Source organism: Bidens hawaiensis, unplaced genomic scaffold (genome assembly GCF_021521415.1).
Source record: "Bidens hawaiensis isolate Kalapana, Puna unplaced genomic scaffold, B.hawaiensis_p1.1 tig00026659_1, whole genome shotgun sequence".
In the NCBI taxonomy this organism is placed as follows: domain Eukaryota; kingdom Viridiplantae; phylum Streptophyta; class Magnoliopsida; order Asterales; family Asteraceae; genus Bidens; species Bidens hawaiensis.
The window spans coordinates 217398-289486 of record NW_027494298.1 but is presented as its reverse complement, the minus strand read 5'-3'; the positions used below and the strand labels follow the sequence as shown (position 1 = coordinate 289486).

Genomic DNA, 72089 nt, shown 5'->3' with positions numbered 1-72089 from the left:
AATCTGTCCAAATCATACAAATCTTACGAAAAACCGAACTACCTTGTGTTTCTAGCTTTAGATCGCAAAGATCTTGCTTTCTAGCCTTTGCTAGCAACTAGATACAACACCAACAAGCACAAAAACACCACACCAAGCAAGTTATACCCACAATCAAGCCATTTCTTTCATGGTTTCGGTTAAGACATCAAAACAAAGATTTTAACCGTAAAAATTCGTTTTTGACTCTTTTAACTCCTTTCTTGGACCAAGATCCCTTGTATACATCACTTGATCATGCAAGAACCGGTTTCATCTCGGGTTTTCACCCATATTTCACTTGAAACCTCATTTTCTCAAGATTTTGGAATTAAAAACCATAACATTAAACCATAACAACATGTTTATACCTTGTGGATCTTCTTAAAAATCAAAGGTTTTTGGTTGAATGTGTGGAGGGTTGAGAGGATTTTGAGAATGTGGTGATAGAAAAAAGAAAATGGGAGCCAAGGGGTTCCCCCCTTGGTCCGATCGGTCCAACATATGGGGGTGGGGTGGGGCCCACTCCCTCATTCTTGGCCACAAGTTTAGATTACGCAATCTGGATAATGTTTTGGATAATCTGGTTCAGTTCGTTTTTCGGTTAAACGTGTAAGTCGGCTTAAAACGAGGCTAAAACGGTCGTTTTTCGGCTTAAGAATGAAATTTATATAAAATCGATTTAAAAACTTTAAAAACTTAAATCATGACATTTATTGACTTAACACATCATATTGTCGGTAATTGTGCATCTTTTTCGGCTTGATCGATCACCTCTTGCTTGGTTTGGTATTAAAGGTTTCGTTTAACGTACCGACGTACCATTAAATCGAAATCCTTTTCTGTGCTATAATTCACTTATCCCGAAGCTTTAATACTTTGTAAACCTTACTAAACATCATATATTTCGTCTATAATGTAATCCCCGATTCGTTCGGGTTTCAATAACCGTTCATCGGTTAATCGTAATTCCAATACGACTAGCTATACATTCAAATATAATTCGTACTGTGAATCTTATATACTCGTATAAACACATTATAATTCATATATTCGGTATTAAATAACACGTAAATAGTATATACCGGCTAGGGTATACCTGAATTTGTCGGAATCGTTACATTCTCCCCCCGTTACAAAAATTTCGTCCTCAAAATTTTACGCATCAACTACTTCCTTTTGCGGAAATAGGTGGGGGTATTTCTTCCGAAATTCGTCCTTTCGTTCCCATGTATATTCTGGGCCTCGTTGCGAGTTCCATCTAACTTTGACCAACGAGATCTTATTGTGTCTAAGTTGCTTGATTTTCCCGTCCACTATTTCTATGGGTTCCTCTACGAAATTAAGCTTATCGTTTAATTGGACACCCTCTAGTGGTAACACCGATGTCTCATCCGACAGACACCTTTTCAAGTTCGACACGTGAAACACGTTGTGAACTGCACTTAATTCATCACGCAGTTCTAATCGGTATGCTACAGGACCGATTTTTGCAGTAATGTCGAATCGTCCAATGTATCTAGGGGCTAACTTCCCCGCCTTTCCAAATCTGACTACTCCTTTCCAAGGTGATACTTTCAAATACACTTTATCACCTTTCTCAAATGATAACGGTTTTCTACGGGTATCGGCATAACTCTTCTGCCGATCCCGTGCGGCCTTCAGATTGTTCTTAATTTCAAGGATTTTGCTGGTCGTTTCCTGGACCAGATCTGATCTAATAACCTGTGTGTCGCCCACTTCAGTCCAGCAGAGTGGTGATCGGCACTTCCGTCCATACAATGCTTCATAAGGTGCTGCTTTTATACTGCTATGGTAACTGTTATTATAGGAAAATTCAACGAGCGGGAGATGTTGATCCCAATTTCCCTTAAAATCCAGTACGCATGCACGAAGCAAATCCTCCAGGGTTTGAATGGTCCTCTCAGACTGACCGTCGGTCAGAGGGTGGTAAGCTGTGCTTAGATCAATACGCGTTCCCAGCGCTTCTTGTACAGCTTGCCAAAGATTGGAGGTAAAATGGCTATCTCTATCGGAGATGATTGAGATGGGTATCCCATGACGAGACACAATTTCATTTATATAAATCTGCGCAAGTCTTTCGGTGTTATAATTATTTCTAATCGGAATAAAATGTGCCGACTTGGTTAGTCGATCCACGATTACCCAAATTGCATCGTGTCCACGGGACGTCTTAGGGAGATGTGTCACAAAATCCATCGTGATTTGCTCCCATTTCCATTCGGGAATTTCCGGTTGTTGTAACATCCCCGAGGGTTTCTGGTGCTCCGCCTTAACCCTCGCACACGTCGTACACTTGCCGACGTATGTGGCAATATCCTTTTTCATACCCGGCCACCAGTAGAACTCCTTCACATCCTTGTACATCTTATCCGATCCCGGATGTATGGAATATTTCGATTTATGTGCTTCGTCCATGATTAATTCTCGAAGGTCATGGAGGGTCGGGATCCAAATCCGATTTTTGAAATAGAGAATTTCGTCCACGCGCTGTTCAAAATTCTTCTCGTTACCGTAAAGTCCCTCTTTTTCCAATTGTTCCTCTTTCAACGCCTCGCGTTGAGCGACTCGAACCAGGTCCGAAAGGTTCGACTGGACTATCATTTCCAGTGCTCGCACTCGCAATGGCTTAACCCGATCCTTCCTACTCAAGGCATCGGCTACGACGTTTGCCTTGCCGGGGTGATAACGGATGTCACAGTCATAGTCGCTTAACAACTCGACCCATCTTCGTTGCCTCATATTCAGTTCTTTTTGATCCAATATGTGTTGCAAACTTTTATGATCGGTGAAGATGGTGCACTTTGTACCGTAGAGATAATGTCTCCAGATTTTAAGTGCGAAGATAACTGCTCCCAGTTCTAAGTCATGAGTAGTGTAATTTTTCTCGTGTATTTTTAACTGTCGAGAAGCATAGGCTATAACCTTATTATTTTGCATCAACACGCATCCTAACCCTCTCCGGGATGCGTCACAATACACGACAAAACCATCGTCTCCGTCAGGGAGACTTAAGATCGACGCTTGGCACAATCTTTGTTTTAGCGTTTGAAACGCCGTTTCCTGCTCTTCACCCCATTCATACTTTCGATCCTTTTGGGTCAGAAGGGTTAAAGGTTGGGCGATGCTGGAAAAGTTCTCTATAAATCGACGATAATATCCAGCTAAGCCTAAGAATTGGCGGATTTCCTTTGGCGATTTAGGCGCTTGCCAATTCTTAACTGCTTCAACCTTACTTGGATCAACGTGTATTCCTTGATGGTTTATAACGTGACCAAGGAATTGCACTTCTTGTAACCAGAAGTTACACTTGGAGAATTTTGCATACAACTTCTCCTGATTTAGAAGCTCTAAAATTAATCTTAAGTGTTGCTCGTGCTCTTCTTTACTCTTTGAGTATATCAAAATATCGTCAATAAACACGATGACGAATTTATCGAGGTAGGGTTTACAGACTCGATTCATGAGATCCATGAACACTGCTGGCGCATTTGTTAGCCCAAAAGGCATAACTAAGAACTCGTAATGGCCGTAGCGAGTCCGGAATGCGGTTTTTGGGATATCCTCCTCCTGAATTCTAACCTGATGGTATCCCGATCTAAGATCAATTTTTGAGAAGTAGCTCGCACCTTGCAGTTGGTCGAACAGGTCATCAATTCGGGGAAGAGGATACCTATTTTTGATAGTTAACTTGTTCAACTCCCTGTAATCAATGCACATTCTAAAGTTCCCGTCCTTCTTTTTCACGAATAGTACAGGTGCACCCCACGGGGAATAACTAGGACGTATAAATCCTTTATCCAACAATTCTTGCAACTGGTTGGATAATTCTTGCATCTCTGATGGTGCAAGTCGGTAGGGTGCCTTAGCAACATGGCCAGCTTGAGGTAATAGATCGATTCTGAATTCGACCTGTCGGGTTGGCGGTAATCCAGGAAGTTCCTCTGGGAAAACTTGTGGAAATTCGCGTACCACTGGGATATCGTCCACCTGTTTTTCCTCAGGATCCGTGGCCGTCAAGCTCGCTAGATACGCCACGCATCCCTGGCGTATATATTTTAACACCCTGAGGTGGGATATAAACGGTATCATATTGCCCGACTTCTCACCCTGCACTAATACCTCTTCGTCATCCGACACCCGGATCTTGACGATTTTCTTTTCACAGTTTATTTCTACCTTGTTACGTGCTAACCAATCCATTCCACTATCACGTCAAAACTACCCAATTCTACCGGTAACAAGTCAATCAGAAAGGATTGTTCGTTCAGAATAAAAGGGCAATTCCGAACTATCTGATTAACTATCATGGTTTTACCGTTAGCGACTTCTACGGTGTAAGGTTCTATGGTTTCACTAATTGGAAGGTTTGCAATCGATAGGAATTTAACAGAAACAAAACTTCTATCGGCGCCTGTATCAAATAATACAGAAGCGTAATGATCAGAGACGAGGAATGTACCTGTCACTACGCTGGGATCCTGGCGTGCTTCGTTCGCCCCCATCACGAATGCTCGGCCTCGCGCCGGGTTGGACGACGATGCCGGACCCGCGGTTTGCCGCCCATTTCCTCCCTGGTTCAGTTTCGGACAGTTTCTCTTGAAGTGCTCTGTGCTGCCGCATTCAAAGCAAGCACGGCTGGTGGTCATCACTTGATTTCCTTGTGGGTTTTGTTGTCAGGCTGGTTGGGTCCTAAATGGCTGCGCACGGATAGGTTGCGGTTGTCGGTTCAGGTTGTTCAGGTTTGTCCTACATCTCGGTGCGGAATGCCCTTCCCTGCCACACCGATGGCACACTACCACCCTGCACTCGCCTCCATGTTGGTAACCGCATTTCCCACACCTGGGAAACGTCCTTGTCTGCGGTTCCTGCCTTCCGCCCGAACTAGTCATGGCGTAGTTCTGGGCAGCGGGCCTAGCACGTTTACCTTGCTGCTTTTCCTGGATCCTATGGTCATGTGTACCCCGCTTTCCCCCAGCGGATTCTCCCGCCACCTTCAGTGACCCGCTCCTTACGAAATCATACGTAACGATACCAGCTTGCGTCACCGCACCCTCATACGTCTGGTGTCCCCCAGAATTGACTATACTCCTTACAACTGGAGTTAGCCCCCAAATATAACGCTCAACCCTCTTCGACTCTGGGGTGACCAACCATGGTACCAATCGCGACAACTCATTAAACCGGTTCGTATAACCCAAATGGTCTGCCCCCTGCATCTCCAGGTTCCACAATTCATTTTCTAATTTCTGCAATTCGTTTTTCGGCAGAAATGTTCCAGTACAAGAGCCTTAAGCTCTGTCCAGGTCATGCGGTTTGTCGCCGCCTGACCCCGGGTCTGCACTATCGTGTTCCACCATGTCAAGGCATGGTCCGTGAATGTGCAGGTGGCGTACTTTACAACACAGTCCTCGGGGCAGTTGCTGATGTTCACAACTGATTCTATTTTCTCGATCCACTTAACCAACCCATTTGGTCCTTCAGACTCGCTAAACTCTAGAGGTTTGCACAACATAAAGTCTTTGATCGAACATCCCCTGGATGCAGGAATCGGTTCAGTACGGTTCGTCTCTACAGTTGGTATAGGGCCATTACTGTCCGTAACGACCACCCTAGGCGATGCGTCATTACTCGGAATCGTGTTATCATTCTGTGGAGGATTAACATTTTGTTCCCCGTCATTATTGGTGGTCGTTTGATTGCTCGGAGGGGTTGGATTGGTCGAATTGTTAATACTGGCGGCGATGCGCGATACTATATCCGGTATCGCCGCCTCTAACTGTTGAGCAATCAAACGGCTCACATCTACTTCCGACATTTGAGCTGATCATTTTGGTGTCATTCTACACATCATCAAGAAAATACATATAATTAATACAAGTTCCAATCATAAAACACAACAAACATTCCATTCATTAACAAACATTAGTACATATTACATCCATGTCAGTTCACATACTTTCCTGTCATCATTACATAAGTTAAGTTTTCCTACATAGGGCCTATGTCGGCATCATCTCGACATAACCCGCAATGGGTCAGTGCTTGAATGATACCCAAAAGTATCTATAATGATATACCCCAAAAGAGACCCCCTAAGGGCCAGTGGTTGTATTATAACTACACAAGATTCACTCTATGTTAGCATCACCACTTAACTGCTTACACAGAGTATCAAAAAGCGGTCCATGACTTCTACCATCCTAACATCACTAAACACGGTGGTATACCAACCCCACCAACACAGCCACCAACACCACCATCACAGCCAGCATAACCCGGATCCGCGTCTCCATCCGGCCGATCATCCACTGGGAGTATGAGCACTCCCTCTTCAGCTGCGCAATCGCATACTGGTGGTCCAGTATGCAGTCCCCCAGATACATCCGCCTCTGCACTCCCACTGTCAAGGCGGCGGAGTGCTCATTCACCTGCTTGGTGAGCACTCGAAGCCATGCCGCCTCGTCCCTTTCCTGCCTAGGGAGACCCCACACAGGTGGAGTCACAGGCTCGGGCTGGGAGCGGGAGGACTCGCCCCTGCGGGTAGCAGGTCTGGGTGGAGGCGAGGTAGGTGGGACATGAGGGACACTGATCCGCGCCGTGAGGCGGGGTCCGAATCCGGGAGGGACAGGGATGGCCTGTGGTGCGGGCGGGGTAGGGGATCTGACAATCCTGACTGGGGAGGACTGGCCAGAGCTCCTACGACTAGCCTCGCTAGGCTCAGAGCTGGATGATACTGTTGGTACATAAATGTCAGTAGTTCATAGTCTAGCCTTTGTAATCGAGTCTGTAATGTAATTATGTTTAAGTTTATGTTTATGTATGTAAGCGAAGTTGTCAACAAGTTCGCTTAGGTGAACTTGTTGAACAAGCGAAGTTGTCGACAAGTTCGCCTAGGCGAACTTGTTCAACGAGCGAAGTTACTGACAACTTCGCCTGAGGCGAAGTTGTCGTGTATTTATATAGCCTATGGGTTTACGGTTTAGAGGTTAGAGTTTTGGTTAATCACGTGTAATTCAGTAAGTCTATAGACGAGAGAGGAGTCAGTTGTTGAGTTCAGTGAACGTGCCGAGAGTCTGTTATAGACGTGTTTCAAGTTATAATATATAACGTGTTCGTTTGTATCGCGTGTGATTGTTTTACGTATTCTATGCTCGTAACTACCTACGCAGGGATTCCGCACCTACGTAGATAGCGATATCCCGTGTAAGATCCGTCCGGGAACCTACAATTGGTATTAGAGCTTTGGCTCGATTGTGTGGTTCGGGATTTCACGCGGGTGTAGAAAACGTCTCGTTTGACCTATTCGCGGGACGCGTTTTCGTTGATATTGTGTTATAATCACCTTATACAGTCATATTCAAGCCGTCACACCGACCGGAAACTGCTAAATCGTCGAAAACATATCTGAATATTTTCAGTGTTCTTCGGGCGAAGTTGTTGTTCTTCAGGCGAAGTTGCCGACGCTGGAAGTAGGGTTTCGGCGAAGATATAAGGTTGAGCGAAGTTAACCACAACTTCGCCTACCTCATAAGTTCGCCTGAGCGAAGTTATCCTCAACTTCGCTTACCTCCTAAGTTCGCTTATCTTAAGCGAAGTTATTCTCAACTTCGCCAAGTCACGCGAATTTAAGGATTTTCCAGCGAAGTTAACACTTAAGCGAAGTTATCCTTAACTTCGCCTATAGTACTGTTTGGAAGAATTTTTGTTTTTTCGGGTTTTTCTTGTTTTCGAGAAGATGTCGCCGATTAACATCTCAGAGTTAGTCAAAATGGAAGTTGAAGCGGGGTCGGCTACTAAGGCCCCAAGGTTGATGAAAGGAACCGACTTTGTGGCGTGGAAAGATAGGTTCATTCAGTATATTAAATACCAGGATGCAAAGATGTGGGTGTGCATCCAGGATGGATATATTCCACCGACAATGGAATACGAAGGTCGGGATGTGGTAAAGAAGTACAGCAAGATGGAGGAAGAAGAGAAAAAGATGTATGAGGCCGAGAGCAAGGCCCATGCTGCAATTACTATGGCTCTTCCTCAAGAGATTCTCCATACATTCAGGAAGTACACTTCTGCACGAGAGCTTTGGGATGCTCTTGAGAATAGATTCGAAGGGAACGTGGGTATTCGTGCCTCGAAGATTAAGCTGTTAAAGACCCAGTTCTCTGTTTTCAAGTATTTGAAGAACGAATCGCTCGATGATATTATCACCCGATATTATCATCTAATGACAGAGCTGAACAACTATTCTATTGCTTACAGAGAGGAGGAAATAGTTGAGAAGCTTCTCGATGCTCTCCCACCGAAGTGGGAAATGTACACTGTTCTAATGAGGGAAGACAAAGACTTTCCTAATTATGACTTGGAGACAGCAGTAAACAAGCTCAGAACCTTTGAGCTTAATATGGTTCGTAAAGAGACACCAACAGATCAGGTTCAAGACCCTGGTATGTATGGTGCCAAAGTTAACTCAGGCTCAAGTTCGAAGTCTGAATCTGCTGCTTACTACTCCAAAGGAGAGTCAGGTTCTAACTCTTCTCATGAAGGAAATGTGTCAGTAAACATGAACGGTGATGTTTGCTTTGTTGCTGGAGGATCAAGTGATTCGAAACCTCAAGCATCCAAGAGTAGTTTCTCTCCCAGTGCTTCAAGCAATAACTACTCTAAGATGCCAATGAGTGTCAAATCTGCTGAAGAGCAGTTTGCACTCTATGCATCTTTTATTGCTTCTTACAAGAACTACATACAAGGGAAGATTGTGGACCCTGCTGCTTTGGAAGAAGACTATGACCAGATCGATCCTGATGATCTGGAGGAGATGGATCTGCAGTGGCAGATGGCGATGATAGTCAGAAGAGTGAAGCGTTTCATAAAGAAGACTGGCAGAAAGTTCGTAGGTGGAAAGCCAGGATTTGATAAGTCAAGGGTGAGGTGTTACAATTGTCAACAAAATGGACACTTTGCAAAGGAGTGCACTAATGCACGTGTAGAACGTAGTCAGGGGAGGACTACACAGCAAAGTGGAAATAACAATGGGAATAATGCCATGATGTCTGATGCTGGTGAATACAACTGGAACACGTTCTCTGGAGAACTCTTTGAGCAGGCACACATGGCGAAGGTTGCAGCTGAAGAATGTATGAAAGCTGCTGAAAATGAAAAAGCTTTCATGGCTAATGACCAGAACTCCGAGGTATGTACTAAACCTATCTGTACTAAATGTGAGAACTTGTCTGAACAGCTTGCTACAATTACTGATCAGTATGTTAAGTTGGATGCCGAATTTAAAACCTTGAAAGAAGATCATCACTTCACAAAGACAAGAGAAAATAATTATAAAATAAAAATTAAAGCTTGTGAAAAAGACGTTAAAAGTTTAAAAACAAAATTAGCTGAGAAAATTGATGTGATCGATCTAAGCTACGAGGTTTTAGAAGAGAAAACCAAGTTAATCGCTGAGAAAGAAAAACAGATTGCTGATCACCAGGTAAAAGTGGTGGAACTAAATAGGAAACTGGAGCAATTCCGGAATTCCTCTGCTATTCTTGATCACCTCGTTAGTGATCAAGGTTCCTCACCTAAGAGGGGAGGAATTGGTTACCATGAGGTTCCACCACCTTATAACCATAATTATACTTTCAATCCTAGTGTTCATGAATCTGTTAATTTTGTAGCTGATCAGACAGGTCCTGCTAAGGAAACTGGTAAAGTACCGGAAGTTAGTAAAGGCGAAACAAGTTCGCCTGTCTCAAAAGTTAAAATTTCTATTTCAAGTCCAGTCTCATCTGATTCGGATAAGTCATCCGAGTCGGGTAAGACAAAAGAGAAGGAAGTATTACCCACTAGTGGAGAAAAAGTTAAATCAACTAAAAGGAGTACTCCACTCAACCCATATGTCCCACCTTATGTGAGACGTACGGTTGGTAATACTGCCTCCACATCTAAAACATCTGCTGAAAAGAAAGCTGAACATAGGTGTTGTTTTAGATGTAATCAAACAGGGCACCTTGTTGCTGATTGCCCTCTGAAGCAGCGTTTAAGAGAGGTGAGGCCCTCGAAAACTGAGACTACAGTTTTTGGTAATCGTTTAAATGTTAAAAATGAAAACCATTCAAATTTGAGAGATAATACAGGTTTTCAAAGAAACACATCTCGTTTTTACACTACTAATAACCAAACCAAATGCTATAATTCTTTTGATTCTCTTAATGTACGTCGGTTTGGTTGGCCTCACTATCAGTCTCCAAGAAGGTATCCTGTTAGGACTTGTGGAAATTTTTCTAATGCTAACTTTGGTCAGCCAAGGTGTGTGAGTTCTGTTAAGAAGGTTAATCGACACAAGACCAAGAGGTCTTGGGTCCCCAAGTTTTAATAATCTCTTTTGTTGTGCAGGAACAGTTGAACAGGGCGTCCAATAATCTTTGGGTTGTGGACAGCGGCTGTTCCCGGCACATGACTGGTTACAAGGATTTGTTACAAGATTTAAAACCTGTTCATGGAGCAAGAGTCAGTTTTGCCGGTGAGAGTGGAGGCAAAATAATAGGAAAGGGTACGGTAACTAACGGGAAGATGACGTTAGAAAATGTGAACTTTGTTGAAGAACTGAAGCACAATCTGCTGAGTGTGTCGCAGATTTGTGATAAGGAGTATACTGTTCACTTCACGAAGAATGAGGCGAATCATCATAAACCTTATTGAACTGAATGGGATGATCAATCCCGAGTAACCATGTTTTTCTTGTTTATTTATTTAAAAAAAAACGTCACTAATCGCTTAAAATTATGTCGGTTACATTAGTTTGAAGGACTTGTCTTCGGATATGTTTTGGTCCTCATTTTCTACTTGTAGATTTTGAGGATAGCCATTAACCAGATTACTGATAGTGACCGGGGCGGTTTATGATGAGTTTTTCTTTCTTTCGCTTAAAATTAGTCGATCATACTTAGTTAGAAGGACACATACTGGTATGTGGTCGGTCCAGCTGATCCATTGGATCTTCGGGATAGCCGTTTACCTGAAGACTTTGTTTTGGTCGGGGCGATTTTTGTTTAAAATTTTGAAAAAGAATAGGGAAATGAAATTACTTTTCAAGTCTACTACTTCGTATGAAGTACCTTTGCCATGTTCACAGAAAATTGATCCAACCTTGGAAAATGATATATATATACTGATTGTGTGTGCTTAACTAGTGAAGTTATTAGGCTTAAAAGGCCTTAGAACAGTCATTGTATGTCATGGTAACTTTTTATGGTGCGTAAAAGTAGATGTGATACTAACCTAATCTACTCAATTTTACGTGGAAACTCCTTAAGAGTTTTGTATGTCTTCATACATATCTTTCCGAATGATAGGCAGAAAAGCGTTTACCCAGTCATACACGAGCCCGTAAGTGTTCTGATTCCCGTGAAGAAAGCGTTTCAAGACACTGCAGTGATCCAGATTCGGGACTTGCAGTTGTTTATTACTCCGAAGTCTATAAGTATGTTTGTTTGAAAAAAAAATTATTACTTATGAGTTATTGTAACCTTCGAGAGTTCAAGATATCGAGACTTCTCAATCATGGAGTAAGAATGAGTACGGGAAGCAGACAAAGAATACTTACAAGTTAATCAGACACTATGGGTCGAAGTCAATTCGGGGTGACTTGGGGAAAGCCAAATACGCTTTGAGGATAGATAGGAGGCATCAATATTTCTGAGTTGTTGCCCACTTAAATTTTGAGGCTTAATCGAACCTAACTCGTATCACAGAAACGATGAAAACCACTTTAAGTTATACCTGCTTACAACCTGTCTCTATATGTCATAATACAGCTAACCACGGATCTATGTGACAGTCACGGAGTTAGTATGATTCCTGTTAGGATCTTTTCTAAAACATGGTGGTCCCTGACTAGACTGAAATTTGATCCCTTATTCGTTAAATTTTTATAAGCTTTTCTTAGTTTTGTAGTTGTATTAATTTTTAACTGGTTACTTAGAATTGATCATGTCGTTTATTTCTTAAAGGGAAGTTTTAAAGAGCTAATTCAAATTGTTCAAAATTATAAGAAATGATCAAGACTATTCAACGCCTAGTGGAATCAAATCAACTGCAGGCATCCCTCCTGGTTGAGCACGGGAAAGTTATAGATGCCTTGAAGGTGTTCTTGGCATCTCAGGGGGAGATGAGCTGTAGAGGCGACGAGCTGATGACGAAAAGAAGAAATGATCAAGACGATGATCCCAATGCACCGGAAGGTGCAGGTGGTGAGTTGCCAAGAACTACTATAGCTCTTGGGGCTTCCACAGCTGAGGGGGAGTCTGCCGCTGGTGATGATGTGGTTACTGTTGGTGATGATGTGGATGTGGTTGAAGATGTTGAGATTGTTGATGATATGATTGATGCGCTGAAAGAGATAGACGATATGTTAGAGGATGATGAGTTGATAAATGAAGATGATGTTCTGCCAATCGATGAGATTGAAAAGATTGGTGCAGAAATTGTGGTTGAGAATGTGATAGAAGAAGGAGAGATTGTTGAAGAAAATGTAGAGCATGAGATCCCTGTGGTTGAACAGTCGACTATATGTGAAGATGCTGCGGTTGACAACACTGAGTGGGAAGATCAGCCAAACTGGAAGGAAGGCTGCGCTCAGTGGTTTGTAAAGACGAAGAAGCCAGCAGTACCGACGATGTTCAAAAAGTCGTATAATATAAAGGGATATGCAGAATCAAAGAAGGGAATCATATGCTGGTTGTACGATGAAGAGTTGAAACTATTTGTGATCAAACGTTACGACGGCATTCAGTACTTCAAGAAGATGTTAAGATCCCTGAATACCTTACCGGAGTGTGAGGTGAAAGACTTAGCAAGACTGGGGCTGATAAACAGAAGTGATGATAACATGGCGAGAGTAATTGGGAAAATTGTTTGGAAGGAGGCCATTAAAGATAAAAAGTTTGAACTTCTGAAGCCTCAGAAAGGGAAGTTAGTAGAAGACAAAGATAGAGGGATGAGGGCCGACGGCAAACCATGGATGGTTATGAAGTATAAACCAGTCCGTCATTTAAAAGAAGTGCCGATGAAGGTGATGCCCAAGAACGTCTTGAAAGACTTGAAGTGGTGGTACGTGGATTGTGAAACTGCTGAAGCGGTCATGGAGGATGAAGATGAGCAAGAGATCATGAGAGTGTATGATCCTATGCACTTAGTCAATCTGTCTCAAGCTGACTTGCAGGTACTACATGCTAAGAAGATTTTCTACATTCCTGCTTGGAAAGAGGAAGCTAAGAAGTACCAGAAGTTGGTTTCTGTATGTGTTAGACAGGGAGTGCATGCTTGAAGAGATGAAGAGAGAAGACGAGAGATTACAAGACACAAGCTTTGAAGATCAAGATATGAAGCTACTGCCAAGGGGGAGTCTGTTGGTACATAAATGTCAGTAGTTCATAGTTTAGCGTTTGTAATCGAGTCTGTAATGTAATTATGTTTAAGTTTATGTTTATGTATGTAAGCGAAGTTGTCAACAAGTTCGCTTAGGCGAACTTGTTGAACAAGCGAAGTTGTCGACAAGTTCGCCTAGGCGAACTTGTTCAACGAGCGAAGTTACTGACAACTTCGCCTGAGGCGAAGTTGTCGTGTATTTATATAGCCTACGGGTTTACGGTTTAGAGGTTAGAGTTTTGGTTAATCACGTGTAATTCAGTAAGTCTATCGCGTGTGATTGTTTTAAGTATTCTACGCTCGTAACTACCTACGCAGGGATTCCGCACCTACGTAGATAGCGATATCCCGTGTAAGATCCGTCCGGGAACCTACAGATACGCGTAGGTTCCCAGAGTTCCCGGAGCTGACTTCCTCCGGGTCCTCCTCCACCGACAAACTAGGAGTTCTCGACATTCTTACCTGCACACAAGTTAACAAACATATAGTTCTTTCTATAGTGTAAATCATAATCAAATTAATATGCACTTACTTATACAACTTGACCACATAACAATATTATCATATATTTGCACATATGTTGCCAATTTTACCTATTAAAGTCCCCCGTGACTTCCCCTGAATTCCCTCGTGCGGACAAGTCTGTTATTATGTTCCGGACCATAATAACTCACTTGTCCATCCAAGTTCATCCAGACCTTGTCACAATAAATTATTAGTTGATATTCAGATCCTATAACACTTGAGCTACTGGTTATATTTTAGGTATCTTTTAAAGACATCCTAATTCTTTATAACCAATGGCTCTGATACCAAGTTCTGTAACACCCCGTAACTGCAGCGGAAACGTAAACGGGATGCAACAGACACATCTGATATCAACAGCATTGCTTATAAAGAAGAATACCACTACATTAATTTAAACGTATTACATTATTCCGAGTTTCGTTACCGTCTAGGCGTTATCACATAAGTTTTACCGATAGTACGTTAACATGTTTAATACAAAATATAGACCCTTAAGCTTCCACAAAATAGCAGACATCATCAAGCACGTATCACTCATTCCAATTTGGGTGTACCTAGAAAGCATGTAAAGAAAACGGGTCAACTACGAATAGTTGGTGAGTTTCACTAATTTAAATAAACCATGACAAATCATTATAATAATCATAAATTAGCGATGTAATTATGCTGAGCCTACAAGTGAAACCTCTGTTAACCCAGAAACACATCTAATAACCTCTGGGGACACTATTAACCCAGAAACACATCTAATAACCTCTGGGGACAGTGTTAACCCAGAAACACATTTAATAACCTCTGGGGACACTGTTAACCCAGAAACACATTTAATAACCTCTGGGGACACTGTTAACCCAGAAACACATTTAATAACCTCTGGAGACACTGTTAACCCAGAAACACATTTAATAACCTCTGGGGACACTGTTAACCCAGAAACACATTTAATAACCTCTGGGGACACTGTTAACCCAGAACACTGTTTCGGGCCTTACAATATTAGCAACTCATATAATTACCATCTTAATACATTACCGTACGATTCCCGTACAATAAACATTATATAAATACACTCATTTCCATGCGATCGGCATGTACTTAAAAACACTTTGATAAAAAACATGCTTTCCGCCCCGGGAAAATATTTAAAACAGTTCAGTAAAAAAGGGCTCGTGAAACTCACCTTTTCGTGAGTAAAGATGTAATACTGTGCGCGGCTACCGGTCCGGATCTGTAATACGATCCCTAAGTCGTTACTACACAATTTCTATTAATATAACTTAAATTCGTGTAAACCGGTACGTCTGGGGACACTGTTAACCCAGTACCGTACACGATCCGGGGACAATGTTAACCCCGAAACACTTCTCATGACTTAGATTGTGATATCACTTAGAGTTCTTTAGTCAAAACTACCATTAGTTTGTTTTCTCGTTTTACGTGCCTAGCACGGTTATCCGTCTTTATGTTTTCAAAAATGAGTTTCGTCACATACGACCCGAAAATAGTTGTTACTGATATTTTAATTAAAGTGGTGAAATTAGAGCTCGGTTTAGACACCCCGTTTGGCCGCGGGGCCCGTTTCCGTCTTTAATATACCGGAAATTACTAAATCGGGTAAAATTACCCAAATCATCCGAATTACTTTCGGATGATTTATTTTTAGTTGATTAACTTAGTTTCATGAAAATAGTCCATTTTTAGGGTTTTATACACCAGTCAGCTCGCTTAGGCGAACTTTGCCGGTTTACGCGTTTTAAGCTTTAAAAGTTTGTTTTTATGTTCTGTTTAGCACAAATAATTATCCGTTTAGTCTCGGATCTTGAAATTTTGCACAAATCAGTTTTTGACAGTAAGGAATTTTATAAAAATATTTCCAGAATTAATTTTTATATTTAACATTTATTTATCTATTTTTAAACGTCATTTAAACATCAAATATGTCGAAAATACCAAACGACCTTAGAAAAATCCCGAATTTTTCTGGGATAACCCCTGCCATCCACATAGTTCCCAGTAATTTTTCCAGAACCAAAAACTCATTTTTCATGCCATTTTCACCAAAACCGAGCTAGAAAACCCTAGAACTCGTTTTACCGAAAAGCCTACTTAGACTTCTCCAATTGACCTGAAATTTTGTGTGTGACTTTTATATGTTATAAAAAGCTTATATGAATTTTTCCAGAATTGTTTATGATGTTTAGCTATTTTTCACCATTTTTAGCCAAAACCGAGCATTAAATTCACCAAATATTCATCCTTTATCCAGAAATTACCAAATTTTCACAGATCTCATATTTTCATATGTAGATCATCTCTGTGAAATTTCATGACCCAACTCTAAGTCTACCACAATCTGTCCAAATCATACAAATCTTACGAAAAACCGAACTACCTTGTGTTTCTAGCTTTAGATCGCAAAGATCTTGCTTTCTAGCCTTTGCTAGCAACTAGATACAACACCTACAAGCACAACAACACCACACCAAGCAAGTTATACCCACAATCAAGCCATTTCTTTCATGGTTTCGGTTAAGACATTAAAACAAAGATTTTAACCGTAAAAATTCCTTTTTGACTCTTTTAACTCCTTTCTTGGACCAAGATCCCTTGTATACATCACTTGATCATGCAAGAACCGGTTTCATCTCGGGTTTTCACCCATTTTTCACTTGAAACCTCATTTTCTCAAGATTTTGGAATTAAAAACCAAGATTAAACCATAACAACATGTTTATACCTTGTGGATCTTCTTAAAAATCAAAGGTTTTTGGTTGAATGTGTGGAGGGTTGAGAGGATTTTGAGAATGTGGTGATAGAAAAAAGAAAATGGGAGCCAAGGGGTTCCCCCCTTGGTCCGATCGGTCCAACATATGGGGGTGGGGTGGGGCCCACTCCCTCATTCTTGGCCACAAGTTTAGATTACGCAATCTGGATAATGTTTTGGATAATCTGGTTCAGTTCGTTTTTCGGTTAAACGTGTAAGTCGGCTTAAAACGAGGCTAAAACGGTCGTTTTTCGGCTTAAGAATGAAATTTATATAAAACCGATTTAAAAACTTAAACCATGACATTTATTGACTTAACACATCATATTGTCGGTAATTGTGCATCTTTTTCGGCTTGATCGATCACCTCTTGCTTGGTTTGGTATTAAAGGTTTCGTTTAACGTACCGACGTACCATTAAATCGAAATCCTTTTTCTGTGCTATAATTCACTTATCCCGAAGCTTTAATACTTCGTAAACCTTACTAAACATCATATATTTCGTCTATAATGTAATCCCCGATTCGTTCGGGTTTCAATAACCGTTCATCGGTTAATCGTAATTCCAATACGACTAGCTATACATTCAAGTATAATTCGTACTGTGAATCTTATATACTCGTATAAACACATTATAATTCATATATTCGGTATTAAATAACACGTAAATAGTATATACCGGCTAGGGTATACCTGAATTTGCCGGAATCGTTACATCGGGTCACCATGTTCGATATTAAAGACTAACTCTAAATTTGGTGAGAAAGCTGACGAAGGTATCTTAGTTGGCTATGTTGTTGGGACACCCAACAGAAGAGTCTTCAATCTATCAAACAGCAAGGTTGAGGTGGTCTGTAACACGGACATTACTAGTTACAAATCACCAAGGCCTAGCATGGGACCAATAGAGGCTTTCGACTATGATAAGTTATTTAAATCTTTTAGTGTACCTTACTTGGATTTTGCAGAAATTGATGAGAAAATGGCCTCACAGATGTTGTATGACGAAGAGGAGGACATTTTGCAAAGGCCGAAATACAGTGAAAATCAACCGAGCTCGTCTAGTGCGGTTGAAACTCCAGCTGACTCGAATGAAGATGAATTCTACAATCCATTTCACACTCAGCCTCATCCTAATGAACTCTCCCCAAATCTTGAGAATGATCTAGAAGTCGATCCGGTACAGACCACCAAAATTCACAAGAACCATCCTTTGGAAAATGTGATCGGTAATCCTTCTGATGGTGTACGTACTAGAAGATGTTTGGATGAACACACATGTGTGTATGCAAGCATCAAAGACACGGGTATTATAAACGAGTGCTTGTACACCTGCTTCATCAGCCATATTGAACCAAAGAATTATCAAATGGCACTGAAGGATAGCTCGTGGGTTGAGGCCATGTAGGAAGAACTGGCCCAGTTTGAGAAGATGGAAGTATGGCAGTTAGTTGAAAAACCGCAAGAAGTGAACGCTATCGGTACAAAGTGGGTTTTCAAATGTAAGAGAGATGAGAAGTGGATAATCATTCGCAACAATACAAGATTGGTAGTTAAAGGGTTTAATCAACAGGAAGGAATTGATTACAACGAAGTGTTTGCTCCTGTGGCAAGACCGCAATTCGACTGTTTCTGGCATTTTCCGCACACAAAGAGATGAAAGTGTTCCAGTTGGATGTGAAGAGTGTGTTTCTTAACGGAAAAGTCGATGAAGTGATATACGTAGAACAACCTCCTGGTTTTCCTGACCCAGATTTTCCGGATCATGTGTATAAACTGAGCAAAGCATTATATGGGCTACATCAGGCTCCTTGTGCCTGGTACGCAACTTTGTCAGATTACTTGTTAGAGAATGGGTTTGAGAGAGGGAAGATCGACAGTACCTTGTTTGTCAAACGGAAAGGGGGTGATTTTCTACTCGTTCAAGTTTATGTGGACGATATCATCTTTACTGCCTCAAGAGTTACAATGTGTCAGGATTTTGAAGCAGTCATGAAGAAAAGGTTTGAGATGAGCACCATGGGCGAATTAACTTTTTTTTGGGATTGCAGGTAGATCATAAGAAAGACGGCATGTTTATTCATCAAACGAAGTATGTCCATGATGTGCTTAAACGCTTCAAGATGGATGATAGTACCCCATTTGACACTCCAATATGCGTCAACCACAAACTGGGTGCTGATTTCGACAGTGATGAAGATGTGGATCCCACTCAATATCGAGCAATCATAGGTTCTTTAATGTATCTAACTGCATCTAGACCTGACATTATGTTTGCAGTTTGTCTTTGTGCTCGTTTTCAGGCAAACCCAAAGGAATCACACATGAAGGGAGTGAAAAGAATCTTGCAGTATCTTAAAGGAAAGCTTAAGTTGGGACTATGGTACTCGAAAGGGGAGAACTGGATTTGGTAGCTTACACCGATTCTGACTGTGGAGGTTGCAATCAGAACAGGAAGTCAACAACCGGTGGATGTCAGTTTCTCGGAGGAAGATTGGTGTCGTGGCAGTGCAAGAAGCAGACCTCTATAGCCATTTCCACCTGTGAAGCAGAATACATGGCAGCATCGAACTGCTGCTCCCAGGTTTTATGGATACAACAACAAATGCGCGATTATGTTCTGAATTTCACTCAAACTCCTATTTGCATTGATAACACTGCTGCTATCTCAGTAACTAACAATCCCGTTAAACATAGTAAAACTAAACATATTGACATTCGTCATCATTTTATACGGGATTGTGCTGAGAAGAAATTAATTGTGCTTGAAAAGGTTGATTCACTGGATAATTTTGCCGATCTTTTTACTAAAGCATTTGACCGATCCCGTTTTCAAAATCTTGTTGAGCTTAATGGGATGAAAAATCCCGAGTAACCATGTTTTATCTTAAAAAAAAATTCACTATCGCTTAAAACTATGTTGGTTGCTCAAGTCTGAATGACACATTCCATGAATATGTTTGGTCCTTGCATCTACTTGTAGATTGTAAGGATAGCCATTAGCCAGATGACTGAAAGCGACTGGGGCGGTTTAGGATGGGTTTTATTCTTTCGCTGAAAATTAGTCGTTCATACTTAGTCAGAAGGACACATACTTGTATGTGGTCGGTCCGGCTGATTCACTGGATCTTCAGGATAGCCGTTTACCTAAAGACTTTGACTTGATCGGGGCGTTTGAATTTAAATTTTTTTTTAAGGGAGATGATATAACTTTTCCAGTCTTTAACTTCGCAAGAAGTTTCTTTAATGGTGTTAAATGAAAATTGATCCAACCTTGGAAAATGATAGATAAACTGATTTTGTGTGCTTAACTGGTGAAGTAATTAGGCCTAAAAGACTCCAGAACAGTCATTGTATGATATGGTAGCTTTCTATGGTGCGTAAAAGTAGAAGTGATACAAACTAAATCTTCTCGATTTAATGTGGAGAATCATTCTGAGTTGTGCATGTCTCCATATACATCTTTCCGAATGATAGGCAGAAAAGTGATTACCCAGTCATACACGAGCCCGTGAGTGTTCTGATTCCCGCGAAGATAGCGATATATGTTCTCTGCAGTGATCCAGATTCGGGACTTGCAGTTGTATTAGACTTGAAGTTATATTATTATCAAAAAAAAATCTATAGTTATTAAAGTTGAGCCTTTGGAGCTAGTCTCGTTACAAATATCAAGAAAAAGGCAAGAAAGAATATTTTCTAAGTATAAGAAAGATCGGGAAGACGACTCAGAAGTTCGACGTGTGCTCATTGATTAACCAGTCACTACGGGTCGAAGTCAACTCGGGCTGACTTGGGGAAAGCCAAATACGCTTTGAGAATAGATAGGAGACATCACAATCTCTCATGTGATGTCCATCTAAATTTTGAGCTTAATTGAACCTAATCCATATCACAGAAGCGATGAAAACCATACTAAGTTTTATACCTGCCTACCAGTTTCTCTATGTCATAATACCGCTGAACATGGATCTGTGGGACAGCCACTTAATTAGTATGATTCCTGTTCGGATCTTTTCTAAAACATGCAGGTTCTCGTCAAGACTGAAATTTGATCCCGTTTATTCTTGTATTAAAATTTTCGTTATGTATTTCGTTTTGGCTTAAGTTGTTAAACTTTGGGTTACTTGGTTCTTTGATCGTTACCTTTAATCTTTTTGGGTGTTGTTTAAGGCGAACTTAACAAAACCGGCGAAGTTGTTTTTGGGCGAAGTTAAAACTAACTTCGCCTCTGGTTTTCTTTTTCTCAAATAATATATAAAGTGAATGGGTGGTCAAACTTAGTCAAAACATTGTTCATACCCTTTTCTTTTAACCCTCGGCGAACTTATCCACTTGAATCAAACTTCATTATAATCTGCTTTCGTCTTGGTTAACAGGTTCGCAATATCATAGTGTCTCGTAATTCTTAATTTTTGTATGGCAAACTGATCCACAATGATCAGTTTTGAACTTGTTTTGTATCAAACCCTCTTGTCACTATTTCGGTTCGATTTAAAGGCAATTTATCGTTATAATAAGTGATTCGGCACTCTAATCGCATTCCTCTTCTCTTATTGATACTATCTGATCGGCCACCCTTTGTCATTACTGGATTAACTTAAAGCGTCGTTTATAGGGCGAAGTTAGGGTTTGGGGCGAAGTTAGCCTAACTTCGCCCGCGCATTAACATCCCTGACGCCATAACTTCGCCTGTGTCACGTTTTGTTTTATCCTCAAGCGAAGTTGGACTACATGCGAACTTCATACTCAGTTACAACATAACTTTGCTCCTGGTAAACGGCGAAGTTATGACCTGTTGATGCGAAAATCTGACTTGACTCGTTTGTTTTGCAGATATGGCTGTTGTGGCAGGTGCTGGTGGCGATGAAGGTGGAGATAATAACAGACAGTTCTTTCCGGGTCACAACATGTACATCACTTTGGATCCGGATGCTCTTGGACTTGAGGATTTTCGTGTGATAATCTCGTTTCACATACGCTCACGTATCTATCATGCCATTACTACTACTCTTCTGATTTCACGACCAAATATCGAAGACTTTTGGATAACTGTTGAATACGACTGTAGGGTTGAGCCCCCAGTTATGCGTGCCACTGTCAATAACCAAGTGGTCTAGTTCTCGGCTAATCAAATCAGAGCAACATTACAGTTTGGGAATGAGACAACTGATGATCGTACTGAGTTTCCGGCTACGTTCAGAGATGGTACGTTTCTGCGTATGGGGTATTCAGGGCCGTTGGGTGACTCTCAGAGGCGAAAGGGGTTTTTGTTAGACCAGTGGAGATTCCTTATGCACGTGATGATAGTGTGCATGTCTGGTCGTAAGGCTGGTACTGATGGTATGGGTGCATCAATGCAATCGGCGATGACCGCTTTGACTTACAACAAGCCCTTCAGCTTTAGTCAGATGATTTTCTATGAGATTGATCGACAGAAACGTGCAGTGGCTCGGGAAAGATTTTTGATGTACCCGAGATTCTTACAGATGATCCTCAATCATGTAGCTCCAAATTTTCCACAACGACGTCCGATTTCTTATGTAGAAAGTGTGACTAAGAGAATTTTTGCACAATGTCGTTCTTCGAGTGCACGTAGCAAGGAGGAGTTACGTCCTAGTCACAGAGCATTATTTGGGTACTTAGTGAATCCAGCATATGTTGCTCCTCCAGGTGATGAATTTCTTGATCCGGCACCGCAACAGGCCGATGTCCCTCAACCACCTCCTGCGGTTCAACCACCACCTCCTGTCGGTCAACCACCGGTGGTGCAGCAAGCACCGCCTGTTGATCCTGTTGTCGCTCCAGAAGAACAGGTAGATCTTGAGGTTGCTTTTGGTGGGGATGACTTCTTTGATATGGGCATGGTAGATCCTATTGAACTTCCTGCCTCAACAACAGTGGGTTCCGGTATGAATGTGGGTCAGTCGGTTGCTTGGAGGATTCTGAGGAGACTGAATCAGATTCCTCTACTGATGATATTTCTGAAGCACAACGGGTTCTTGCAAGACAAGAAAAACTCCATGGCAAATAGAAGAAGGACTCAGATGATAGTGAGTTGGACTTTGAGGATGAATTGTATAAAGTGGTACGTCGATCTAAGAAAACAAAGGTTGGTGAAAGTTCTAAAGTTGGTGAAAGTTTGAGGGTTGTTCATTTTACTCCATCTTCCTAATCGGGTATGACAATGATTCCTGCTTCTTCAACTGTTACACTGCCAATAACCTCAAGTGTTCCTTTGCTGACCACGTCATCATCATTTGGTACCCCTCCGACCTCGTTTCAGTTTACGACCCCAGAGATTGTCTCTCTACCACCACCTACCATTACTCTATCAGAGGTGGTGGCTATGTTTGCTGAGTCCACACTGGTGGCGACTGCTGGTTTGTCTGTATCGATGCCATCCCAAATTACCTCTCAGCCCACACCTGTTATTCCTGCAAGCTTGGAGATCCCACTACGGGTTGCTCAGGCTACCTCTTCCTTGAATGTTGATTTTGATTCAAATTTGTTTGATTCGGAGAGGATTGCAGCTCTTGAGAGGGTGGTCACTGAACTGTCATGGGTAAATATAATTCAGCCTGAGACTATTAATTGTTTGGTGGGACAAAATCAAGTTCAGACTGCACTGCTTATTGAGCACGGTAAGATGTTTGATCAGCTTAAAGAGTTCTTAGCATCTCAGGGGGACTCGAGTTGCAAGGGTGATGAATTGAGAACAAAGAAGAGGCAAGACAGAGACGATGAACCCAATGCATCGAAAGGTGCAGGTGGTGAGTTGACAAGAACTGAACAAACTCTTGGGACTTCCACATCTCAGGGAGATTCTGCGAGTCCGTCAAGCAGTACAGGTGGTGATACAGTGGTGGTTGTAGATGATGAAGGGGTTTTGGGAAACGATGATGAGGAGTTAGTCGATGATGTGTTAACAATTGATGACATTGAAAAGATTGGGAAAGAGACAGAGATTGATAGTGAACTGGAAGATGGGGAGATTGTTGATGATGGTGTAGAGCATGATATTCCAAGTGCCGATGAGGTGAAGCTGAGTTTAGATGAAAATGTGTCGGATGAGTCTGAATGGGAAGAACAGCCAAGATGGAAAGAAGGCTGTGCTCAGTGGTTCTTCATGACAAAGAAGCCTGCGGTTCCAACAATGTTTAAGAAGAGCTACAATATCAAGGGCTACACTGAGTCAAAGAAAGGTATTATCTGTTGGTTGTATGATGAACAGCTGAAATTGTTTGTGATTAAGCGTTATGATGGGGTTTAGTACTTTAAGAAGGCTTTGAGATCGCTCAACACCTTGCCTGCGTGTGAGGTGAAAGATTTGGCTCAGTTAAGATTGATAAATAGAAGTGGTGATAACTTTGCGGATTGGGTTGGAAAGATCGTTTGGAAGGAAAGTGTGAAAGAAAAATAGTTTGAATTGTTAAAGCCACGGAAAGGGAAGTTAGTCGAAGACAAGGAAAGAGGCATGAGGACTGATGGTAAAACCTTGGATGGTGATGAAGTATAAGCCGATTCGTTGTTTGAAAGAGGTGCCGAAGAAGATGATGCCCAAGGATGTGCTGAAGGATCTTAAGTGGTGGTATGTTGACTGCAAGACTGCTGAAGCTGTTATGGAAGATGAGGACGAACAGGAGATTATGAGAGTGTATGATCCTATGCACTTGGTTAATTTGTCTCAAGCTGATTTGCAGGTACTCAATGATAAGAAGATTTTCTACATTCCTGCGTGGAAAGATGAAGCTAAGAAGTACCAGAGGGTGGTCTCTGTCTGTGTAAGACAGGGCGTTCATGCTTGAAGACGGGTGGTACGAGATTTTTGGATTACCAGACACGAGAAAGAAGATAATGATATGAAGCTACTGCCAAGGGGGAGTCTGTTGGTGCATGATGTCAGTAGTTAAGTATATTGTGTTTGTTTTTTGTCTGTAATCGTTTAGATTATTTGTTTTGTGTTGAATATTGTTTGTTATTTGTTCGCCATGTGTTGGGCGAACTTGAAGGACAACGAAGTTATGACAACTTCGCCTAGTGTGTTAGGCGAAGTTGTCTAGTATTATAAACTCATAACTTCGGTTGAGTTGGTTAAGTTTTTTGTTTTGAACGATTGGTTTATTTGTGATTCTCTGAATCACGTGTTAGCAATATATCAAGTATTACCTTATGTTCTTGTGTGTTTGCTTATATTCAACGTATTAATCATCTCGACACTTAGTCAAGTCTGTAGCCCACCTGCAGGCCATTGTTCAGGTCGAACGAGCTAACAGGTCCATAAAAGATGGGATCAAAGCACGGTTAGGAACTAAACGAACCAGATGGGTGGACGAATTTCCCCATGTACTTTGGGCTTTTTGCACCCAAAAGAAGTCAAGTTATTCCGAGACGCCGTTTAGTCTGACTTATGGTACCGAAGCCATGATCCTAGCTGATATTTGAGTTCCATCCGCACGAATGTTGACAAACAATGATAATGAAATAGATCTGCGGATGAACTTAGATCTCCTTGAAGTAAGGATAGAACTGGCCTTGATTCGCGAGCATAATTATAAACTTTAGTTACAAAAATATTATGACTCAATGGTTAAAAAATGCAACTTCGATGCTGGAGACTTTGTCTTCCGCAACAATGAAGCATCAGGCCAACAACCTCCGGGTAAATTGGCCCCAACTTGGGAAGGCCCTTAAAAAGTAAAAGAAGTAATATCAAATGGCGCTTAAAAGTTGGAGAAATTAGACAGGACAGAAATTCCTAGAACTTTGAACATTGCACAACTGAAAAAATGTTACATATGAACAAGACTTTTATTTACTTACTTTTCTGTTTGGTCTGCGTGCCTTGATAGTTAGTAAAAGCAATGTTTTATGTCATTACTTGTATTATAAATCGGCATGTGTGCCTTTCTTATTAAAGTACCCGATTAAACCTATATGAAAGTCTTGTGTAACAAAGTTCCTAGCATGCGTGCCAGAAGGGACCCACGTGTCCTTAAAGAAAATTTCCTGGCCTGCGTGCCGGAAGGGACCCGTATGTCCATAAAAGAAAATTCTTTGTCATGTGCCAGAAGGGACTTGCGTGTCCTTAAAGAAAATTTCCTGGCCTGCGTGCCAGAAAGGACCCGTGTGTCCTTAAAGACAATTTCCTAGCCTGCGTGCCGGAAGGGACCCACGTGTCCTTAAAAGAAAATTTATTCGCCTGCGTGCCAGAAGGGGCCAGCATGCCCTTAAAATAAAATTTTAGATAATCCGTTATTGACGACTAAGAAGATCCTACATTCTAACACTTATATTATACGCATAAGACAAAGTGTGAAGGATAAAAACTTCTTATATTGATATCAAAAGAGGATTATAAATACTACATCTACTACGTTACAAAAATATATGTCAACTATTCTATGGTGCTTGACTCGATGTGGTTTCCGGGCCTTGGGTCTTTGAAGATGGGGTGTCTGGCTTCGGAGATGATGGTGGAGTGGATGGCGTGTCCTCTGAGGACTCTTGCAGATATTCTTTTAAGCGATGAGTGCCATCCCCCGTCGCAGCAAATTCAGGGAGCATCGCTTGGATAGGAAACGTCGGTTCGTCAAATTCCTTCATGCGATGGTTGTACTCCCTCGCAACATTCAGACCGTGCAGCGGGTGCTCTTCCACTAACCGACCGCCTTCGCAAATGAAAGACCTTCCTCGAAGCCAACCCAACGGCTAACTTGCGAGAAGGTGTTGAGCAGCACGACGAGACTTTCGGTCAACCCCAGCCCCTCCTTAATATGCTTGATAACCTATCAATAAAAAACAAGTATATATCATCAATATGGCCAAAGTAAAAGGAAAGAGATTAATAGAGGGACAAAGAAACTTACCAGACCAAGACCCTCATCAAGCAGCCATTGACGCTCCTCCTCCGACTGCCTTGCCTTCTCTTAAAGCTCGCGGTACCCGTCGGCAAACTTCAAGGATTCCTCATGAAGTTTGGCCACATGAGCTTATATTCCTCATGAACATAATTATCGATGTCCTCGCATGGAAATCATGAAGCATAAAGTTGTGCGTCATAATATAGATTGAAAGTAGTTGGGATAACAGAATAAATGTAGAAATGATAAGGACATGGTGGATACGCCGCTGGTACATCCTATATATAAGTGCCCTTATCGGATTTGCATTTGGAGCGTTACGTCAACTATCTAAAGTTCTGTATAATGACTTTAATTTTAAATCTTATGTATTTTAGTCAATGTTGTTATGGTATTCCCTAATTTCGGGACGAAATTCGCTAAAGTAGGGGAGACTGTAACAACTCGGGTTTTCAAATTTACATAAATACCCAACTCGTTCAATGTTCGGGTTATTTTTAAATATAATTGGCGTTTACCGAGCGAAATTAATTATTTTACTAATATATAATTATTTATAATTAAATCTTTAAAGTTTGTACACTTTTAGCCCAAAATATATATTCTTACCTCAATTACATCCAACCTCAAACTCCAAGGATCAAATTGTAATTTTATGATATAACCCATTTCGTTATCTGGATATCCATACCCAGACCCGTATCCATTTCAGTTTTCTTGTACCCGAATTCAGATCTTGCTAACTTGGACCACAATACTTGTTTAAATGTTGCAATTGATCCTGTGTATCTTGTAAATATGTTAATTTCGGCCTAACCGACATCTCAATTGTATCATATAGATCAACTTTGATTCGTATTGCCTTATTCTTTGACCGACATCACCTCGTTAATCAATATACATGTAAACAAACGTGATAATTCAATTAAACGCACATATTGTTCCCTTATACCATCGCTAACAATAACCTTATACATAATTATTCTAGTTTTGCCATTTACCTGTCCGTTCATCGATCCTCGTCGCCGGCTCTGTTCTGTCTAATTAACCCACATCTGATCCTTGTTTGAGGTAATTAATTACACTATCTTGATCGCGATTAGCTGTTCTTCGTTAACCCTATGGTCAAATAGATCCAGTATAACGAATTGGATCGATTTGATTTTTAGGGTTTATAGGCAAATCTGATAAGAACAGCTGTTGTATATTTATTTTTAAAACTGTTTTTAAACACTTGTATCTTGTATCTCAGTTGGTAATGTGCATTCTTTATAGGGGCAGGATGTCGCAGGTTCGACCCCCCTGCACCCTGGGTTTTTGGTTAATTTTTGATTTAATGCTTTTTAAACCAATTATTAATTATATTAATAATACTAATAACAAATTCAGATTATTTTAGTAAAAATCAACTTTGTAATACTCGTTTAAGTCTCGTTTTCGTTCGCATATATATATATAAGGTATATATATACATATGTATAAAGGATATTATAACTTAAAAACATATGTTTTATTAAATATATAAATCAAATAAACTAATTTCATAAAACTACAAATAATATTTATTAAGTTATGTTTTTATTAAAATAATTGTTTTATATAATAAATCCGGATTCATAATATTAAATTACTATAATATTGTTTAGCTAGTGTTCATAATAAATTTGTCACTTAGCGTATTCGTTTGCTCTCGTTTCTCTTTAGGCTTAACGTCCGCGTGTGACTTTTCTTGTCTTCTCATTATCTTAATCATCTTTTGTTCGTCTATCAAGGTGAGTACCACATTCCCCTATTTTACCGCTTTCAATGTTTTGGGGACATATGCGTAAATATACTTTCTCATATATACTTATACTCAAAACTGCAAATTTGTCTTATGTGTTAACAACTTATACCTTACTTGTTTATATGCTTATTTGCTTTGTATGCTTTTGCATTCGGAGATGTCCAACATAATCTCAGTCTAGTATGATCATACGCCAGTCTTTATAGCCTTTGTGATTCTCGACATCTCAGTTATACTTGCTCATTTGGTTAATTTGTTATTCTCATATGACTTGTTGCAGCTACGTATTTTTGTTATATATACTATATGTACAACTAAACTGGTGTGTTGCTCACTCAACATGTGTTGTTGACAAAACTTTATTTAATACGCATATGCAGGTTGGTGAAGACTTAGTGAAGAATTTAGCTAGAAGAATATTTTAATCAAGAAATATAAAATTTGTATTGTTGTATGAATTATGTACTTGTTTGTATTTGATTTATTTGATAATTGAATTCACCTAATAGATATTGCCATTTAAATATTGTGCATGATAGTAACCTTGAGAGCTGTGACAATCAGCTCACGCCCCGGCATTTCCTCCATAGGTTGGGGTGTGACATGAGGAGGGCATCATACGCGGCCGTCATATCCAACGCCCTTTTGTCCATCACCTCCACCTGCTCCTTCCTTAGCTTGGTTTCCTCCTCGAAAGCTTGGATTATGTTACCTTGGTTGGTAACTTGAGATTCCAAGGCAGCATTAGCTTCGAGTGCCTTAGTTAGGTCCACCTGCTTCTTCTGGCGATTCGTCCTGGTCAGATTTGAGGAGGGCATTATGCCTTTTGCACGCCTCCTCCCATTGGCGGGCGGCAGCAGCCTGCCTATCCTTCTCTGCTTGGAGGGCGATTCCAGCATCTTTCAGCTTCCAATCGGCAGTGTTAGCCCTTAGACGCTGGTCCTCAGCGGCCTTTTTTGCCTCTTCAATGGCCCGGGACATCTCTCCCCATTTACTGCCACTCCCGCAGGATTTCTTGTCTGCTGGCAACAGTTTTAGCCAGGCCAGAGTTAAAGTCTTGATTGAGATCATGGCGGGGGCTTTCGCGCTGAAAAGCGCGCTCAGAAGGCGTCACCGTGCGACTGATAAACTCAGCACATACGTCCGGGTCCACAAAGCGGAATCCCTGTGCGATTGTCCAGTGCGGGATGTACAAGTGATCATCCTCCCCCGGGTTCCTCATTCCATAAAAGTCAGAAGCATATTGTTGGGAGTGAGAAACTGTTCCTCCACCCGCTTGGAGTGGCGGTGAAGAAAGTGAAGTCTGGGGAGGTGACTGCGGCGGCGACGGTGGAGACTGATGTGGCGTATCTTGTGTCACCGGATGCTCGGCTTCTTTAACCGGCTCTTTCCCCTTGGAGCCAGACGCGTCATCAGATATGACGATGGTGGGCGGTGGAGATGGCGGTTTTTCCGTCTATAGACCTTGTTGGGGTGCATCAACAGTTTCTGCAAAAAGACAAAGTAAAAGCAAGTTAGTAAAGGCTTGATACAACAAAAGTAAAAATTGGTTTACAAATTGAAGGACTTACATGCGGAAGGCACCATTAGCCCCCTCAACCGGTCCACCAGACGGACCCTCTTCTTCTTCGAGCCTTGCGCCCGATGCTTCTTCTTGGCCGGTTCGTCCTTGGCATCCACGTGGCTGGAGCACGCGTCACTTGCCTTTGAGGACCTTTGCTTCCTCTTTCGTTCTAGTTCTGCCAAGGCATGCGTAACAAAGGAAGTTTCAGACGCATCATCAAAATCAGACTTCTCTCAAGATGATGATTCGTCACTCGAGGATAGGAGGTTAATGCATTTAGAGGGCGAGGGTTCAAGATGTACGCACCTATGTGGAAGATAGCCTCTGAAACCACCGGCTCAGGACGCACCGCGGAAGGGAAGAAGAAGTGATCTCTAGTCTTGTCTAGAATCGGCAAGGCAGCCGCATCACGAATCCGCTTCTGCAGACAACCAGCGTCATCTATCAGGGCGTCAATCATTGACCCCTCACCTAATAATGAACAGGAGAATCGCAAGTAACAATATAAAATAAAAGCAAAATGATGAAGAAAAGGGTAAAAAACTTACTCTCGTCCACGTTCTGAAAGAACGGCTCCAAGTTAGGATATGGCCACAGACGGCTCATACCCACCAACACCAGGGCTTCCTCAGGAATGGCACGCATAGGCGTAGGCTTCTACATCAACGCGCGGTACCATTCCTAACCTTCGAAGGAAGCAACCGACATATCCGGAAGCTTTTCGTTGTGTGGACGACGGACCATGGTGATGGGGATAACATTCTCCCGCAACCAAAAGAATTTGGTCCTCCACTCATACGCATTGCGGGGTGACTCGGTGCCAGTGACCCTCTTGGCCACTGAGGCGCAGTTATACCACCCGCCGCGTCCGTGAATTTTGTAAAACACGGAGAATTTGTCAACCTTGGGCACAATATTGTTTGCCCGACATACGAATTCGAAGTGACGAATTCGCGTGAGGCCAAATGGGTGCACTTGTGATAGGTGTATCCCGTGGCCAGTCAAGATGTTCCCCAGGAACTTGGTTATCGGAAACCGAATATTCCTGTGGGAGAAGAAATCGGCGTACACCGCCATCTTTCCAGCCTGAGGCTTGTCGGCAGTAGATCCGGCGGCTGGGAACTCCGGTTCCCATTCCGGTGGAATCCCGTACGCCGTAATAAGTTTCTCGTACTCCGGACGCTTCCAACTTATTGCAATGTTCTCCACGATTGGAGAAGACGATTTCTTTTCCCCGGCCATTATTGGTAAAGGAAACACCAAGCAATTTTGGAAAATATTTAATGTTCAATCGAAAATCAGAGAAAAAACGGATAAGGAAACAAGAAATCAAAGGCAATAAAAGTTTCGAAATAGAGATAACTGCCTTATTTATACCCATCGCAATTAATGCGATGGGAGTGTCGCCAGCAGAGAGAGAAAGAGTTGGTCCATTCAGATAATGCCACGTCACGAGGGAAAACCGAAAAAACAAAAAGGGTGAACAGTCGGGTACAATGACAGTCGTCATTAACGTCACATCAACTGTTCGAACCCCGCAGAGCGTCCTTTCGTACTCTTTCATCGTTATCCACACCAACATAAAATATCTCCATTCCAATTTGAAATTCGAAAATCCCAGAAAAAAACTCTAAGTCCAAAAATTTCACCCGCACAAAAAATTCACGCGGAAGAAACAATGGATTTGGGGACTTATAGAGGTAGGGTACCAAAAACACCCAAATATCCCTAAATACCATCCGCGGGTAAGAGGGGACACCCTCATATGTCACCCGCGAGACATATAAATCACCCGCACAACTCAAAGACAAAGGAAGGACAATAATACATTCTAGAGACTATGTGCGGGAGGATCTAGACGCCCTCAGAAGTCATCCGCAGGGTACTGTTTTCACCCGCAAGGATGGCCAGAAGGCAACGTCGTAGGACAGCTGTAATTAACTAATTCCCTTATAGAAGATTTACCAAGATCCTTTCTTGGAAAGAACGTGATCCTTCAGCCAATAGAAGAAGGACAGCTGGCCAGGTTGTTATAACCATACACATGGCCAAGGTTAGCTCGTCCTATCACGTATGGACACGTGTCCAGGTTGTTACAACCATGCACATGAGCCGTATAGCTCACCCTATCATATGAGGACATGTGTCTAGGCGGTTATGAGAGCATCTACTGGAAGGGGACAACTGGGCCCATCATATTCTCACATCATTCGGCTATAAATACTTCACAATCTCCATGAGGTATACACATTCACTCCCAACTATCTACTATAGATACTTAAGTACTTTATCTTCGTCGGAACTGTACTTATTATCACGTCGGGGGGTGGTTACGGGAAGACCCCCCCCCCCCTCTTGTAATTCCCGTAAGTTAACGAGCTCACGGTGGTTGTTTTGCAGGTTTTTACATTGGACTTTGGAAGATCGGACTCGTATCGTTCGTTGGATTGTAATTGACCCATAGCCCGTGGACTCATTGGATCTAAGCCCTTAACAGATTAGGTCCGTGTTTCTTCATGTCCACAATACTAGATTAAAGAAAGCTAATTATCACTGAATAGATAACACCATAGGTGGTGCCGTGGTGGGTAGGGCAGCAGTGACCAACTACAGTACGATGAAAAGGAAGAGGGATTATTATATGCAAAATTTAATATAACCATACAAAATTATTCACCTAATAGATTCTAAGTGATATACAACAATTAAGTAACATATATAAAGAAAAAGAAAGACTTTTAATAGCTTTTGACGAAAAGAATAAAAAAGAAAGGTGTTGGACTGTTGGGGGTTGCTATCACGGAGATGCAAACATAACTGTGTTCACATGCTTATGTTTTTAGTTAGCGACAATTGCGGTTCCCCACACATGTGCTACAACATAAGTTAAATGACCATATTTTTCAATTAACTTTAATTTATAAGAAAAATGTAAAGTTGGGTATGGGATATATATTATATCATAAAGATTTAATATAATATGTATTTCTGAAAATAATATAAACCACTTTAAGAAAATAAATGATTCGAGTTATTTATAGAGTACTTGAAAACTTTGTGTAGAGACGAGTTTAAGCTGGCTTGAATTGAGTCAAGCTGAGCTTAAAGGGGACGAGGTGGTCCGTTATAGGCTACCCATCACGAGTGATGGGCTTTGGAACACCGCCGCCACCCTTTTCATCACGAGTGATGGGCTTTGGAACACCGCCGCCACCCTTTTCATCACGAGTGATGGGGGGTTTGAAGTGATGGCCATCACGCGTTGAATTCTCACAAAACCCAACACATACACAAAAAAATACCTATATGTGTGTGTGTGTGTGTGTGTATGTATATCAAAACTCATCACACTACCACCACCACCACTAAATTCCATCACTAGTGATGGAATGTGACAGGGTGACGTGGCACACCACCATTGAGTGTGGTGAGTGATAGAAATTGGACCACCCCTCCCCCCCCCCTAAGTTATCTTAGACAATCACAACTACACAAGCCTATATTTGAGTTAACTTAGCAAGCGTTAGGGTTGTCACTTTTACCCGAAACCTGAACTCAACCCGAAAAAACCCGTACCAGAAAAACCCGAATCCGAAAAAAGACTAATCCGAACCGAAGTAATTCGGGTTGGTTTTCGGGTTTGATTTATAAGTTTCGGGTCAACCCGAATACACTTTTAGTTTTGAAATTAAATATATTTTTAGGTATAACAGGTTTAGTCTTAGCCACTAAAGTTATCAGGTTCCCGACCCAATCATTTGTTGCCATTCCAACTATTACGAATCGATTGTTTATTGTCAATTTTTGTTTTTCGTTTATTACTAATAGCAACCGAAATCGAACAACCAATTCACGTCCGATTGAAGAAGATTATGGTTCGAGTTAGTTACTTAGTTTTATTCTTCTTTTGAATTGTTTTATCATGTTATGTTGGTTTATTATTAAATTATTTGTGTTACGAGCAAAGAACAATATGTTGTTTTAATTTTAGCATTGAAGTTTTTTATATATTTTTTTGTTTTATGTTTTGTTTTCTATGATACTCGAAATCCGATAAACCCAACCCGGAAAAACCCGAACCCGAAAAAACCATGAGAGATTTGGGTTGGGTTTCGCATTAAGATTTAAAGCTTTGAAACCCAAAGAACCCGACCCAAAAAACCCAAAACCCGAATAACACCCCTAGCAAGCATGGTCAAGTGTGAGCTCAATCTTCATACATCAAGTTTGATTAGACTCAAAGGCGAAGCTTAGCGAGGGTCGTGGGTGGCCCGCCCCCTATATTTTTTTTATGCAGTAGTGTAATTTTATTCATTTCCACTTGAAATTTTGTATATGTAGTGTAATATTACCCGCTTTTAACTGAAAATTTGAGGCCCCCTCATTTATGATTTAAAAAAGAAATACATTTTGAGTCCCCCGACAAACCCGTCTAAACTTCACCACTGATTGGAGTTGTGATTCTAAACGAACATATTGCTAATATAATAAATATTATAACTATAATAAATATTGTTATCATTATATACTTAACATAGCGAAAAAGTTGTTATATACAGAAAAAGGATAAAAGAGTACATAGTATACATATATTATGTTATGTAGATATAGATAATTATAGTTATAAATAAATTTTTATCAATAGCTAGTTAATAAATAACAAACTCGAGCTAAAAGGTGTGGGTGTTGATTATCCAACAAAGGCGGGTATTCGAGCCACACAAGAGGCAAAAAGGAGAATAAAAAAAATAATTGTTCAAAAAAGCAACGTCAAGCTCTACTGAGTTAAACAACCACTCTATTAAGTTAAACAACTGTGTTCAATAATAAATTCTTTTAAGTTAAATAATCCAAATTCGAGCTTAGTCAAATTACACTTGGCTATGCTAGTTAGTTGACACTAAAAAACCAAAGTTATAACAACTAAGTATATTATAGAAAATATCATAATTACATTACATGAGTTGATTAGTACATCATGAAAAAGACTTGTAAAATTGGTTTATATAATTATATTATAAATTTAATTTGTTATAAACTCTTCTAACAAATCATTTTATTGTTATTAAATTATTGCATGGTCTAATAAATGTAATGCTTTCTAGTCGGCTTAATAAGGACATATGTAAGCATATGCATACCATAGATATATATGCACATGTCTTCACACATGCAACTCACGTGATTCGTTAAACAAAACAACGTCGTTTGGTATATGTTATAACCATGATTATAATTTTTCATTGTTGAGTATAGAGCATGATTCACCACGAAACGTTACGTAAAAGCTTTTGATTAAACGAATAAACAACAGCTGTGGAATTGTTTTGAAGGCAAGGAATGCTACTATTAAAATAATTGGCAGTGGATTTTAGGTTTTAAGTTATACGTATACACAAATTATTATTTTTTACCAACAACCAACGCATTATCTAACTATGAAATCGAGTTCATTCGTGTCATTAGAACTTTTAAACGATGATTAACCTTTACATCGTTATTTTGACCTGAAGGAATTTTTATGAATGTTAACTTGTTCAATTTTCATTTTCATAAAAATGACATCAAACAATGCGAGCAAATTGTGTTTGGTTGCTAATCAAATTGTAGCAAACATTGCTGACAATCACGTTGAGAAACCATAAATTTTCTATGTTGTAATTTAAAAGGCGAAACATAAGATTTTCTGTTATCTCAGTAGCTCAAACCTTGCGAGGTTCTTAACAGTTGCTGCTATCCAACCAGCTAAACCTTGTGAAACATAAGTTGTAAGTGTTGTAGATATTTGGAAGCTTGTGAGGTTCTTATATTTTTATTGTGTGTTGAATGAACATGTGGACACATTACTTATATTGCTTGATAAATACTATCAAAGAGTTTTGGGGGTCCTTAAACAGAAGTATAGAATGTAGGATGCTGTAGAAAAAAAAATTGTGTTGGCCGGTTTCTTGGACTACAAGATGGTTGACTCGAAGACTATGAGTCTATGACCACTAAAAGTTCAGATGTTGGAAGTTATGCTTTATGATATTCACGCCGTGACAACAATTATTAAGAAGTTGTCTCCCAATTAGTTTGAGTTCATGAACTACCTAAAACACTGGTTCGTCTTCGCATTGAAGAGAGCATCTAGATGTCATAAATGAGAAGCCATTATGCATTTGCATGCTTTAGCAAAGGAAGATGTGGTTGAGTGTGGCCAATCCACTAAGGGAAGCAATGCAAACAACGGGAAATGAAAAGAAAAGTTTGTACATTTTGGACAAGGAAAATGGTTGTGAGAAAGAGCCTAAGTCGTTCTAAGAAAAATGTTACAATTGTAACAAGGATGGTCATTGTGCTAGCCAATGATAGGCATTAAGGAGTCAAGTTGTCAAGGTATAAGAGGGAGTAGATGATGGACTTGTATTAGGATGGTCACTAAATAACTTATATTTCATTTAGTTTTTTTAAACTGATAAGGTCATGTTGACCAAACGTGGAATGCTTGTAGGAAAGAGTTTTGCCCATAATGGTACATTCAAACTAAATGTAGTGGTTGCCGAGAATGAAACGAATAAAATGGCTACTACTTCTTATATGATTAAACTTTCTAATGTTTGGAATGATTAACTTGGTTATGTAATTTTTTAATTAATTCATCGTTTAATTAAATATTGTATACCAACATAACAACATTTTATATTGATTCAAATCCCAAATTTAAAGCATGTTTTGAAACCAAACTTATAAGAACATCATTCAACTTGCTTGACAGATTATTAACCATCTTGACATCATCCAAATGAATGTGTGAGTTAAAATGTATTCTCACAATATGTGGAGTAGGTACTTAAGCACGTTTATTGATGATAACATGATATATTGCCACATATACTTATTTAAGAGTGTGAATGAAACGACTAACAAGTTTGTCTTGTTCAAAACCAAGGGTATGAATCAATTCAACAAGAAAATCAAAATTGTAAGGAGTGATAGATGATGTGAATATGTTTACAACATGAGATTATACATCCTTATTTTTTGAAAATATGGCTTTAAAGAAGGAAAGAATCATATACCGAAAGAAACAACGAATAACATGTTGATAACTTCTGGACGAGGCAAAACATGTGGCGGAAGCCATATAACAAACAAGCTAACTATCTTGTGAATAACATATTTGACAAGAAAATGGAAGAAATTTGTTTGGTTAAACGGGGTGACTTGTCACATTGTTTAATTAGATAGGATGACTCGCTGTTTGGAGTTGTTAGGGTTCGAGGAAATAGAAACGTAGATATGGGATGTGAAGAGACTAAAAGATATTAGAAGCACTTGATCCAAGTCTGTAGCTAGAAAATGGCACATAAACTTTTTTCAATGAAAGATTTTTCAAAAAAATAAACATTCAAACAACAAATAAGGTCAAGAAGACATTGTCTTTTTTTGAAAAAAAAAAAGCACCGTATAAAGGAAGCTAGAAACGTGAGAAGACTAAATCGAGTATAAATGAAAACAGTTTGAGACGTTCTAGAGTTGATTTTTACATCAACCAGACCCAACCACTAAAGCTGTAATAAAGACAAAAATCTAACTATTATCCAATCCAATCCAATCCAATCCAATCCAATCCAATCCAATCCTTTTCAGTTTTTTACAATAAAAACGTATCTTTTTATAACAATAATAATAATACTACTAGTCATCACCAACTAAATTCTTGATAAATCATAATCAACATCAATTAATTCCACACACTCACTCCCTCCATCATCGCTACCATGTCCCCTTGAAAGTGTTAAAACCCTAACAACCTCCACTCACTCACTCACACCACATTCTCACTTATCTCTTTTCTTTTCGTTATCCTGCTGCTGCACATCTGATCTGGGTATTTGATTAAGAAGTTGGTAGATCACTTAAAAAGGAAGATGATGAGACCACTTGGGTCTGTCATTACACTTATTATTATTATCTTACTTGATCTGTTTTTGGTCACAAAATCAGAGGTTTATATTGTAACTGTTGAAGGAGAGCCTGTGGTAAGTTACAAAGGAGGTCTTAATGGCTTTCAACCCATTGCTAATGCTGATTCTCATCACAAGATTGATTTCACTAGGTTTGTATTTTTTTATGAATGTTAGTAATATTTTTTATTATTAGCTGGATAACTTATTCATATTGTTTTATGTTTAATTCCCAGTGATTTGGTTGCATCATACTCTAATCATCTCGAACAAAGGCATGATACGCTACTCGAATCATTATTCGAAGCCGGAAGCTATAAAAAGCTTTACAGCTACAAACATCTCATCAACGGGTTTTCGGTTCACATTACACCGCAACAGGTTGATTTTAAGTTACAAAAATGATATTTAGCTTGTAGAATTTGGTTTATTAGTTTATTACTTATCTTCTTCAGTTTAATTTATTGTGTTTTTTGAAATAATATTGTTAGGCGGAGATGCTTAGCCGAGCCCCGGGTGTGAAATCAGTGGAAAGAGATTGGAAAGTGAGGAAACTGACTACACACACGCCGCAATTTTTGGGGCTTCCGACGGGTGTGTGGCCCACGGGTGGTGGGTTTGACCGGGCCGGGGAGGAGATTGTGATTGGGTTTGTGGATTCGGGTATTTTTCCGTACCATCCGAGCTTTCAATATACGATTACCGAACCGTATGGTCCGGTTCCTAAATATAGAGGGAAATGTGAAGTTGATCCCGGTACAAAGAAGAGTTTTTGCAACGGGAAGATTGTTGGTGCACAACATTTTGCAGCTGCTGCGACTGCTGCGGGTGCGTTTAATCCTGAAGTTGATTTTGATTCTCCACTTGACGGTGACGGGCATGGAAGGTTTGTGCAAATGCTTTAATAGTTCTACGTTAAATATTTCATTTTAACTGAAAATATGGTTGATTAATTGGCAATGTTGATAGATTTGCTGAGACTTGGTTACCGTGATTTGGTTTCTTGAAGAATGGTAGTTATTGTCTGTCTAAATTGGGCAAATTGGATGAATTTATTTGCATCATGAAAAAGCTTTAAACTTTAGTAAATGTTGTACCAAAAGAACATCAAAATGTCATAAAAGATTGATTCTAGATAATGTGAGACAAGTTTATATGGTAAAAATGATGTTGTGACAGCTAATATGCTAGCTAGTTGAACCGTGTTGGCTTTTTTCTAACATGGTGCTTGGAAACCTGGTTAATAAAATTGCTAACATGCGTTTTTCGATAATATTTATATCATCCACTATTTTTTTACACAATCATACTTTGTATTACAAATAATCATGCACTTTGACATAAAAAGTCAAATATGGTGTCTTTTTAAAAATGTTAATACTGTTTTACAGTCACACTGCTGCGATTGCTGCGGGTAACAATGGTATCCCTGTGCAAGTGCAAGGATATGAATTTGGAAAAGCAAGCGGAATGGCCCCTCGTGCAAGGTAAATTTCATCTTAAATATGTTCAAATTTCATCATAAAGTCATTGTTTTTTTAGTGTTGTAAGTAATGATCATGTGCAAACAGAATTGCTGTTTATAAGGCACTCTACCGGATGTTTGGAGGATTTGTTGCTGATGTCGTTGCTGCCATAGATCAGGTTTACTAGCATTATTACTATTTTTGATCTAGTTTACCAAAACACGCGTCTAGAGTTGTCTTTTATATATTTAACATTTGTGAACACAGGCGGTTTATGACGGTGTTGACATACTGAACCTCTCAGTTGGGCCTAACAGTCCACCTGCCACCACAAAGACCACATATTTAAACCCGTTTGATGCCACACTTCTTTCGGCGGTTAAAGCTGGCATTTTTGTTGCACAAGCTTCCGGAAACGGAGGCCCGTTAGCCAAATCCATAGTGTCTTATAGTCCATGGATTGCGTCTGTAGCTGCTGCAGTTGATGACCGAAGATACAAAAACCATTTGATGTTAGGAAACGGGAAAATTTTAGCTGGTCTCGGTTTATCACGTAAGTTTAATTAGTGTTTGTTCATTTAACTTTAGCCGAACAAACGATCGAACACGAACAGTTAAATGAACGGAATTTTCCTGTTAGTGTTCGTTCGTTAAGAAAAAGGATCATGCTCGTGTTCGTTAAATTTATAAACGAACGGTTCATGAATGAATATAACTGAACATAGATGAAGGAACATAACTGAACGTAACATAGATGAACGAGCATAACTGAGGTAAGACTAATTAAAGCAATGTGAAAAACAATGTGTTGGGCCTAGAAAATTATTATAACTACACTAAGTTGCAACCGGCCAAAAAGTTTTGAAATGACTATATTAAAAGACGTTAGCTAACGAGCTTAAACAGGCGTAAACTAACGGACATAAATGAGTGTAAACGAGTGAACATAATCAAATTTGAAGTGAACGAACGAGACATGTTTATGTTTAACTAAACGAACAAAGTATTTTGTTCATGTTTGTTCGTTTAATAAATAAGTGAACTTCCCATTGAACGGTTCATACTGTTCATTGAACGTTCGGTTCGTTACAACTTACAAGCCTAAATAAAACACACTTTTTATATGGGTCGACCCGAAATGTCTTTCCATAATTTAATAATTATTGTTGAATATGATTACAAAAATGTATACTATCACAATAAAAATGTATACTATCACAAACTAGTTGCACGTGTAAACGTAATGTTTTTATAAATTACAAGCCTTGCACATATAATGATAACTGGGTGGACCACAAGCCGGAGCCACTAGTTTGTATATTACTTGAATTATAATTGTTATTAATATTATTCTTCTAATTTGTGATCAAACAATGCAGCTTCCACGGGTCCAAATCAGAAGTTTACCCTGGTGGCAGCTAATGACGTGTTGCTGGATTCATCGGCTGTGAAGTTCAGCCCATCAGACTGCCAGAGGCCCGAAGTTTTAAATGGAAATTTGGTTAAAGGAAACATCCTTCTGTGTGGTTATTCTTTCAATTTTGTAAGTGGTTCCGCTTCGATTAAAAAAGTTGCTGAAACCGCCAAAAGCCTTGGTGCGGTTGGCTTTGTTCTTGCTGTAGAAAACGCATCTCCTGGTACCAAATTTGACCCCGTACCCGTTGGCATGCCCGGGATTCTCATCACTGATGTCAGCAACTCAATGGTAGTTAAACAACTAATATTTATAACTCATCGAATGTGAATGTACATATAACCCGATACACAATTGTCTAATTTTTGTTTATTTATTATTATAGGATCTTATTGATTATTACAACGTCTCTACTTCACGAGACTGGACCGGGAGAGTGAAGAGTTTTAAGGCAACTGGAAGCATTGGAGACAGTTTGGAGCCGATACTTCATAAATCAGCACCAATGGTAGCATTGTTTTCGGCTCGAGGCCCGAATATAAAAGATTACAAATTTGAAGATGCTGATCTTTTAAAACCGGATATTCTAGCACCTGGTTCGTTGATCTGGGCTTCTTGGTCCCCAAACGGAACAGACGAGGCTAATTACGAAGGCAAGTGTTTACTTTATTTATTAAAATCATAAATTTGTATATTTAATAAAATCATAAACCTCATTAAACAGGAGAGAACTTTGCTATGATATCTGGAACTAGCATGGCCGCACCACATATAGCCGGGATTGCGGCTTTAATAAAGCAAAAGCATCCGCATTGGAGTCCTGCTGCTATCAAGTCTGCCTTGATGACGACCTCAAACACGCTTGATCGGGCGGAGAGGCCCATTTTGGCCCAACAATATTCGGGCTCTGAATCAGTGACTTTTGTCTCTGCAACACCTTTTGATTATGGGAGTGGCCATGTTAATCCTCGTGCTGCTCTTGATCCTGGACTCGTGTTTGATGCAGGTTCATTCCCAAAATACTCGTTTTAAAATACACACACACATATTTGTAGAGGGGAGTTTATTTTAGAACCAATTATATGCTGAGAAGCTTAACTTACTGGATCTGTATTATCTTTCAGGATATGAAGACTATTTGGGATTTTTATGCACAACACCTGGAATCGACTCTCGTGAAATAGGAAACTACACGCATCAACCTTGTAACTACACGCTTGGTCATCCTTACAATTTAAATTATCCATCCATCACAGTTTCCCATCTCGTGGGAACGCAAACCATAGCACGAACGGTCACAAATGTTGATGAAGAAGAGAGCTACACCATCACTGCTAGAATGTCACCAGCCATAGCCATTGAGACAAGCCCTCCTGCTATGACCATTGGACCAGGTGTTTCACAAAAGTTTACGGTCACACTCACGGTTCGATCAACCACTGGGAGCTACAGTTTCGGTGAGGTTCTGTTGAAAGGTAACAGAGGGCATAAGGTGAGGTTGCCAGTTGTAGCCATGGGTTATGACCATTAGTTTGGGTTATATGATATTATATTCTTTATAAAACCGTTGGGAAATAAGAAAGTATGTAAAGAGAAAGCAGCACGGTGGTGGTTTCTTTCGATGCTATTTAGTTTTGCTAGTGAGCCGTGGTTGCTTGTGAAGTCCGGGTTCTGCAGGCTGTACCGTATGCTTCTTAACAAGTACGGGCGTAAGGGAAAGCACGGTTCATTAGTTTTGGTAATTTGATGGCATGGGATGCTTTATAAGTTTTTGTGTATGTAAAGAATGAAGTTTTGAAGTAGCCCATATGTGTTGGCATGTTTAAAGCTCAATTTCATTGGGAACTAGAAGATATATAATTGATATGATCCCTATGTTTGTTTTAACCTATTTATGTAAATGTGTTCATGTTCAAAGCTTCAAGAAAATCTCTAAAATTGGACGTAGGGTCAGCCCAAAGGGAGGACAACAAGGGCGACTGATCTAGTTCCAGTCTCTTGAGAGACCAATTATTGTAAAGAAATATTGGAAAATTGGATTTTAATAATTTAAATTATGAGCTATTGGCCGATGCCAATCCGAACTAAAGAATGTACCAGGGTACCATTAGTTTTTATGACGTGACAAATAAAACAATAATAAATGAATAATATATATGTATGCACACATACAAATGAATTGGATCCCAACGCCTTGCATTACCACCACATGCACCACCACCACCGCTGACGCACAACACAACCATTTTCTTTACATGTTTACCGCATCACCATCACCTATTGTTGTAGGTTCGATTTATTTGTGGGGTTGGATGAGAAAAGGCAAATCGAAAGGAGGTGGTGATGGTGGTTTTACAAGATCTAGTGTTTCGATGCACATATATCAATTTTCACTTGATTAATGTAATCGAATTTGGGCTAATTTCAATCGATTTAGGATTCTAATCATCAAAACACGAATGCTTTGGGGAGAAGAGATGTGATGGTGCAAGCAGTGGTTCTGTAGGTATTGGTGGAGGACAGTGATGGTGGTGTAGGCGGTGGTGATGTAGCATGGTGGGGTGCGATGTATGTGTGTGTATTATATATTTATTTATTGTTTTATTTGCCCAATCATCATCCACGTCATTAAAAAACTAAAGGGTTAGACTCTGTTAGAAAAAAAACTCATGGAGAAAAATATGTTAAATGTTGGGGCTGTCTTGATATATTGTTTTAGTTGGGCTTAACGCCGAGCAACAACATAAAGTTAAGATTATTAAAATTCAATATTCTAAAAAAATTTATATATGCATATTTTATATATAATTTTGTTGTAAAATAAAACATACAAATTTACTTTATGGTGAAATGAAAAGAGTGCCGGCCTATGGAATTATAAGTTATGAGTTCAATTTCATGAGTGGGGTTCTTTTTTTTTTGGACATTTACATACTATTAGTCAATAATAATCCCAACTGAGTTTATTCCTTCTGTCAGTCCCAAATTTAAAAAAAAATTGACCTCATTGGTTCCCCGTTATAAAGAACTTAACGACGTTATATTTTTTTCCTAGTTTAAACTAATGTTTTAGGGCTGAGCTTTTGATTGAAAGGAGGATACGAATCGACTGATGTAAAACTTAACTCGAAACGCTGATCCAAACGGCTTGATTTTTATTATTTGGAAGTTCAAACATCCGAAATGAAGCATTGTTTCGTTGTATAGGAGCACCGTTTCGAATGAAGTTTTACATCAGTCGACTCGTATCTTTCTTTCGATCAAAACCCCTAAAACATTACCTTTGTATTCGAAAAAAGGTAACTTAACACCGTTAAGTTCTTTTTAACAGGAGACCAATAAGGGCCAATTTTTTAAAATATGGGACTGGGAATAAACTCAGTTTGACCAAGTATCCTTTTAGTCTAATAGTTTTAAATTTGCGGTTTTCGTCAAATAGTTTTATGTCACTTACAATTAAACCCTACTCCATTAACCCCGATATCTTTGATTATTAAACCCATAACTGTGTCCCTCACATGAGGGGCTATTTTGTCCTTTTTCTCCCACTACAAAGATGAAAATGAGATTTAGGAATTAGGACATAATTGCCCCTAACGTGAGGGGAACACTAATGAGTTTAACGACCAGAGTTAACGGGGTTAGTGTTACAAGTGAAAACAAAAGTATTGGTCGAAAATCACAAATTTAAAACTGTTTGACTAAACCCGCAGATTGGTCAAACCATAAGGTTTAGGGTTTAGTGAATGCTCTTATTTACCTAGTCGAAATAGTCACATAGAGAACATTTTTCATAGGTTGGATTAATAGTTACATACACTTAATTTTAATGAAACTTTGTTAGGAAGGATAATACCACAAAACGAGGGGATCCAGTCGTGCTACCTAACGATCTTTAAGCAAACAAGGAAGACGTGCTACTGTGCTAGATTTTTGTCTTGGTAAAAACCAAGTTATATAATATGAAATTCGTAAATCAATTACTAATATCTGGTCATGTAAACACCAATAACAGCTAATTGACAATAGATTTAACAAAATTAACTTGGTCTTATTATGTATACCATGCATAAATGACCAGTCGAGGTCTATATATATGTCAAAGAATAGATGTAGACATGTATACATACATATGTGTATATATAATACAAAAGAGTTTGCTTGTGAAGTGAAAGAAAGGGTAAAGCTAAGATGGAAAGTTGGCAAATAACTGGCCAACCATTCGATTACGTTTTTTTTTCCTACTACTACCACTACTACCATTACCACCACTACCACCACGACCACGACCACTACCACGACCACTACTACTAATAATAATAATAAAAATAATAATAATAATAATAATAACAACTCAAGTTTTATGAATAACAATTCTAGTTTGTTTTGTTGTAAAGGTTCGAAAGAACTATGGTATAATAGGTTTGGTCACCCCTCAGACCAAGTATTGCGAGTTTGTAGGAAGGTTTTAATATGAGCTAGTGAGACTGAGAAAGTTGATCCTTGTGATGTGTATCATAAGGCTAAGCAAATTAACTATCTTTAATCTTTGTGTCCTTTGAGTCATCATGTTTCAAAGAAAGTTGGAGATTTGGTTCACATAGTTACAAGGGTCCTTTCAAAGTTGCTTCAAGAGATGGTTTTAGGTTTTATCACACATTAGTGGATATTTTTTCCTGTGGTGTATGGGTGTAAATTAGATCTTTGTAGCTAGGTCTTGATGTTCAGTGAGAGATTCCTTTAAATATGTTGAATGAGTGTCTGTCTAACTAAATTAGCATAAATTTTTATTCTGTTTTAGCCGGAGAATCGCCTTTTAAAGTCTTGTTTGGTTGTGCGCCTTCGCTCGGTAGTTCCCCTAAGTAGCCTATGCATTGTGTGTAGCTCTTGAAAAATATTTTCAAAAAAAAAAAAAAATCATATTTAACACAATTTTATTTAAAACATAATTTGATAGATCACACTTTTAAGTTTTAATGAAGCGAAATACAACTATCAACCTATAGATACACTCTTAATATGTGTAGCGTATTAACCCTGAATGAACAAAAATTCGCAACGGATGACACGAAGAAGACATAGCAATGTACGATATAGAGAGAATGATAGGTACTTAATAGGATGATTGATGACTAATTGCATAACAGACGTGTGATTTTTAGCTGAAGAGGACAAATAAGAACATTTCTAAATAAAAAGGTGATGTGATATACGATGCGTCACCGACTATATATGAGTTCTCCAAACCGTAAAATATATAAAACCATGGATAGATTACAAGTCATATTGCAGTGGGTCTTATAGCCCAATGATATGAGGGTGATGGTTAAAGCTTGAGATCTTATGGTTTCAGGTTTGAAACTTGACTTAAGTCGGTGTTCACACGGTGGCCAGGTTCCTTCTTGATAGTAGAGGTGTTCGTGGTTCGGTTTCAAACCGGTTTGGTTTCATGATCGGTTAGTTTCAAAGATTTCAAACCGTAACGAACGGTTTGGTTTACGATTTGGTTTGCTTTAGGTTTAGTAGTGAACTAGTGGGACCACCCGCCGCGATGCGGCGCGGTATTGGTGACTATTAACAAATGTAGTTTACACGTCAATGGCTTGCATAATTAAAATAATTATGTCGCGACCTTATAGCCCTTCCTAACATCATACTTGAGGGCCTCTTAACTAACTACAAAAGGGACAATTATAAATTACAAAAGATTGTTACGTTTGATATTTAAGACTCTTTGATACCACCAAAAGGAGAGGTTTGTTATCTCCTGCCACAACATGCTGAACCTGTTGTTATGGTGTTGCCAAAAACCATTTCGCCCTCTGCTTCTATGATCCTGGATAGGCATGTAGTTTAATACACATCAAAACACACATGGAGGTGAAATGGAATAGAGAATGGAATTGTAGAGAAATAGAATAGAGAAATGGAATTGCAGAGAAAGGGAATTGGTCTGGAGAATGAGAATTGACTGTTCTGTTTGGTAGTACAGAGATTTCAGTAGAGAAATATAGCTGAGAATCATTTCTCTTGTTTGGTACATAGAAAATAAACAGAGAATTATATCAACTTTATCATTAGCACAAGTATTTTTTTAATAACAAATATTTATTAAAAAATAAAAAACATATAAAAAGATGCATAAATTCCAACCAAAATATGCATTGATCAAACCAATTCACATACAAAACATAGTTTTTAAGCAAAAAACATCAACCATAGTTAAAACCAATTCACATACAAAACATACTTCAACCATACACAACTATCCCATTGAACCATCGGTATACAACTCGACCATCTCAATTTTCTCTTCTATTGTCAACGCAAGAAAAGAACGTCCTAGATCCACATCTTTACCAATCAAATGAGCTGCTTTGAACCGTTTTTTCGTAGTGATACCTGGTAAAGCTTTCAACTCATCACTAACCTTTTCATAGATTTCACGAGCCTCCATACCTTCTTTGCTAAGTTGTTCACCCACCATCTCCCCAAATCGAAGCAAAACTTCCTTGATATCTTTGCAAGACTCTCGATATATCTCATCTGCATCCGTGCTTCTACCTCTTTTGCGCTTGCTTGTTACACTTCCTGTTTGTCCTTCAGATCTATCAACATTTGGAACGGCTTCATCAACAACGGCTTCATCAACAAAATCAAAGTCTTCAATATCAACAGGTCCGCTTTTTTGCGTCTCTTGAACAACATCTTCTTCTCCGACAAAAAATATAATTAAGATCTTGGCTTCTCCTTCTTCTCCTTGAACAAAGCCAAAAGCGAAACACTGGAAACCTTCACAACCTTGAACCTGACTCCGGGAATATCTCCCACAGCGTGACCCTTTCGCCCAAATCCAGCAATCAAAACTTCATCCTGTCACAATTCAAAATACTCAACTAAAAATCTGAAAATACCAAACTAATAAAAATATTGTCTTTTATATAAACGTAATTGTCAATAGCAAATAGCAGTAAATAGCGACTGCTATTTCATATTTAGCGATAAAAGAGTAGAAAGTTTTTAAGCAAATAATTAGAGTTTATATTCACAAAATAAGCTTTTACGGTTGAACTTGTGGGAAGGTGCAGCTATTTGGTTGATAAATAAGCCTAAAAACTAGGTTTCTATAATTTTTTATATTAAAAAAAAACATACAAAATTAATAAAAACCTAAATACTGATAATAATCACGCTAAATGACCGATATTTAGTATATAGCGGCCTATAGCCGCATCGCTACGTAGTGCGCTATAGCGCCCGCTATCACTGCTATTGACAACTATGTATATAACATGACCAAGAACTTACATTTTCTTCAATATAGTTCAAGCAACCATCGTTGGGGACAAAAGCAGCAATCTTCTTTCCGTTCTTGATGAGTTGAACTCTGGCACACTTTCTAATAGCAGAGTTAGGCTGCTTAGGTTCAATACCACTGTAAATACAACAAAGCAGTTTGTCACAATCAAATTTATAAAGTTATGACAACAAGAATATAATAAAAAACATCATCATCATCATCATCGTACTCAGTATATCCCACCAATAGCAAAGCTATGGTAGGGTCTGAGGAGGGTAAGATGTAGGCAGCCTTACCTCTACCCCATAGGGATAGAGAGGCTGCTTCTGGTGAGACCCCCGGCTCGATAGTAGTTTTGCATCAAGCCTTGGACATAAGGCACATAGCACTCAATCATCGGGACACCAGCTGATCGGTGCATGTACCCTTATCTTTCAGCTATCAACGCCACTACATGATGCCTGATTAACCGTCCGTCACTTTTAACGTTATTTTCACGAGATTAGTAAAATAACGTCAAAATTAGTGCAATTTCACTTTTGCCCACCCGAGGGTTCACACATATATACATCATATGTGCGCACCGCAAGCAGGGCTAAAGAATATAATAAAAAACAATTAGAAGAATTACATTTTCTCAAGAACAATGCCCTTAGCATGAGAAGAACCAGCAAAAGGTTTCTTCCATTCATTACCAGGATGAGACTTCTTGTAAGACTTGTTGGCCCACCTTTGTCTTCTGCGGTGTGACTTCAGCTTGAGCCCAGCTCCCATTCCATGTGTCTTACTGTAATTAAATCACTCAACCTCTCATCAATCAAACTCAATAAGTCTAACCAACCGCCTTTGTTCAATCTAACCATTTATTTCCAACAAAACCTAAACTGTAGACACATAACACTAATTCCTGTAACAGTAATCAAAGAAATATCTTCCTTCACTTATTAATCAAATTCAATAAGCCTAGAGCTGCAAACAAACTTAACTGTTTGTTTATGGTCGTTTGTTTAATAAATGAACAAACACTAACAAGAAATTCTGTTCATTTAGTTAAACAACCAAACATGAACAAGAGATTCAGTACCCACGTTCGTTCATTTATGTTTGTTTGCGTATGTTCATTAGTTAAAGGTTTGTTTTATATCTTTTTAATTTTTTTATTTGGTAAAAACCAACCTAACATTTAAATTTTATAATTTTATTGTTTACATGCATCTCGTTTTGTTAAAAATTTGTTTTATAAAATCTTCCTTCAGCTCACAACAAATCTAACTTAAGCTCCGGTGATATTATCAAAACAAAACCACTGATTAGAGAATAATTATGTTATGTTCCTGTTTATCATCTCTCAAGTGCTGAACTATATATTTTGACTTAATAATATTCCTTTTCTATAACTCATTTTTAAATACTAAATGTCCGTTTTCGTCCGTGAATCCAAACAAACGAACACAAACAATGCTTCGTTCCATTCGGTTCGCTTACAGCCCTAATATTATTATAAACAAACCTAATAATCTATCGTCAACCAAAGCAATTATTGCCAATCAGATCTAAATCCTATACAAATAAACAGACTAACGGCTGAAAGGTCTAAATTTCATTTCGAATAACAAGCAGCAGAAGCTAGTAAATGTTTTAAACCTTTAATTAATCAATTACTATGAACTAATAAGATGAATGTAAGCAATACATACCCCATGTTTGCGAGATTGAGTGACCGGCTAACGGCGGTTAGGTTTCCGGCGAGAAGTTGATAAGCGGCTGCTGCAAAACAAAACAAAACCCTAGAAATCAACCGATTGGTGAGTGACTGTCGAGATAACGATTAACAGGAGGCAATTGGGTTGCGGTGCTATCCTTGCTGAAGGAGGAAAATGGGAGAAATGAAAAGGAGGAAAATGGGAGAAATGAAATCAGAGAAATCAATTCTCAGCTTTTTTTAGAGAAACAAAATCAGAGAAATGGAAATGATTTATTTCCATTTCTCACCTCTTTCTTTCATAAACAAACAAGAGAATTCTTTCCAATTCCATTTCTCACCCCTCAATTCCCTCTACCAAACACCCCCTTAGAAAAGGCTATGCAGTAATCTTCATGCCATAGCCTCACCTCCATAATACCTCATAAAGCCTTCAATCTTTTTTTGTAAGATATAGCTGTGTTCATATCATATCAGTGTATGTAAGCCTTCAACCGTTACGTCATATACCTTCAGCTCTCCCTTGCCTGCAAATAATTCATACCTATGTCATTTAACATCACCAAACTGTAATGCTAATGGCACCTAATCTTCATTTGTAAAAATAAATTAAAATTTTGATTTCTATGAATACTTCAAGGGTTGTTGAAGGTCTTATTCTCGGCTACACCATATAGTTGCCAGTTTGGTCTAGCCATGATATTCTTATTACATATATAGGTTAGCAATAACCAAACGTTAACCGAAACCGAACTAAAAATCGACAAAACTGAACAACAATTAACTAAAAGTCAGTTATCGTTTTCTTTGTACCCTCGGTTAACTGAAGTTAGCCCAACCAAACTGAAGCATTCATATTATTATATATTTATAGTTTTTATTAGGGATGGTCAAGGTCCAGTTTGTGACCTTGAACCCGTTCAACGGTTGACTTTTCCAACTCTAGGTCAATCGGTTTCAAGAATTCGAAACGGTAGTGAACGGTTTGGTTACAGTTAATATCGAAAACCGACCGTATAAAACCGGGCCTAACAGTAAGATTTTTCAAAATATTTTATATTTATAAACTGATATATAGCGTATATATATCGTGCGTTTAATCTGGGCTAGTGACACTAAGTTTATTAGTATGCTAGGTTTTTCTGCTACAACTCCAACCTTTAAAAGGGTTTTTTTCATTAGTAATGTAAACTTTGTAGAGCTTAAGAGATAAAATGCAAGTCAACATCAGTAGATAATAATTATCTTATGGATAAATTGAATCCATAGCCTGTAGCTCCCCATATCAAGTTCATTATGTGTGCAATCAATTTATAACCTATGAAGTGCAAACAACTTTATAGAAATTGTAGCCCAAGTTTGATTTTGGTAACTAACCGAACCAAATCAAATATCGACAAATTAACCGAATTACCGAAACGATTAACCAAAAACTTATTGTTTAATTCAGTTGAAGCTAATGGCCTAACCGAACCGAATCATGCACACCCAGAATTACATATAGTACAATATAAAGTAAATTTCTTACCTGCTTTACAGAAATCTAAATGGCCAAATATGTTCCTTCGCAAATTTGCAAGCTCGTTTGACAGCAAACACATCGAGACCATCAACCTGCACAATATTATTAAGAAATTATCAATGAACAATTAATAAACTTTCACTTCCATCTAGATATTCAATGACCAAACGAACCCAATCCTGGAGCATAAGTTACCAAGTTTGTAATAAACAAAACTCTTCTTCATATTTATTTCTCGTGTATTTGGCCAATTTTTGGGGATATCGTTGTGACGAACTTGAAACAGGAAAACTTATGTCAAGGCATGTGGCTTTTGATGAGTCTCATTTCCCTTTTGCACCTACCATGTTTTCACCTTGACCATCATTGTGTTCATCTACATGAGAATTATGAATGAACAAATTAATGAAAATATGAAGGCAACACCAAAAACAAAACCAAATTACATAGCAGTAACATACAATTAAACGTCCACAATAATGAGCCATTAAATTTGAAAATTTCAAAAGGATGAGGCAAACCTGCATACATAAATATTATGAATTACTCAAAAGTGATGCCTGCACATGTATACTCCTGCCTAATTTTACTCAATTTCAACCACTGCCACCAACGCTTCCGAAATTGAACCCAGCAACAGTAGGTGAAGATGATGGTAGAAGGTGAAGTGGAAACGATTTCTTGTGTCAGAAATATGTGTTAATGCACATATTTAGTTGAAATTGTATGTTTATAAATAAAACATGAATAAAAATATAAAATTGTTTTGAATTTTGTTACACCACCACACAATCATTGTTTAACAAGCTTTAACAAACCAAATTCACAACTGCTTTATACACGCACACAATTCCAATGTCAAAATGAATCAACTTTGTCTCTCTTCGAGCATGCATTTTTCTACAACTTTGTTTACATGTTACATGTATTTTTTGACTATCATTTTTATTTTTTTATCTTATGCATTTTGTACATAAGCCTAATAAACCCAAACCGTGAACCAAACCGGAACCAAATCGTTAGTAACGGTTTGATTTGGTTCGGTTTAAGAATTTAATGGTTTGATTTCAGTGTTTTATAACTAAAAACTGTACTAACGGTTTGGCTCATGATGTAACCATCAAAACGGATCACGAGTGTAGTTTATAATATAGAGAGTGGTTTCAGTTTCACCTAAAATTATTTAATATTTTTTAAAAGTGATTGTGAGTGGATGAGATATAACACGTAATGATAAAGTTATAAAAAGTATTGTTGATTGAAAATGAGAAGGAAAATATGGAAATTTTTATTTGTAAGTTTAGGTTTGGAGATACAAAGAGATGAACGTGCCGATCCAAAACTGGGCTGGTTACCCGACCCAATAGATGAAACGAGCTGTGAAATAAATGTGTAACGTGGGGTTAAAATTAAATGTGTAGGTTGTGGGCCTAGTAAATGATAATTGAATATCTACGTCATAATAATTGATATTTGAATAATATTAATTTCTTCCTATCAACGTCAAAATAATTTATATTGAATAGAAGTATTTTACTTTTGAATGCCGTAATATTGGGTTGTAACTTGAATACCCTGTAATCTAATAAATTATGTGACACTAATTAACTCGCATCATCTTTGGTTTCTCCATTGATAAGGATAAAGACGAAGTATTAATTGACTTGTGTTATTTGAAAAAAAAAAAGAAAGAAAGAAAGAAAGAAACAAAGCAAGTATTGCAAAGCATATACTTCTGATTTTGAACATGATATTGCAAATTTTGTGACAACCACATAATTTTAATAGCATAACAAGTCTCATGTGATCAAATTAGACTTCTATAATGGTATCCATAATTGGCTTCCAAACAGGCGATTTTGGCGAATTATTATCACCACACCCATGATCTAGAAACTTGCCTTGACTTGTACCTTGTGGGGAGCATAAGTTGTTAGCCGAATTCGGACATCTTGAGACCAGCTTTGCAGGGCATGGCCTGCCGGTTTTGGCTACGTTCAAGAGCTTCCTTGTTAAGATGGTCAAGTCATCCGGACTCGTGTTGAACTTAAGGGTTGAGACGGGAAGGACGAAGTAGATTTGACCGGTTTTGAGTTGATGGTTAAGCTGGAGTGGTACGAGTCCGCTTTGGAAGATCTCAACCGGAGTACACAAGAAGTGCATGGGGAAGTTATCGATGACTTGATCAACCGTGGCTGGATCTTCATAGTCTTGTAATGAACCATCCAAGTGCACCACTCTTATGCTCTCCGATGCGACCTCCGGTTTTGATCTTTTGATGAAAAACAAGTACCCATCTTAATATTGTTTCTCTCTTTATAATTATATGATCATGTCCATGTATTTAAGAAGGTTGAGTGTCTTATAAAGATAAAGGTGGTTTAGGCTATGAAGTGAAATAAAGGGATTGTGATGAAACAAGGAGACAAACGGGCTACCCACTCGATTGTAAAGCTTTGGGGATTCCGTTACTTTATGTTTATAAAGAAAAAGTCTTATTTTTCAAAGCAAACAATGATATGAAAAAATAATATATTTTAGAATAGAGGATAAGAATACTTTATATGATAGTAATGTCATGACAAAACCCACTAAAACAAATAATGAAATTTTATATTCTTTATATGTTTTTCTTTGCTCAATTAGTTTATGAAATTTATAAATTTGTAAATACAAATAATCAATTTAACGCTAATATAATTTAGAAAACATTAATTAAGCCTCCATGTTTTTATCTTTTTAACTTTTAAGCTCATGTTGAAAAAAACACATGATTTTGGTTAGATTGTTGGGTGGACTCGATTCCGTTGGGAATCCGGTTCCTAAGTTGTTTGCCTTGGGAAAGTCAAAAGGGTTATTTAGTGGCAGAAAGATTATATACGATGGATGGGTGGATTTGTGGTAGTTGGGCTTGCAAGGGGTGGATTCCGTTGTGTGGTCTTACGAGGCTTCGGGAGTATATTCGGTGAGTGACATTAAAGACTGATTAGTGGAAAGAATAAGTGTGGATCAAGTTATACTTTTGAGTGGAACTGGTTAGTTCCGAAGAAGGTGGGTTTTGTTTCTTGGAGAGTGGTTCTTGATTAGTTACCGACGTTTGATGTGTTGGCTAAAAGAAAGATCCCGGTCATGTTCAATTTGTTGTGAAGTAGAGGAATCTGTTGAACACTTATTTGCCCAAACGACGTGGAGTGTAGTCGCTCAATGGTGTAAGATCCCAACAGTTTTTCTCTTTAGTTTTCGGGATGTGATTGATCTCCACAAATTCGGGTTGCTTCCAAAGGGAAAGCTAAGATTTTCCAAGTGATTTGCTTGGTGGCAACTTGGTGTTTGTGGAAACGAAGAAACGAGCTAGTCCATTCCGGTGTCTCGATCCATTTGCCGAACTTGATAGAGGAGATAAAGATTTGGGCTTCCTTTGGTTAAGAATAGGGGCACAAATTGAGATATATCTTGGGGGATTGGCGTGCATTCGTTTGTAATTGTTTTTGTTTGTTTGTTACGCTTTTCGGCGATGTTGTACCTGTGGGCTAGCTACTTGCTAGTGTTTTAATAAAGTTTTCTTAGCTGGTCGTTGAAAAAGAAAAGCACATTTTCTAATTTTAAACCTTCATAACTAATAACAATAATAATAGTAATAATAATAATAAAAAAAAAAAAGAAACAAGCGACAGTCCAAGGAATTGCAATCCGCACAACTCACAACAGCACAAGCACTGCCCCTTTTCGAAGCCAACCTCCGACTATCACGCGACATGCCATACGCCCGTTAGCGGAGGCCTACTCTGAGTTCCTATCTTCCAATCGCTTGACTCGTAATCCGTGACTCGCCTCTCTGCTTTTCGAATTGGAACTCGAAATGCCCTATTATGCACCGTCAGGCTCTGGCTGCTGTTGTGGAGAAGTTGAAGAAGGTCGAGGCAGATTTGCGGAATCTGCCCGTGAGCGTGTTGCGCGCTACAAGAAGTTCCAGGCTGCGTGCAGGAAGTCTTATCATACGGCTAAGGAGTCTGCCGCCAGACTTGAGGAACAGAACGCCGATCTGCGCAAGCGATCGATGAATTGGAGGCGGAAGCAGCATTGAGGAAGGCGAATGCGGGAAAGCTGGCTGATACACTTGCCTTTCATGAAAAGGTCATTGAGTCTTTGATTGCTGAGAGTGTTGTCGCTGCCGCTGACCGTGATTGGTTGCTGAAACAAGCAATACACAAGGTATATATATTTTATTTTTGCTAACCCCTTTTCGGTTTTAAACTTGATTCTAACTTTCCTTTCATCTTTTAGGTCGCTCAACGTACCATCACTGATTATGATATGACGAAGTGTGTCGCGCGCCTTGTCACTACTGCGCAGCAACTAGGGCACAAGGCCAGTTTTCAGGAGGCTGTGACGCATCTGCGGGACAACTTTCCTTCTGAAGCCTATGTGCTTCATGGTATTGATGTGAAAGCGGAGTATGCAGCGGGGGAGGCTGAATATGATGCTATCTCGTTTCCCATCTTGTCCACCGTTGCCCAGTATGCCAAGAAGAAGAATGACGTGTATTTACTACGTGGGCTGTTGGAGCCAGAGCAATCCGGTCCATCTACCGGTGATGATGTTGTCACGGCTCAAGATCACGCGAAGAAGAGTTTAGATGTTGAGTAGGCCTCATTGCGTGTATTTATCTTGTATAGTTGTAATTTGTTTTAGCGTATATTGTTATCCGTTTTGTAAGTACACTTTTGTATATAAATGAAATGAGTTTTGTTGAAGTGTTTTTCTTTTTCTTTTTTGCCTTTGAAATGTGGAGTATCGTTTTCATTCATTTCTCAAATGGCCCTTGGCTCATTTTTACAAGGGGAAATCGCCTTACATATAACACCTTCGCAGTTGCGCCGCATTCCATGTTCTTGGAATCGGTGAGCCATCGAGTTGCATCCGCGAGTAAGCGCCTTTTCCTAGGACTTCTTTTATTTGGTAAGGTCCTTCCAGGTTGGAGCCAACTTTCCTTGCGCTTGAGCCTTTGATGGCTCATTTTTGCGAAGGACATAATCTCCAGCATTGAACTCGCAAATTTTCACTTTTGTGTTATAATACTTCTGAAGTTGACGTTTATAGTTCTGTTCTTGAATCGCTGCCAATTATCTTCTTTCTTCTAGATGCATTAAGTCGAGACGTCTTTTGTTCTCGTTGTCGGTTTGCAACAGGACTTTTGGCGATGGTACACCGATTTCTGTCGGGATCATTGCTTCTGTGCCATTGGTCAGGCTAAATGGCGTGTCCGCGTTGCTTGTGTTCTTTTGAGTGTGGATCGCCTAGAGAACATGCACGAGTTGATCAACCCATCCTGATCTACATCCCGACAGTCTTCGTTTTATTTCGTCAACAATGGTGCGGTTGGCGCGTTCAACCTCCCCATATCCTTGTGGATGAGCAATGGAAGTGAACGTCTGAGTTATGTTCAGCTCCTTGAGCCATGCCTTGATTCGCTGCTCCACGAATTGTGTGCCGTTATCGCTGACCAGGTTCATGGGTAGTCCAAAACGGCATATGATGAATTCCCAGATGAAATTCTTGATACTGGTTGCGTTTATCACGACAACCTGTTTTGCTTCAACCCATTTGGTGAAGTAGTCAATCGCTACAATCTAGAAATTTCACTCGGCCTGGCGCTTCAGGGAATGGTCTTGTTATATCGATCGGCCATTTATGGAATGGTCAGGATGACGTCACCGGTATCATCACATTCTTAGGGCGTAGAGTATTCGGTGCGTGGCGCTGGCATGCGCTGCACCTTCGTAGCTCTGTTTTTGCATCCACATGCATACCTGGGCAATAGTACCTCGTGTTCATTATTTTTGCTATGACCATTCTTGGGCCTGTGTGAACTCTACAAATTCCTTCATGTATTTCTCTCAACAAGTAGTTCGCATCTTGTGGGTCTACGCATCGGACAAGTGGTCCAAGGTAAGATCGCATGTACAAAACGCCATCTTGTAATGTGTAATTTAGCGCTTTGTGACGGATTTTCCTGGCTTCCATTTTCCTGTCTGAAAAAATGCCTGATGACAAGTAATTGATGATTGGGGTCATCCAAGTAGATGCACTCGTGGAGCATACACAAACTACTCTTACGGTGGTGGAGGGGTTTGCCAGTACTTTAACACGGACGTCTTTGGCAAGATGCTCAAAACTAACTGACGCCAATTTGCTGAGAGCGTCTGCCTGTTTATTTTCACTTCGTTTCACATGTTTAACTTTGCATGTGATGAAGGTTGTCATTAGCGCCTTAGCTTGCGCTAAGTATGAGGCCATATTGTCATCTTTTGCGTCATACGGTCCTTCAATTTAGTTTGCCACCAACAGTGAATCGACATGTGCTTCAAGATGTTTTTCTCCCAACTTTTTGGCGATTCTTAAACTTGCCAACAGTGCTTCGTACTCAGCTTCATTATTTGTGATCTTGAACTCCAAGTGTATTGCATACGTGAAGTCTTGTCCTTCCGGATTGGTGATCTTCAACCCTGCGCCTTCATCATTGGATGCCCTGTCGGTGAACAATTTTCATATTTGCTCTTTATGTTGTTCGACTGGGGGTTCCATTTCCTTTTGCCACTCTTCTTCTTTTCCCGGGGGTACTTCTGCTATGAACTCTGCCAATACCTGACCTCTGATCGCCGGTCTTGGTTTGTATTCAATGGCGTATTCCCCCAATTCTATCGCCCACTTTGCTAATCTGCCTGATAGTTCTGGCTTGGCTAGTACACTCTGTAGGCGATAGTTAGTGAGGACGTTAACTGGGTGCCCTTGGAAGTATCTCCTTAGGCAGTGCGCTGTCTGTACTAGTGACAAAACCAAATTTTCCAAGATGGAGTATCTTGTTTCTACATCCGCTAATGTGCGATTGACATAGTAGATGGGTGTTTGCACACCATCTCTATATACTAGTATAACCGCACTGATTGCTCTGTCCGAAGCCGCTAGGTATATTACCAGCGGTTCTCTGGATTTTGGCGCCGTTAATGTTGGCAATTTTGCTAGGCACGACTTAATTTCTTGAAATGTTGTTTCCACTTCAACCGTCCATCGGAACTGAGATTTTTGTGACCGCAGAGGTGGAGGATCGGATGTTGCTTATGCACCCTCCTCCCGAAGGTACGAAGATGATGTATCGTCGGGATCTAGGTCCGCGTGAGGAGCCCGTCCTTGCTAGGACCTCCTCGAACTCTGTGTTTCCTCCTCCTATGGGGCAGTTACTGCGACCACGGCCGCTGCCACCTCCCAGCTTCGTTAACCCAAAAGAGGGTAAGTTGTAATGTTATCTGTACTCACATTTGTTATCACTAACACTTGTTTTTGTTTTGTGCAGGTAAACGGTCTCATGTTGCGCGCTTTCCTAAATGCAGCGGGTTGAGCGCACAAGCTAGCGGTTGGAAGGCGGTTGCGCCTCCGATAGATACCGCTAAGAGAGACGACGTGCATGATGACAATGATGTCGTCCTTGTGTCCAGCGTTCCTTTTGGGCATCCCGTATCGCGTCGTCTGGAGCTGGCGCTGGCGCGGCGTCACTCCCAACCGCTGGCGGCCAGGCTACTGAAGGTCTGTCTTTGCCTTTAGTCTTTCAGCCTGGAATCGTTGTGGCACGAGTCCGCTCGCCGTCGTCCCAATTTCGACGGCGGGTGGACTTGTGACGCCTTCAACCTCTCTGGCTAGAACTGTTGTGGATACAATGGTATCCACATCCACTCTTGATTTTGTTGCTGCTTCTAGGACGTTCACTATCCCACACCACGTCAAAACTGAAAAAGTTTACTATATAACGATAGTCAACCGACAATATCCAAATGTATGAAACAGTTTTTGGATCCACCACTTATATGTCATTAGGTCTACATTAAATTGTATTTTTATTCAACAGGAAGCACGGACAGGTAGAAGGAAACGTTCAACTTTTGTTGACTAATTTTCTACAACATCATAATCAAGATAATTGAAGTCTCACTCATGACTCAATCTAACGGTGTAATTAAATACTAGCATTTCAACCTATTCAAATGCTTGACGCTTTCAGAGGGAAATAAAAAGGAAATTATTTATAGAATTACGCAACTTCTGCATTTTATAAAAAGTTTTAAAGTATCTTCCTACTATTTTAAAACAGACGTTGATGAAAAAAGTATTTTTTTTAAATTATTTAATAGATGTTTCTAATGTTATTTATCTTTGTCTTGGTCAGTAGTCAACAATAATCAACGTGAACTATACCTTCACCATAACATATATATATATATATATATATATAGGAGAGGGTTATTTTGAGAACCATTGTGAGTTTTAAGAACTTTAAGAACTCAATTTTGAACCACACATTTAATTAAATGATATGAAATATGTGGCTGAGATTAAATTTAATTAAAAAATAAAGCAGGAGAGAGAATAAGTATTTTTGATAATTACACAAGTTTAAACGTTAGTTACACTTGGGTAAAAAGTCGATTCGGCGTGTAAAAAAATACCGTAATTTTTTGTACATCACTTACATTTAAGTATTACACATGTGTAAAAAAAATTCAAAAAAAAAATTGTTACATTGAGTTCTTTCGAGTTCTTAAAACTCAAAGTGGTTCTCAAAAGAAATCAATCATATATATATATATATATATATATATCGGGTTAAGTATTACACATGTGTAAAAAAATTCGAAAAAAAATTGTTACGTTGAGTTCTTTCGAGTTCTTAAAACTCAAAGTGGTTCTCAAAAGAAATCAATCATATATATATATATATATATATATATATATATATATATATCGGGGATGGTTCAAGAGAGAAATGATATACAACGAAAAATGAATATGAGCCACTAGTTTTATTTTAGGTTTTAAAAGTTTAAAGATTAATTAAGAAACTATAAATGCATTATCTCTCTTCAATTAAAATAACTAATAAATCACAATAGTTTTTAAATTTAATTAATATAATTAACCAAAATACTATAATTGAAAAATAATAAGAATTCATTTATTTTTATAATTATTTTTTGTCTCTTGAATTATCCTGCACAAATACCATTTATTCATACGTTAAAATTTCTTTCTATCCAAAACCAATTTATTCCAACTCAATATATTAATATCCATCAACACGTAGTTACATTATGATAAATAATGCAAAAAACTATTTTACATGTGTTTTGCATTAAATATCAACAAAAAAAGATACAACATACATAAAAACATATAGCCTACACTTGTTCTAAGAATAAGAAAACATATAACCCACACACAAGATTCATCATCAATAAAATACACACGCACACGAAAACATATAACCTACACGTGAAAATTTTATCATACGCAAATACAATTAATTCATACACTAAAATTTCTTTCTATTTAAAACCAATTTCTTCCCACTCAATTTATCAATATCAATCAATACGTAGTTACATTGTGATGAATAATTTAAAAAATTATCTTACACATGTTTGCATTAAATGTGAAATATACAATCTACACAAAAACATATAACCCACACTTGTTCTAAAAATAAGAAAACATATAACCTACACACGAAATACATGTAACCTACACACGTGTAGGATATGTGTATCATTGTGTAGTTTATATAAATGTTGATGTCAAATTAAGTATGTAAGTTGTATGTTTTTTTGTATCTTATACGTTTTTATTGCTCAAAATAAGTGTATGTTATATAACTTTGTGTAGGTTGTAATTTATTGTTTATATTTAATGGACACGTTTGTATGACATCTTTTTTTTATTATTTATGACAATAGTTTTTCTAGATATATCAATTATAAAATATATTATGTTTTGATATTTATTGTTAAAATTACGCGTTGATATATGATAATATTTTGAGTGGAAAGAAATTGTTTTTTTAGTATAAAGAACTAGTATTATATGAATAAATTATATTTTTGTATGAAAATGAAGAGAATGTAAACAAATTATAAAACTAAATTAGTGTTTTTATCTTTTTATTATTATAGTTAAATTAGATAGATATATTAATTAGAGAGATATTTATGATGGTTATATTAGTTGTATTAATTGAAAAGAAAGAGAGAGAGAAAGAGAAAGAGAGAGAGAGAGATATATAATGCATTTATTGTTACATTTACATCTTATTTATTTATCTTTTAACTTTTAAAACTTAAAGTAAAAATGGTGTCTCATATTCATTTCTCGTAATAATATCATTTCACTTTTGAACTTAAACATATATATATATATATATATATATATATATATATAAGTTTAAGTATATGAGAGATGAGATTATTGCGAGAAGTGCGAGAAGTCATCTCAACCAACCAAATTTTTTCCTTTTATTTTTTCTTTTAATAAATTACAAGGGTACAATGGTAAACATTCGAAATTTTTTATATTTGGAAAGAACTAACCCGCATTAATTAAAGCCTGATAACCTACACCAATCATAATAATAACTTACACATTATTCATATGAATATACTATAATCTATATCGATCATAATAATAACCTACACATTATTCATATTAACCTACACTGATCATAATATTAAACTACACATTATTCATATTAACCTACATATTATTCACATTTTAGTCAAACATGATTTTATAGATAACAAAACTCTATTTATAACACATATACATACACAACTAAATTTCCCTACACAGATTGATTGTAACATACTTAAATTAATAATCCTTGTAAAAAGATGAAATTTGTACATACACAATCTTACATTCCACTTACACACAATTAATCATACATAGGTTTGTATATATTTTATACATAATATATGAACCTTTATTATTATTTATGTAATTAAACTAAATTTGGAAAAGTGTCAGATTAATTAAGTAATCTAATTATGTTTGTTTAATTAAATTTAGTAGCACTACTAGAAAATTGTTCAAGTTCCTACATCACTTTCCGTTGGAAATGCGTAGGAAATCAGTGTTTCCAACACATTTTCAACAAAAACGGGTATGTGGGAAAAAGCCTCGTGGGAAATGTTTTTCTACGCATTTCCAACACAACTTACAACACATTACCTACAAAAATACGTCGTTGGAAGTTTCAAACGCATTTCCAACACAAATAATTAAAACAATTATTTTCTCTTTCTTACGCATTTCATACGTTGTGTTAATATATTTTCTTACGAATTTCTGACGCAATTTAAGTGTTCTCCCTTTTTATTTTGTTATGTTTTCCAACGCATTTCCAACGCACTTAAATATATTTTATTTTTATTTATTTCGCTTTCTATGCATTTTCAGCTCATCTATCTAACACTTCTTTTTATTGTTATTATTATTATTTATTTTTCTGCACATTTCAAAACAAAAAAAAAATCCAAAATATAAACCATAAATACGATAACTTAAAATAATGCATAAAAAAGGTAATATAACTCAAAACATGTTTTACAAACCAACCCTAAATGCGATTACTTAAACTAAAAGTTTTACAATATAACACGAGTCTAGTCTGATTGCGAAATCACAATTACTAATTTGAAGGAGAATGAAATTTCTAACAAACTCTTAAAATTTTTGCATCTTTTCTTCATTTTCCAGACGCTCATTTATTTCCATTTGTTTCATTCGTTGCTCCAATTCTTCTCTAGCCTTCTGTTCCTTTTCCAACTGTTCTTCCATTTGAGCTTGAACTACTTGTACCTAAAAATTTTGTTAAATTAAAAATGACATTTTATTCAATACAGGGGAGTCACATTATTTACAAAAGCATACATGTAAATGAGTCACATTTTATTCATACTGGTGTTCAACAATGATTTCATTGTATGTGTAATGTTTTATCCTGATTTTGATTAATTATTGCATATACTTCTCATGAACTTGAAATCCATTAGTTACATAGTAACCAGTTGATCTACAAAGTTAAAGCATAGCTCCTACACACAAAAAAGAAAAAAACACCATAATTATCCTAGTGCAAAACTGATGTTCTAACCCAAATTCCATTTGACTTACAAAGTCAAAGCACTATTAACAAAAAAACCTAAAACAGTAAGCAATCTCTAACACAGCTTCCATCCTGGAAAATTAAACTGTTAATATGAATATAATTCCCTAAATACTTGTATCATAAAGTTTCCGAATGAAAGTAACCTCAGGAACATGTTTGTGAAAGTTACAGAGTGACATTAAACATATATAGTGATTAATAAATGAACAATATATGATTAATAATCATACCTCATTAGTGAACCTAAAAACTTGTAAAAAAATATATACCTATATTTATATCCCAATAATAATAATAATAACAATACATCTACTTGTGACCTTAGAAGAACTATGAAATCATTACTCAACTAAAAGTTGAAACATAATTATACGTAAATGATAAAGATAACTTACATATGTTTGCTTTAATCGTTCTCTACAAAACTCAAACCCTTCGCACTCATTATTTTGACTCGTATCAAAGAACGTTTTCACCCAACTACTTTTTCGACCATGTTTTTGTTCCTACATAAAAAAGAGTAATATAGCAAGTGTTAAAAGTACAAAAAAATACATTTCATCCCAATTTTTTAGTAGAATTAATAAATATGATTGGTTTACCAAGTGGATACGATGCTTGTCAAATCGCACAGACCCGGACGCACGGCACTTGCTTGGTTCTGTCTCCCATGCGCGGACTTCTTTTGCCATTTTTCCGAGCTCCAACCCTATATAGAGTAAAACGTATATGTGTGATATATAAGCTTGAAAAGTATGTTCAGGTAAGTAATATAACATTGACAAGCCCCTATGTTACAGATAGTTAAAGTGGACATAATAATTTCTAACTCACATATATATAACATAGCAGAACCAAGATTTAAGAATTAACTGGCCCGTCCTTGTTTACTAATAGTTTTTGTGCATTTACAATTCGAGTTTGAGGTTCGAGCTCATCATGTTTTCTGAAATTTCAAGTTAAGTGGTCGACCACAAAGGAAGCCCAAACACCTAATCGAATGTCGATTGAATGGTTTTAAATGAAGTGCGCGGATGGTTTAGGAAGGGCATGGATTTACCAAATTTCATCTCTTTTAATATCATATTAATATATATATATATATGATATACCTTTCAACCAATTCGACTTTGATTTTGACACTCCGGAGCAAATCAATTGTCAAACTTTGCATTCTAACAATTAGAAGGTCAAAATTGTTACCTGAATCTAGCAGCAACCGATAGTAGTGGTGCAGCGGCGTTGGTTCGCTGTGATTTCAATCAATTGCAGAGAGGGTAGGGAAGGGATTTTGTGATCAGTTCCATCGATGATTTAGGGATTTAATACGGTTTAAGGGAACGTGAACAAACAAGGAGTTGAGCTTCCGATTACTGCTGCTGCATCTATCGTGGTTACGAAGTTACCAACAAACTGCCTAGATCAACCTTTCAACTTTCAAGTGTTTACATAAAATAAAATATGTTTTCGTAAAGGGAACTGTGATGAACAAACTCGGTATTGGTATCGGTAATAGTATTAAACTAGTACCAAACCGAATATTTTGGTACCGGTATTAAAAATTAACGATTTTTGGTATCGGGATTTTTGGTGCCGGTACCGATCTTATCCCTAAAAGGGAATAATATGAGTGTCGTTAATTAATATTTAATTATTTTATTAACAGCTCGGATCGATAAAAAGCTTGAAAACGAGCCGACATTGTTCAAGCTCGGGTCGAGCCGCTCACGAGATACTCAAGCTTCGATCACTAAAAATCTTGAAACAAACCGACCTTTTTCGAGCTAGAGCCGAGCCGAGCCGCTCGCGAGCTACTTGAGATTGGATCAAATAAATACTTGAAATGGGCTGACCATTAATATTTTTAGCTCGAGCCAAGCCACAAATAAAAGCTCTTTTAATCATTGAGTTCAACCTTGAGTCACATCGCTCGAGAGTTACAAGATCTTTGATCGATAAAAAACTTAAAAAAAGTTGAGCACTTTTTAGCCAATACACGAATAAAGCTCTTTTAGTTATTCAACCCAAGCTTGAGCAGTATAGGATGCTCATGTAGGCTCTTCAAGCCTTAATAAGCCTTGTGTACATTTTTCAGTTCTACATCTTTTTGTATTTCTATGCATCAACTTCACACTGCACAACCAAGCTCAAGCAAAGCATTGGCTTATAATGTACTACACAAGCTCAAGTTGAGTTTAGACTCACTCAAGCTTATTCTAAAAATTGTATATAATAAATCATAGCATTTGTAAATTGACTTTTAACAAATAATAAATGAGTTGAGCCCCCCTCTCTAAAAAATAGTCACGAGCCAAGCTCGAGCTTTAAAAACTAGCTTGAAATGAGTTGAGCTCGAGCTCAAACTCTGTTCTATAAACGAGCTGGGCTTGAAACGAAACGAGCCTTCTAGCGGTGGCGATTGGTACACGACGATGGTGGTTGGTGCAATGGATTGAAGAGATATACAAATAGGGAGAGAAGGGCAATCTTAAATATTTATAAACAAAACCTATAAAAGTTCTCTGGTTGTTCCTCATATTCTCCCAAACCACCATATTGTTTTATTTGTAAATGGAGGTTTCTCATGCATTTGACCCGAATTCACGGGTATGGGTCTCACCAAACCCTAGAATACCCTTAAACGGGTTATAACATCTCATTAAATTAAAAATTAATCTCACTAATATTTGATATAAAAATTCTAAAATTAATATCAGATTTTGTTTAAATATTATTTCTAATTAAGGAACAATTTTATAGTAAAAAAATACACGGGTCATGGGTTTCACCAAACCCGGATAACTTTTAAACCGGGTTATAATATCTCATTTGTTTATGAAACCCTTTCAGCATCAAATACTAAGTATATTAATAACTTCCTTACAATAAATAAAATTAAAATAAAAAAATATATAAATATTAGAAACGAATAATGTAAAACAACCCCGTAATACGGGTGATAAAAACTAGTATTATAATAATTAAGTGCACCTGTAACAACATGATGTAAAAGGTAAACCATGTTTATCAATGAAAAATACAATTGTGAGTAAAAAGAATTTTAAAAAAATAATATACATTGTCCTTCCATCTACGTATTGTTGTCGGGTTTCATTTGGAGACCTTATAAGGTGGCATGACAATGCGGATTCGATGGTTGGTGGTGGCCTGGTGGGGTTTCGGGGTTTTCCAACTGTGGCGGCGGTGTGGGAGACCTTCGTTACGGGTGGGGGAGGTGGATGGTCTATTGTTGCTCAATTCTATTTGAAAATCCTAGGTGGTTTTTTTGTTGTTGATGCGTGGTATAACTGTTGTGATGGTGCAGCTTCACCTTTGGCATTTCTGGTCGCCTGTGTTAATGGCAGTAATTTATGTTTTTCTTGGTCTGTTGGCTAAATATTCAGTCTAGACTATGATAACGCTTCATTATTTGGCGTGGCAACCAATGTTGCAGCTATAGTAGGGACCTGATGAGTAATTTTATTTGCATTGAGTTATTGTTGGTATGTAAGTTATATGTTATAACTTTTCGATTCTCAAATGTTATGCTTGAATAAAAAGATATTCACAAACCCGACACAACGCAAATGTTATAAAGACATTTCACTATTTTTTTCTAATTGATAACTTAGTTATAAAAGGTAATTGTTATGCAATAAATAAACTTACTCTTATTATTTATAGTTAATTTAATTATTATTATTAATCAAATACTATGAATTTGTTGTGTGTATATATATTTTTAATAACATATTTCAAACGATATTTTTATGTTTCTAATTTTATTTTCTTTATATTCTTATGTATTTTCTTCTGACACATTTCACTATTTTTTTACTTAATTTATTAATTTATTCAGTATTAATTATTTTAATAATTTTATTATATGAATAATAATTATTATCACCAATAACTTGTTACATAAAAACGTACTTTTAAAAATAAACACCAATAAGTATCATCATAATAAAAATGTATATATTAAACAAAAGTTTGTAATTAACTGTTTTTCATAATTACGTTAGAATATTTTCTACGCATTTCTAACGAATTTATTATTTTATTTAATTTGTTTGTTTGCTACGCATTTTTTACGAAAAAGATACGTAAATGTTTATAACCAATATTTTGTTGGAATTGTGTTGGAATATTTGCTACACATTTCTAACACATTTATTTTTTGTTGCTATCTTGTCACAGTTTTGTTGCAAATTTTGGGTTTTCTTTTTCCGTAGGAATTTCGTTAGAAAAACGTAGGAAATAGTGCTCGTAGGAAATGCATTGGAAATTTTTGTAGGAAACATTACTCTTTTCTAGTAGTGTAGGTTACATAACAAAAATTTACCATTATATCTTTTATCATTAAAATTTTTCATATCAGTTTTCAATTTATTACACTATAAATCTGGATCATTGATTTGACCAAATCAATTGTTCAAGATCACTTCTCGCAATAATCTCATTTATATATATGGTTATATTGAATCTTTTTTAACACTAGTGTCTGATGGGCGCCTGCAATGATGGATGACATGCATATACTAACAAAGTGGCACACGGCTTGGAGACTAGAAACGATTGGGTTTGGTATTCGAGTTTTGGGTTAGTTAGTTCGGGTTATTTAGGTTTTAGATGTTTGTAAGTTTAAACAAAACCAGGCTCGAATTACAATCAATTTAATTAATTTCTTGGTAATGGGTTCTTAACATATGACCGTGCGAGCAAATAACATAATCAAATTATGCTAAATAAAGGTTAAAATATAATATACAGATTTTATAAATTACTAGTACACAGATGGGCTGCAAATTTGAAGATCATACGATGTATGGTGGCATTAAGATTCAACCATGTGGACCACCCACAAAATTATAGACAAGACCAGATTATGATATGTATATGTATGTGTTTTTTCTTACCGTACGTATCTACCAAGATAGGTGAGTTGATGTATCACCTAAACTTGTATGGGAAGTTAAAGTATGTGTCGATCTTGATCATGACTATTTACTTGTGGTGAACTCAAAAAGAAGTTTATGATCATAAGCAAATAAGTATTTGTAAGGCTAGACAACAAAGAGGTTAATGAAAATGTACGTGACGTCGAAGAATCTAGAAAAACAAAATTATTGAATGCTCAAAAGTCAAAACAACTACTCGAATTTGTGAAAATCCAGCTGTGGGCCTCAAGTCACATGGAGCTTGAAAGCAAATTGAAGGAGAAATAATAAACCCAACAGGTATTCCTAACATATTGTTTCTAACTCTCCACCATTCGTTTGATTACAAAAGGCATATATAGTTCGTTTGGTGATGTGTTTATGAATTGTTTACTGGAAAGTTCGTTTATGTTCGTTTATTTAATAGACGAATGAACATAAACAAAAAAATTGTGTTCGTTTAATTAAACGAAAGAACATGAACACATGTTCAGTTCGTTCATTTATGTTTATAAACGTTCGCTTATGTTCATTTATTTATGTTCGTTAATGTATTAGTATGAAATAAATATATATTATCTGGACAAGTCATCTACTTAAAGGTTTTATATTTGTTAATTTATCTTCATTTAAGTGTTTTCATTTATGTTCGTTAATGTTTGTTTTTGTTCATTTACATTTGTTCATATATATATATATATATATATATATATATATATATATATATTCATTTATGTTCATTTTCTTAAATAAACGAAATGAACATAAATATTTGCTTGATTAAATGTTCGTGTTCGTTTGATTTGTTTGCAGGCTGTCATTAATCACATTGATGAATACCTCGTTCGATAAGTGTTCGTGAACACATCATTTCCTTAACAAACGAACATGAACAAGGCCTTGTTTGTGTTCGTTTACAACCCTAATTACAAGCATCGATCTGACTTAAATGGGACCAACGAGATCTAGATTTGATCATGGTCATTAATCCTTTTCTTTCGAAGTTGGCCTTAAACGCCTTCTGCATGATTAATATATTTTACACGACTAAAATAAATAAAAATTCCAATAAGTTTAGCTAGTTAGCTCGTCTACAATCAAAAGAGAGATTTGGATTTCAAGTCTAGGGATGTCAATGGGTTAGGTTTGGGATGTGTTTAGGTAATAGTAACCTCATACCTAGAGGCGGCAAATGGGTTGGCTTGGGTCGAATGAGTCATGAGTCAGAATAAGTTTGGTTATAATGAGTCAATTTAAAAAAATGGTTGTTTCAGTTTGGGTCAGAATAGATTAGTTTTTTTTAATGAACGAGGATAACAGCAGAAACATTTTAGTTTTTTATTTATATTTTGAGTTATTATTATTTTTTGAATTTTTTTGAGAGGTTTTCTATTAAGATCAAAAACCCTCAAAAAAATATTCAAAAATAATAATAAAAAACCATTACACAAAATATATATCATAAGAAAAAGAGTAAAAACACTAAAAGTTTCATCCGTTATTCTCGTTCCATAAAAAAAAACCACTGAGAATCGAACCGAAGCCTAAAATATCGACGGAAATGAAACAAAAAGCCGAAACCGAACCAAATCGATCGAAATCGAAAGAATCAGTCAAATCAAAACTAAAATATTTAAACCGAACAAAAACGAAACTGAAAAAATGGACAAAAACGAGTCCTGAATTGACCAAAAAGAAATAAAAGAAACCAACACCCAACCCGTTTGAAAACTCGTGTTGGCTTGAAACATGAACCGAACTCGTTCCAAACTGAAACTCATTTCATGCCGAAACCTGTCTTGTACGAAACCCCGTTCCAATCCGAAACCTGCCACATTTCCTTATGACACTAACCCACATCGACCCATTTTGACCCGAAAATAACAAGATGAAATTTCAAATGACTAATTTTGACCAATTTAGTTAAAATCTTTTATTCAAACCAACTCATTTAATTTTTAAAACAAATCAAATTGACCCATTTAAAAGGGTTTAGGTCAAGATTGTCACCTATACTCATACCTAGTTATAAAAGTTTGTTAGATGCTCGACCCAAAATTTGTCAGGTATCTATCAGGTAATTACCCATCGGGCATCACATATGACCATAGGTTTTGTGCATATTATACACATTATACGCTTTAAATAAATTAGGTACATTATATAACATATATGGGTTAGGTTAAAAAAGTAAAGTTAAAATACAAAGAGAGACAAAAATAAGAAGTGTGAGAAAGATATGTGATCATACAAAAACCCTTAAAAATAGATTAAAAAAATAAAAAAAATCATAACTCAAAATATCAATAAAAACGAAAAAATTAAAAAACTAAAATGTTTCCGCCATCATTCCCGTTCACAAAAAAAATACAAAAGAAATGAGAAAAAGACACAATGCCGAGATCAAAGACACAATGAAGAAAATGAACAAAAGACACAATTATAACTAAAAAAAGACACAATAGATCGCAAAATATAACACAATGCCGAACAAAATATAGCACAATGTTGAGTAATATAACACAATATAAAGAAAAAAAGACATAATGTTAAGGAAAAAATACAATTAGTGACGAAAATAAACACAAAACACGATAAATAAAAAGACAGAAAAACTTTTTTCACTTACCATTGTGTTTTTTTATGAGAACGAGAAAGACGGTGGAAATGTTTTTGTGTTTTTACTTTTTTTTATTACATTTTGAGTTAGATTATTTTAATTTTTTTTAAAAAAATTTTGAGTGGCTACAAATCTTTATCATTCTTCTCATTTTTCTTTCCCTTTGTAGAATAACTTGACCCTATGTTTAGATACAAAGTAAACAAATTATGATAAGTGTGAGAAGTTATCTAGTCCATTGATTTTAGATTTAAATAGTCATGATTAATTTGAGATTACAAAATGATGGAAAGGGCATATATAGAATAGTTAATATCGTTGACTTTCTCTCTCCACATACAATGCACATGTTAATTCACTCATCATTTTAAAACGTTCATAATTTTTCATACGACATTTTTTTTTAAAAATCACCATAATCACAAGTGGTTTTTTAATCTTTAATATGAGTATCATATTAGTGTATAAAAAATTAAAAAATAGTGCCACATTGTGTTATTGGTTTATCATTGTGTTTTTTTAATTGAGTTTTCTACATTGTGTTATAGGTTATTATCATTGTGTTTAATCGTTGCACATATTAAAGATAAAATTTAAAACAAAACGTACGTTATTGTGTCTTTATGCTCATCATTTTGTCTATTGTTCGTTATTGTGTCTTTCTATTCATCATTTTGTTTTAGTCATCGTGTGTTACATTCATTGTGTTTTATGTTCAGGTCATTGTGTATTATGTAATTATCATTGTGTTTTACGTTTCAGATCATTGTGTAATATGTATTCACTATTTTGTGTGTTTTATGTTATTGTGTAATATGCATTAATCATTGTGTTTTATACTTTTATGTATTATTAGATATAGTTGTTATTTTATAATTATATTTACATATAAGAATTACACAATGGTGTTATTTCATTATTACAATTTTCAAACTTTCATCACTTTTGAAAAAAAAACACAATGATAAAGAGAGATATACAATAATGAACATAAGACACAATGACAGAAAGAACGACACTATGACATAATTTTTTTAATTTTCTAAAACAAAGTCATACTCACATTAAAGATGAAAAAACGCTTGTTATTATTGTGAACTTTTAAAAAAAATGTCAAAAGAAAAGGTTATAGACGTTTTAAAATGATTGGAGATTGACATGTGCCTTGTATGTGACTAGAGAAAATATGTGTTTTTTTCCTTTTATGTCATTTCTCATTTG

At 37.6% G+C, this 72089-nt stretch overlaps 2 protein-coding genes across 3 annotated transcripts; one reads left to right on the top strand and one right to left on the bottom strand.

The window, feature by feature from the left end:
• Positions 1–37798: 37798 nt before the first annotated feature.
• LOC143573872 (subtilisin-like protease SBT2.6) lies at positions 37799–42664 on the top strand. Its single transcript, XM_077058645.1, has 10 exons — positions 37799–38064; positions 38149–38293; positions 38404–38798; positions 39304–39399; positions 39484–39556; positions 39646–39931; positions 40758–41083; positions 41178–41445; positions 41517–41798; positions 41917–42664. The coding sequence occupies exons 1-10, from the start codon at positions 37877–37879 to the stop codon at positions 42321–42323; spliced, it is 2466 nt and encodes an 821-aa protein (XP_076914760.1). The 5' UTR covers positions 37799–37876; the 3' UTR covers positions 42324–42664.
• A 4849-nt stretch (positions 42665–47513) lies between these two features.
• Positions 47514–49867, bottom strand: LOC143573875 (small ribosomal subunit protein uS12-like). Of its 2 annotated transcripts, none has more exons than XM_077058646.1 (4): positions 49790–49867; positions 48724–48879; positions 48101–48227; positions 47514–47665 (listed from the first exon to the last, which is right to left on the bottom strand). In XM_077058646.1, exons 1-4 carry the CDS (start codon positions 49792–49794, stop codon positions 47525–47527), a joined length of 429 nt encoding a protein of 142 aa, XP_076914761.1. In that variant the 5' UTR covers positions 49795–49867; the 3' UTR covers positions 47514–47524. The 2 variants fall into 2 exon arrangements, with proteins under 2 accessions (XP_076914761.1, XP_076914762.1); XM_077058647.1 differs by lacking the exon at positions 47514–47665 and adding an exon at positions 47674–47726 and having other exon boundaries at positions 48073–48227.
• Positions 49868–72089: the final 22222 nt, after the last annotated feature.

Excerpts from the sequence above, each read along its gene's own strand:
- LOC143573872 (XM_077058645.1), top strand. The coding sequence starts at position 37,877 with ATGATGAGACCACTTGGGTCTGTCATTACACTTATTATTATTATCTTA. Across the intron at positions 38,799-39,303 it reads GACGGTGACGGGCATGGAAG|TCACACTGCTGCGATTGCTG; the intron begins GTTTGTGCAAAT and ends ACTGTTTTACAG. Across the intron at positions 39,557-39,645 it reads TCGTTGCTGCCATAGATCAG|GCGGTTTATGACGGTGTTGA; the intron begins GTTTACTAGCAT and ends TTGTGAACACAG.
- LOC143573875 (XM_077058646.1), bottom strand. Across the intron at positions 48,228-48,723 it reads GGCATTGTTCTTGAGAAAAT|TGGTATTGAACCTAAGCAGC; the intron begins GTAATTCTTCTA and ends TTGTATTTACAG. Across the intron at positions 47,666-48,100 it reads TGAACTATATTGAAGAAAAT|GATGAAGTTTTGATTGCTGG; the intron begins GTAAGTTCTTGG and ends GAATTGTGACAG.